Raw genomic sequence first — 72,089 nt, 5'->3', positions numbered from 1 at the left:
CAAACTATAATAATTTGTTTGTTCAATTCATGTTCCTTCCTTCTTTCAGTTATGAAAGCTTTTGTTAAATGACCCACCCACCCAATGTCTTTGTATGTATTAAGTCATTTTTGTCCAATGTATATTTTCAGCCTTCGGGCTGCAGACCTTTAAAAAAAACGTTAATTATTATTATTATTTATCACACACACACACACACACACACACACACACACACACACACACACACACCGTCAACAAAAACAACATTCCCTGTCGACATTTTATGAGTTAAAAGAAATAAACCGGGTTCCTCCATTGTACAATGTACAGTAACTTAGCCTAAGCAGATTTCCCTCCTGCCGACCACACTAATGATGGAATCCCTGCTTGCCTGACCTGACTACTGTGACAGCACCAGCAGGTAAGTTCTGGGTCAATTTCCCTGTATACGAATGGAGCTATATATTAATTTAGTGTGTGTGTGTGTGTGTGTGTGTGTGTGTGTGTGTGTGTGTGTGTGTGATAACAGATGAATGAAAGGTTGCGAATAAACTGTTTTGGTCGTGAATATTAGTGAGGTCGACTTTATCCGTATTTAAATACCCTTTACACTCTATCTTACCTGCCCCTTCAAAATGGCGTCTGTTTACAAGGATGACGTCACTTGGATCACGTGACCAAAACACCTTTATCAGATCTCGACAAAAAATATCATCTTTTACCTCTTCCTCGGAACAAGACACTCACACATGATGTATTTACAACCCTCCAACACTACCCCATCACACACACACACACACGGTATATAAAGTATAAACAAACCAAAAAAGTATCTATACGGCTGCCTCCAATGACTTTTAAAATGAACACTGTGATTCCTATTTTCTCAGTCGGTTTATCAAAATCCTTCATCCGTTGTGACATATTATCAAACACAAACACGTAACGATATTCACCAAACAAACGCCCTGAACTCAACTGTACAGTAACAATTACAATATGAAGAAAAAGAATTCTCTAAGCGTTTCCAGCAAAGAGATAATTTCTTAACAACACCTTAAAGACAGGTAAAGACAAAGGTAGAAACAAGACAATTAATATCGTCACTCACCTGTAGATCCCACCTGTGATATACTGTACAGGGTGTCTCAAAAATGTTTATACACACTATCTTACAAACATCAACAGTTGAGGTCCATGTTGTTGTGGGTGATATAAACATTGAGAGTTTTGTGATAGAAGTTTGTGATGTGTTGGAGGAAGAGGCGGAGGAGGGGGGGAACAGAGGAGGAGAAGATGGCAGGACAAGGAGGGGAAGAGGGAAGAGGAGATTGCAGGACGAGGAGGAAGAAGGAGGGAAGGAGGGGAAGAAGAGGAGGAGGTGGCAGGAGAAGGTAGAGTGAGGTGGTAGTAGGAAGAAAGGGAAGAGGTGGAGGATGAGGAAAGATGTGGTAGTAGTAGTACTGTAGTAGTACTGTAGTAGTACTGTAGTAGTAGCAAGAGGAAACGACAATAGAGCCAAACTATACTACACACACACACACACACACACACACACACACACACACACACACACACACACACACACCCTCAAACACACACACTCTAACAACCTCGTTTCTTAGTTACTCCACCGGGATATTTACCACCCAAACTATTCACCATCCAGGATTAATTGCCCTATATATACAACCCAGATTTAAGGGTTATTAAAATCTCAACGGCGCCAGCGGTCTCATGCAGGTTTAACCAGGGATAATTCTGCTGTTATTGCCGCCAAAGCTGTGTATATTAACCAGTGGGTGAGAGAAGAGGGAGATTTTGTCATTAAGCTGTGGTATTAAGCTTTGTTAGTGAGTGGGAGAAGAAGAGTGAAAAAGAAGACAATAAAAATCATCTCATCGGTAAGACGCTCTCTCTCTCTCTGTCGGGAACATACGGGATCGAACCTCTCTCTCTCTCTTAATGTCCAAAACAGCAGGATTGAACTCTCGACCACCGCCGCTACACTCAGAGAATTGAGAATGAAAGTCCAAAGGCTATCTGAACAATGTTGTGGATACGTGTACACATGACTCCCGGAATTGTCGATGAATGTGTGTGTGTGTGTGTGTGTGTGTGTGTGTGTGTGTATATGTAATAATAATAATAATAATAATAATAATATTTATAATAAACGGTTTATTAATAGAGTTGCAGCCGGTGGCTGAAAATATACAAACTTACATTGATTTAGACATAATGATATGCATTGAATACATTTACAGGGCTGTACAGTACATAAATCAGGAGTTGTTTATTATTTTAACAATAGATGGGATGGTGCTGTTCTTATATCTATCGGTGCGGGCTCTTATGGGCTGAATTTTGTTGTAGTGGCGGACAGCGCGAGGTGTGTGTGTGTGTGTGTGTGTTGGTAGGTATAGGTATTATTCCATTCGCATGTGTTTATATATATGTGTGTGTGTGAAAAAGACCTGGTACACTTTCACACACACACACACACACACACACACACACACACACACACACACACACACTTACATAAAACATCTCTATTAACAAAACAAAACACATAATGGTGTTGTTTGTTTACTAAAGGCTGAAAGTAACCAATTGCCTCCATGTACACATTCAGCACTTACTTACAGAACATCCACTATGTACGTACACACCCATCATGTAAATATCCAGTTGGTGTACACGTCTTCCTGACCTAACCTAACCTAACCTAGCAACTTAACACAACCGTAACCTAACCTAACCACCAGGTAACGTTAGGGTGTTAAATCATCAGGTGAAATAAGCTGGATGCCTAATCTTGAGGTGATCCACATGACTGAACTGAACATTCAAAAATTAATACTTATATTTTTCTTTAATGGACCCTTGTTCTGTTATACCCTAGTCCCTGACTCCAGTCCTAGTAGACGCCAGTTCTAATAGGCCCCCAACCTTAATGATTAGGTTAAGTAGCTTATAGGGCCTATTAGGAGTAAGTGGGGCAATTCGACTTGCCTATCAACCCCACGATCTCTGTAGCCACGTCCAGTGCCTGGGGTAGAGGACGTCACACTAATAAATACATGAATGGAGATCACGCGACAGTCACTTGTTATTATTCTCAAAACAAATGAACATCAATTAATACAGATAAAAAGAGATTCACATATATTTAAAAACAAATGAACGTAGATTAAAAAAGATTCACTTGTTTTATTTATACACAGATGAATAAATAAACTTACGTGTTATATTTACAAACAAATGAACGTAGATAAATAAATAAAAATTCCTCGTTAAATTTACACAAAAAACAAAAAGTTAAACGTAAAGAGATGAAATTAAGTCACTTCTCACACCTACCTGACACCACCGCCAGAGTTCCTCGTCTAACATTCATTAACATTTAAAGATAAATCCCATTAAAAGTTACAAAGCCAAATGATCGCCAATCACACGATGTTTAAGCGGAAACAATTCAATTCCAGGTGAAGGTGGGGGTTCAGGGGTAGGAAGAGGGAGGGAGGTAGGAGGGGGTGGGAATCTCATGTATAGGTGGGAGGTGATGGAGGGTGAAGGTCGAGAGTACAGTTCATGCATAAACACTCTCACAAGTATCTCCTCATCAGTCTTCGCCCCCCTCCACCCCTCCCTCCCTCCTTTACTTCCAACACCTGTGAATTAATGATAGCTACTTGACCCCTCCACACACACACACACCTCACTCTCTTGTACTGACTCTTAAGAACATTGTATAACCCTCAATAAATAAAAATAAATAAAAAAGTGACAGACAAAAAACGCAACGAACACCTCCACTAAAATGGATAAGCTATTAATGTAACATAATGAACCAATAACAATAACTCACCTGGGCACGTTAATGAGTGGAGGAATGAGTGATGTACCGATACTATTATGAGTGTAAGTTTGAGTACCTTCCCCTCTACCCTCTCATCCCCCCCTCCCCACCCTCACCCCTCCCCCACCACCGTCAAATAATGAGTTACTAAGTGTAGCCGCCAGTAAGGTGTGTCTCAGCGGCAGGTGATGTGTGTGTGTACCTGTGTCCCGTCCATTCAGCCTTCCATGCTCTTACGATTTACGGGTAATTATGTGTTATAATATGTGGTTCTGATGTAACGCACACACACACACACACACACACACACACACACACACACACACACACACACACACACACACACACACACACACTGTCAACCTCAGACTAATTAAGTAGAGAATTTGGGAGAAAAATAATCTGGTACTTTCTTTTCAGTGGCCTTTGTACCCCACCTTTAGACCTCCCCTCCCCCTTTGAACCCCACCTTTGGACCTCTTTTGGATCTCTCTGAACTGGAAACCCCCTCTCCCTCTACCCCTGGACCCCATCAGAACACCACCACCTCTAAAAAGCCAAGGAAAAAAATCAATAATTTGTGGGGAGGAGAGCGCGGATGTCATTTTTTATAATTAATCTATGTTGGACTGTACGTTGTTCTCTCCATATTACATGAGTCTCGGAGAATCGTATATACCTGAAGAAGGAATAAACTCTTTCTTTTTTACCTTCTGAGAATCCTGGAGCCACCTCGACGCTGCTTCACCCATTTTTATTGTATGTTTGGGTGGGGAGGAAGGGGTGATGGTGACGGGTGATGGTGGGTGATGGTGAATTAGCAGGTCAGGTCATCGTGTAAACAGAAAAGGTCAGGGATCAACTATGACGTCACGATATATATATATACCCTTCCTGCTTAATATATTCATGTATATATTTATGCATTACTCTAATATACACCTGAATACATACCTGGGGAATTTACCTGTATGATATAACTAGTACAGGTATACCAGCATATATGATCAGGTAATATAGGACCGATATGTGTCACTATTAAACGATACAATATGTCAATAAACAAAAGGTAGTCATGCCAGAGAGAAATATAACCTAATATGTCTCTCCAAATTATGTCCAAATATGCTAAAGTGTTATACTTGTGTTATAATTACCAAAATAACGAACCTAGTGAGTTGTATTGGGGTGGTGGGGTGTGTGGGTGTTGTAGTGGGGGTGTGGGGGAGGAGGATGTGTGGGTGTAGTTCTGTTTGAGTGAGTGTATAGTTCCGCTGTGTACAGACGCGGGCGTGGCTCTTCTGTGTACAGACGCGGGCGTGGCTCTTCTGTGTGTACAGACGCGGGCGTGGCTCTTCTGTGTACAGACGCGGGCGTGGCTCTGTGTACAGACGCGGGCGTGGCTCTACTGTGTACAGACGCGGGCGTGGCTCGACTGTGTACAGACGCGGGCGTGGCTCTACTGTGTACAGACGCGGGCGTGGCTCTTCTGTGTACAGACGCGGGCGTGGCTCTACTGTGTACAGACGCGGGCGTGGCTCTACTGTGTACAGACGCGGGCGTGGCTCTTCTGTGTACAGACGCGGGCGTGGCTTTCTGTGTACAGACGCGGGCGTGGCTCTACTGTGTACAGACGCGGGCGTGGCTCGACTGTGTACAGACGCGGGCGTGGCTCTACTGTGTACAGACGCGGGCGTGGCTCTTCTGTGTACAGACGCGGGCGTGGCTCTACTGTGTCAGACGCGGGCGTGGCTCTACTTGTGTACAGAAGCGGGCGTGGCTCTTCTGTGTACAGACGCGGGCGTGGCTCTACTGTGTACAGACGCGGGCGTGGCTCTACTGTGTACAGACGCGGGCGTGGCTCTACTGTGTACAGACGCGGGCGTGGCTCTACTGTGTACAGACGCGGGCCTATTTTAACAGTGTACACATGTGACAGTGTTATACTGTGTTCACAGTTGAGCGCTGTTGTATGTGGGCGCAGTTATGCTGTGTACACAAGTGAGTACTATCTGCACATGTGTAGGTAGTTGTGTTGTGCACACGTGTCTGTAGTTGTACTATGTACACACCTGTCGGTAGTTGTACTATGCACACACGTGTTGGTTGTTGTACAGTGTACACACGTGCAGGTAGTTGTACAGTGTACACACGTGTAGGTAGATGTACAGTGTACACACGTGCAGGTAGTTGTATAGTGTACACACGTGCAGGTAGTTGTACAGTGTACACACGTGCAGGTAGTTGTACAGTGTACACACGTGTAGGTAGATGTACAGTGTACACACGTGCAGGTAGTTGTATAGTGTACACACGTGCAGGTAGTTGTACAGTGTACACACGTGCAAGTAGTTGTACAGTGTACACGTGCAGGTAGTTGTACAGTGCACACGTGCAGGTAGTTGTACAGTGTACACACGTGCAGGTAGTAGTATAGTGTACATACGTGCAGGTAGTTGTACAGTGTACACACGTGCGATAGTTGTACAGTGTACACACGTGCAGGTAGTTGTACAGTGTACACACGTGTAAGTAGATGTACAGTACGTGCAGGTAGTTGTATAGTGTACACACGTGCAGGTAGTTGTACAGTGTACACGTGCAGGTAGTTGTACAGTGTACACACGTGCGGAGAGTTGTACAGTGTACACACGTGCAGGTAGTTGTACAGTGTACACACGTGCAGGTAGTTGTACAGTGTACACACGTGCAGGTAGTAGTATAGTGTACATACGTGCAGGTAGTTGTACAGTGTACACACGTGCAGGTAGTTGTCCAGTGTACACACGTGCAGGTAGTAGCGCTGCACTTCACTTCAGCAAACAATTACGTCACGCAAACTAAAGTATACAAGAAACCTTTGTAAAAAGACGCCGTGTGTATGTTGCGACAATAACCTGCTTGTACACACACACACACACACACACACACACACACACACACACACACACACACACACACACACACCTCACCTACAGCAGTTCTTTATTTATCTCTCCACATTAAGGTTGAGGCCCCAGCTAACTCATAACAACTCGTACTGAAACTAAACCCACCAAGATTGTTCTCAGTGTTGCTGGAACTAATTCACGTCTGTCTACCTCCTTCCCGTTTACAGTAATTATTCACTTCTGTCCATTACCCTATTTATCTCTGTCTTTCTCCCTTCTCACATTATTCATCTCTATCTCCCTTCTTATCTCCGTCTACTCTCCCGTCATAGTGGTGTAAGGTCTTGTAACCTTGGTATGTGTGTGTGTGTGTGTGTGAGAGGGTATTCACGGGTGATCGATATTATTTCACCGCCATATCCTGTACACCGACTGTGTTTTACTGTGTGGTGTATCAATAGAGAAAGGAAATGTGTATATCAATCTTACTCTCTTGCCCTTTCAAACATATCTGCGCTCACCACTCATCCGTTACCCTCACCTCACTAACACAACACAAACATAAACAACACTACTCTAACCTAATCTACCTATAACATGTAAATAAATATGACTATATAAAATTACTTTTCTTTAGTGAGGGAATATTAAAAGTTTATATATTATTAAAGTATGTGTTGTGTATTTAAAGACGAAGCCAGCGCCAGAACACGGACTAGGAGAAGTCTTGGGTTGCCATGACAACGAGTATAAACACAGCGTCCTGGATAATGTCAACACCCGGGTGGGGCGGGGAGAACCAGCTACTGTCCAAACTTTTATCCGGCCATTACATTATTGATCTAACTTTTCCTGGGCTCTAGAACTAAAGAAACAATGTAATTCACGGTAAAACCCATCCAATAAAAAAGGAGAAAATCCCATTATACTTTACTAAATATTTTCTAAACGACAACAGTAGAAAATAAGAATGAAAATAATTAGTTTCGAAAGCCTGATCTATATAGGCTAGCGGAGACAGCACCACCTACCGGGGACCTCCAGAACTAAAACCAAAACAATAAACAATAATAAAAAAAATATAAGGGAATATGAAGGTAAGAAAAACAAATCATTACGAATCTCACAGCTTTATAGAACAGATCTCTCTCCCCACACACCCTTCTCCCCCTCTTCTCCCTCCCCTCCTCTCCCCCAGTGGAGGGTAAAATATACGAGACAGGTTGACAGTGTGTGTTCTACCACTATGTCGTCCTGTAATGTTGAAATGTCACGCTCAACCACAACCTTCCTCACCACAACCTTCCTCACCACAACCTTCCTCACCACAACCTTCCTCACCACAACCTTCCTCACCACAACCTTCCTCACCATAACCTTCTTCACCACAACCTTCCTCACCACAACCCTCACCACAACCTTCCTCACCATAACCTTCCTCACCACAACCTTCTCACCATAACCTTCTTCACCATAACCTTCTTCACCTAACTATTCCTCACCACAACCTTCTCACCACAACCTTCCTCACCACAACCTTCCTTACCACAACCTTCCTCACCATAACCTTCCTCACCACAACCCTCCTCACCACAACCTTCTCACCACAACCTTCCTCACCATAACCTTCCTCACCACAACCTTCCTCACCACAACCTTCCTCACCACCAACCTTCCTCACCACAACCTTCCTCACCACAACCTTCCTCACCACAACCTTCCTCTACAACCTTCACTCCACAACCTTCCTCACCACAACCTTCTCACCACAACCTTCCTCACCACAACCTTCCTCACCGACCTTCCTCACCACAACCTTCCTCCCATAACCTTCCTCACCACAACCTTCCTCACCCACAACCCTCCTCACCACAACCTTCCTCACCACAACCTTCCTCACCACTAACCTTCCTCACCACAACCTTCCTCACCCACAACCTTCCTCACCACAACCTTCCTCACCACAACCTTCCTCACCACAACCTTCCTCACCACAACCTTCCTCACCACAACCTTCCTCCTCACAACCTTCCTCACCACAACCTTCCTCACCACAACCTTCCTCACCACAACATTCCTCACCCAACCTTCCTCACCACAACCTTCCTCTACAACCTTCCTCACTACAACCTTCCTCACCACAACCTTCCTCACCATAACCTTCCTCACCACAACCTTCCTCACCACAACCTTCCTCCACCACAACCTTCCTCACCACAACCTTCCTCACCACAACCTTCCTCACACAACCTTCTCCCACCTAACCTTCCTCACCACAACCTTCCTCACCATAACCTTCCTCACCACAACCTTCCTCACCACAACCTTCCTCACCACAACCTTCCTCACCACAACCTTCTCACCATAACCTTCCTCACCACAACCTTCCTCACCACAACCTTCCTCACCACAACCTTCCTCACCACAACCTTCCTCCACCCTACTACCTTCCTCACCATAACCTTCCTCACCACAACCTTCCTCCTATAACCTTCCTCACCTCACTTCCACAACCTTCCTCACCACAACCTTCCTCACCACAACCTTCCTCACCACAACCTTCCTCACCATCACCTTCCTCCTGCCTTCCTCACTATAACCTTCCTCACCACAACCTTCCTCACCTAACCTTCCTACCTAACCTTCCTCACCTACCCTCTACACCCTCCCCACCAACCTTCCTCACCACAACCTTCCTCACCACAACCTTCCTCACCACAACCCTCCTCACCACAACCTTCCTCACCACAACCTTCCTCACCACCACCTCAACCTTCCTCCCCACCCCAACCATCCTCACCACAACCTTCCTCACCACAACCTTCCTCCACAACCTTCCTCACACAACTTCCTTACCACAACCTTCCTCACCATAACCTTCCTCACCACAACCTTCCTCACCACAACATTCCTCCCACAACCTTCCTCACCACAACCTTCCTCACCACAACCTTCCTCATACAACCTTCCTCACCACAACCTTCCTCACCATAACCTTCCTCACCACAACCTCACCACTAACCTTCCTCACCACAACCTTCCTCACCACAACCTTCCTCACCACAACCTTCCTCACCACAACCTTCCTCACCATAACCTTCCTCACCACAACCTTCCTCACCACAACCTTCCTCACCACAACCTTCCTCACCACAACCTTCCTCACCACAACCTTCCTCACCATAACCTTCCTCACCACAACCTTCCTACTATAACCTTCCTCACCACAACCTTCCTCACACAACCTTCCTCACCACAACCTTCCTCACCACAACCTTCCTCACCACAACCTTCCTCACCATAACCTTCCTCACCATAACCTTCCTCACCACAACCTTCCTCACCACAACCCTCCTCACCACAACCTTCCTCACCTACAACTCCTCACCACAACCTTCCTCACCACAACCTTCCTCACCCCAACCATCCTCACCACAACATCCTCACCACAACCTTCCTCACCACAACCTTCCTCCCCCACAACCTTCCTCACCAACCCCAACCTACCTCCCACCATAACCTTCCTCACCACAACCTTCCTCACCACAACCTTCCTCCACCACAACCTTCCTCACCACAACCTTCCTCACCACAACCTTCCTCATAACCTTCCTCACCACAACCTTCCTCACCACAACCTTCCTCACCACAACCTTCCTCACGTGTATGGCAAATCCTCACCTGTCTCTACATACACTCAGGTAGGTTCATACACACACACACACACACACACACACACACACACACACACACACGAAGGGAAGTGATTGTATCCAGTTGCTCTGTGGAGTATAGGATGAGGAGGAGGTGAAGGAGAAAGGAGGAGGATGAAGGAGACGAGGAGGAGGGTGAGGGGAGGAGGAGGAGGGTGAAGGAAGAGGGAGGAAGAATGAAGACGAGGAGGAAGGGGTGAAGGAAGGAGGAGGAGGGTGAGAGGAGGAGAGGTGAGGAGGAGGAGGGGAGAAGGAGACGAGGAGGAGGAGAAGGAGACGAGGAGGAGGGTGAGGGGGAGGAGGAAAGGGTGAAGAGAGGAGGAGGACGATGAGGAGGAGGAGGGTGAAGGAGAGGAGGAGGACGATGAGGAGGAGGAGGGTGAAGGAGAGGAGGAGGACGATGAGGAGGAGGAGGGTGAAGGAGAGGAGGAAGACGATCAGGAGTAGGATGAAGAGGGGGATGGGGAGGAGAGGAGGAGGAGGATGAGGAGGGATATAATGTTACCATAAATTAACCTCCACTACCCCTAACTAATTAACACCTGTACTACCTAACCACTGATAACACCTAACCTAACCTAACCTAACCTAACGTAACCTAACGTAACGTAACCTAACCTAACCTAACCTAACCTAACCTAACCTAACCTAATGTTCCCATCGACCATAACAACCTTCAACTATTCCCGTCGTCAGTAAATATGTAGATATATAAATAAATTACTACGTCAACTACACAAACTATAAATTAAACCAAATAAAACCGTAAATATAAACCGTATTTACATCCATTGATTATGCAACACCTCTCGCTTCAAATGAACAATAATTAAACCTGATATAAACCAAATATAACCTGTGATTAACCAACCTTATTTTACCAGGTCAAAGTAACAGGTCAAAGTAACAGGTCAAAGTTACAGGTCAAAGTTACAGGTCAAAGTAACAGGTCAAAGTAACAGGTCAAAGTTACAGGTCAAAGTAACAGGTCAAAGTTACAGGTCAAAGTTACAGGTCAAAGTAACAGGTCAAAGTTACAGGTCAAAGTAACAGGTCAAAGTAACAGGTCAAAGTAACAGGTCAAAGTAACAGGTCAGAGTTACAGGTCAAAGTAACAGGTCAAAGTTACAGGTCAAAGTAACAGGTCAAAGTAACAGGTCAAAGAAACAGATCAAGAAATATACATGTTAGGGTTGTGTATTTTTCACCTTTGACCTTCCATAAACTCCTTACATAAGAGATAATGGGTCAAGACGTGTATATACCGTGTCAAAGGTCAACAATAAGAGGTTATTACATGACGAAGGAGTGACCATTAATTGTTGATTGTTTACAAGACGAGAGAGGAAAGAAGAAAGAAGAAGAAGAAGAAGAAGAAGAAGAACAAGAACAAGAACAAGAACAAGAACAAGAACAAGAACAAGAACACGAACAAGAACAAGAACAAGAAGAAGAAGAAGAAGAAGAAGAAGTCTTCCTTCGTTTATGTATAAGAATAATTTACTCAGGAGGGGAGAGGAGAGAGGGAGGGAGTTCTGTGTAGACAACGACAATACAATATTATCACCCCATACCCCTTCTCCCTCCCCCCCACACACTGAACATGTAACTTTAATTAGGGATTGTTTTTAGACCATCCTACCCACCCCGCCCCACCCACCCACCCACCCCTTCCACCCCACCCCACCCCACCCCACCGCCTGCACCCTGCCCGCCCCCCACCCCACCCCACCCCACCCTGCACCATTACCACCACCTCCTGGCTGGACATCAATACACAATAGACACAACAACACAGCCTGTCCACTACACACGGTTGGTCACCTCACGTGGGGTTCATCTACCACCATCAGTATACCTGCAGGAGGTTCGAATCTAATGAATGTCCAGGCCAACAACATAAATAACCTGTACTTTTGTGGTGGGTGGTTTGTTTGACCAGGTGCGTGCCACCGGGCAGTGTCAAATGCATTCAGGTTAATGGCCGATGTTGGTGTTGAGAATCGTGATGCGCCGGGTTGACGGTGTGTGGTAGTGATGATGATGTGTGTGTAATCATGATGATGATGATGATGATGATGATGATGATGTGTGTGTGTAATAAAGAAGAATGGTTACCAGAAGGAATAAATGTATGAGATTAGCTAGGAGAGAGAGGTATTACACACGTTAAGGTACATGTAAACTTCACACACACACACACACACTCACACACACACACCACCCACCTCACACACACACACCTACCTGCCTACCTACCACACACTCACTACCTACCACACACATACACACACACACACACACATACACACACACACACTCACACACACACACACACACACACACACACACACACACCCACAACACACACCACACACACACACACACACACACACACACACACACACACACACACTACCTCCACACACACTCACTCACAGAGAGAGAAAATCACACACACACACGCACACACACACACACACACATACACATTCCCTAATAATTCGCCGCCGTTCATCACTTCCACATTCCAGGAAAACTCATGAAAAATCAGCCCCGTTGTTTTTACCCCAGGCAAGACGGCGAGAACTACCCCTAACCTAACCTAACCTAACCTAACCAGTGAAGATGACCCTGGTGGTGTGAGGTCACGTCAAGACATGTTCTATCATCACCACTGTTAACTCTCCTCTCTCACCTGGACATCAACAAAGGATTATTATTTACCAAAGTTTCCCCTTGATAATATTGACCGCCTTTAGTGCAGTCTTAGTAACATATCCACGCCATTTTACAGCCATAAAGTCGTAACGTAAGACATGTTGAGGGGGGCAGGTGGGGGTAGGGGGCGTAAGGGGAAGGGGGAGTGAGGGGAAGGGGGAGTGAGGGGTAGGGGGAGGGGGAGTGAGGGGGAGGGGATCAATGCAGGGAGGAGCTTTGAGACGCCCCGCCAGTGACCCTTATGAGGAAGAAGTGATAATGAAGGCTAATAGTGATGTGCGTATCTATACCGGTAGTGCACACATGTATACCGGTAATGTAGACATAGTCTGTACCTAATATAACCTAAGCTGAACCATACCAATGCTAACCTAACCTAACCTAACCTAACCTAACCTAACCTAACCTAAACCAATACTAACATAACTTTTTTTTCACAATGGACAATAAATTCTCTTCCCAAATGAAACAATGGAAACACCACTGAATTTCTTTTATTTAACCTTTTGAATTTGAATTTAAATTTTTCAACGGGTGTAACCGACCTAACGGCTTTTTGTCGATGGACTTGGCATTGATGGAAGAGTAGTATAGCAGTTGACCCAAGTGATGTGTTTTTAAGAGATTATTGACTTTGGCACTCAGGCACCCGAGTCCCACTTAACCACCCCCCCCCATGAGACACTTCACAGACAATCCTCTAATCTAATCTTCTGGTCATAGACATTTTTAATATAGAGACTTTATACACTAACAAGAAAACAATAACGATAAACCTCACTATCTATGAATACTCTTACGAACGATACTTTCTTGAACTACAACCATAAACACCAGACGATTCTCAGACCCACGGCTCGCTACCACCCCCCTCTCCCCACCCCATCCCAACTCAAGCTTTGTTTTTCTATGCATGAAGCTTTACAGGAGACTCTCAGCTTAGATGTCAATGATGAAACACATTTAATATCCTGCTCCGCCAATGACAAACAAGATTCTCTCTCAAATCGGATTTTTTACCCATTCATAATTGAGTATTTTGTTCCAGGGCGTCATTTAGGGATCAGGGGAACACATATGATATTTATTTACCGCTTTTGTGTTATTGTTTATTGCCTGGTTTAGGTGTCGTTAGGGTGAAATGAGGTAAGGGAGATAAGGAAGGAAGGGAGATAAGGAGGGAAGGAAGATAAGGAAGGAAGGAAGATAAGGAAGGAAGAAAGATGAGGAGGGAAAGGAGATAAGGAAGGAGGGAAGGAAGGAAGGTTAGGAGGAATAGAGACACAGATACGAAAATACCTACAGATAGACAGACAGAGAGATGCAAGTCAGGTAGAGCACACACACACACACACACACACACACACACACACACACACACACACACACACACACACACCTGAGATCCCCTGTCCGAGAATTGCTGTTCGACACCACAACCGCATCCAGCCCATACGTGCACGAACTGATCGCTATAAGAACAGCCCAGTCCCAACCATTGTAAAAATTATCAATAACATGTAATAAATCAGTGTATTCACTCCCAGTAAACACTGCTCCCTACACTGTCACTATGTTGAAATGAACTGTAGTTTGAGCTGATCCCCATCTAAGTTACTATATGTCTTATTTGTGTCACTTATGTCACTTGTATATTATTTGTAATTCGTAACCCATTCCCCAAATATGTAACTGTATATTTTCAGCCTTCTGGCTGGCTCTTTCAATAAACCGTTAATTATTATTATTATTTACACACACACACACACACACACACACACACACACACACACACACACACACACACACACACACACACACATCACCACGCATCTTAACTACCACCATCATCACTACCACCATCATCACTACCACCATCACCACACATCTTAACTACCACCACACATCTTAACTACCACCACCATCACTACCACCATCATCACTACCACCATCACCATGCATCTTAACTACCACCATCATCACTACCACCATCACCACGCATCTTAACTACCACCATCATCACTACCACCATCATCACTACTACCATCACACATCTTAACTACCACCACCATCACTACCACCATCACCACACACACCATATCATCACTACCACCATCACCACCATCATCACTACACCACCATCACTACCATCATCACTACCACCATCACTACAACCACCATCACTACAACCACCACCAGACATCTTAACTACTGCCACCATCACACATCTTAACTACCACCACCATCACTACCACCACCATCACTACCATCATCATCACTACCACCATCACCACGCATCTTAACTACCACCATCATCACTACCACCATCATCACTACCACCATCACCACACATCTTAACTACCACCACACATCTTAACTACCACCACCATCACTACCACCATCATCACTACCACCATCACCATGCATCTTAACTACCACCATCATCACTACCACCATCACCACGCATCTTAACTACCACCATCATCACTACCACCATCATCACTACTACCATCACACATCTTAACTACCACCACCATCACTACCACCATCACCACACATCTCAACTACCACCATCATCACTACCACCATCACTACCACCACCATCACTACATCCACCACCACACACCTTAACTACCACCATCACCACCACTAAACAACTACCACCATCACTATAATAACTACACTACACCACACTACACAATATTCCAACCCTACTACACTACACCACACTACACAATATTCCACCTCTTACTACATTATTCTCGGCTCAGATCTCTTAGGCTGAACGCTAGTAAGTGCTCGGGACTTTGTTAATTATAGATGCTCTTGATATCTTCGAATATACTGTGTCCATCAGTTACAGCAGCGACCTTGACCTCAGCAGTAGCAGTTCCCAAGACTCTCCAGCAGTTAAGATGGATGACAGTCACCTTCCTCGAGTCAGTTATAACGACATCACGAACCAGAGAGTGTTAGGACAGGGAGCGTACGGCATAGCCCGTCTTGTGAGTCTCAAGCTGGCCAATGGAGGGGTAGTCCCGGCCGTCGCCAAGACCTCCCACGAGGGCCAGTCTCTCATGGCCGAGGCCCTGGCGCTCTACCATCTTAATGGGGCTGGTGGTGCCCCTGTCCTTTATGGCGTCACCAGTGAAGACCCTCAGGCATTGGTTATGGAGTACTGTAGCGGCGTCACAGTTGACAAATTTTTAGAGTCACATTCTAAAGAATAGTGCCTCGAGGCCTTCACCTCCATGAGTGAGGCACTCGATCAGCTCCACGTCAAGGGTTACGCTCACCGGGACCTACACGAAGAGAACATTATAATCGACGCCTCCTGCCGTCCATATACCGCACACATAATAGACCTCGGGTTCGCTATAAGACTCAAGAATGATGGACGCGACAGTGACCAACGCATTAAGGGATATGACTGGGACGGCCTCAGCGACATCCTCAAGGTCATTGAAGGGAGATGGCTAACCGCCTTAACGTTACACCTACACTGTATAAACACCTTAGTGCTTTTACCATGGGTCATCTACATAACACTATGCTGATATACTGTAGTCCACTTCTATCGCCACAACACTGTCTTCCTGGACTCTGCCATTGGGATCAGCGTGAACAATTCTGCTCCCAACTATACCGCCCTTCAGGATTTATTGAACAGTCTCCAAAACTGGGCCACCAACAACCATGTCACCATCAACCATACCAAGACCATGGTTATGCACATCAACCTCTCCTTCGACATTGTCCCACCTCCTTCCATTACTCTAGGTCCGAACACACTCCAGGTTGTAGATTCCACGAAGCTCCTCGGCGTCACCATAGACAACAAACTAAATTGGAAACCACACGTCAGTGAAGTTATCAAATCCTCCAGTTTCCGTCTCCACCTCCTCCGCCGACTCAAGTCCCTCGGAGTTCCTGCACACGAGCTCCTCAGTGTTTACACAACATTCATACTTCCCAAGCTCACCTATGCCTCCCCCACCTGGTCTTCCTCCCTAAATGCCACACAACGTAAACACCTAGAAAAAGTGCAAAAGAGGGCATGCAAGATTATTCTATCCCTTCCTACTCCACATATCAAGAAGCGCTCAACACACTGACCCTTTCGACCTCTCTGCACTGCACCATCCTCACCGGCTCCTACTACCACCTGAGATCCCTAGGCCGAGAATTGCTGTTCGACACCACAACCGCATCCAGCCCATACGTGCACGAACTGATCGCTATAAGAACAGCCCAGTCCCAAACCATTGCAAAAAATTATCAATAACTTGTAATAAATCAGTGTATTCACTCCCAGTAAACACTACTCCTTGCACTGTCACTATGTTGAAATGAACTGTAGTTTGAGCTTTTCCCCATCTAGTTATTATATATCTTATTTGAATCACTTACAGTATGTTACTTGTATATTATTTGTAATTCAAAACCCATTCCCCAAATATGTAACTGTATATTTTCAGCCTTCTGGCTGCCAAGCTCTTTCAATAAACCGTTAATTATTATTATTATTATTATTATTACACACACACACACACTCTTTCGACACCCTGACACCTTACCACCCTGACACTTTACCACCCTGACACCTTATCACCTTAACACCTTACCACCCTGACACCTTACCACCCTGACACCTCACCACCCTGACACCTCACCACCCTGACACCTTACCACCCTGACACCTTACCACCCTGACACCTTACCACCATGACACCTTACCACCCTGACACCTTACCATCCTGACACCTACCACCCACACCCTACCACCCTGACACCTTATCACCTTAACACCACACCTGGACACCTCACCACCCTAACACCTCACCACCCTGACACCACCCCACCACCCTGACACCACCACCCTGACACCTCACCCCTGACACCTTACCACACCCTGACACCACACCTCACCACCCTGACAATTCTGACACCTCACCACCCTGACACCTTACCACCCTGACACCTCACCACCCTGACACCTACCACCCTGACATCCACACCCTGACACCCTGACACCACCACCCTGACACCTCACCACCCCACACCTCACCACCCTGACACCTCACCACCCTGGACACCTTACCACCCTGACACCTTACCACCCTGACACCTCACCACCCTAATACCTCACCACCCTGACACCTTACCACCCTGACACCTCACCACCCTAATACCTCACCACCCTGACACCTTACCACCCTGACACCTCACCACCCTGACACCTTACCATATCGAAAAATCTTGAACAATGACAAAAATTATCGGATTACCTAAAGAGCACTGAAGACTCATTAAAAAAACACAAATAAAAATAATCGTAGCGTGAAGAGAAAGTCGATCAGGCGGAAGGAAGAGAAAAGAAAAATGAAGTGAAGAAAAGTGAAAGGTCAGACGAACATCACGACTAAAACATAAGAGAGTGTGGAACTGAACCTCCCTGACCTCTCTCTCTCTCTCTCTCTCTCTCTCTCTCTCTCTCTGTAACGTACACTGTAACACATCAGTTAAATGTAACACCGTTAAGTACAATGTAACAGCTGACATTAATAAACAATAACTTGAAGTACATTATTTTTCTCAAGTCTTTCAATCATCTGAAAGGTAATGGCACGACAGAGTATTACAACCACAACAACAACAACAATAACAACAACAATAATAACAACAACAATAAAAACCACAATAACAACCACAACAACAGCAGCCACAACCACAACAACAAGAACAAAAACAACCACAACAATAATAACAACCACAACAATAACAACAACAACCACAACAAATACACCCATGAACTCGACTTATATTAAATACGAGTTACATAAAAGTGATCACCTTTATATAAACTGTATCTAACACAAGCAAAACATCCTCGCCACTAACCTACCCGCTTGTTAATTAATAAACCATACTAACCACAAGATTATTCACAGACTTACTTAACAATTACGTGTAAAGTAACTTTTTTGAAGAACTATTTGTAAAGTATTCATCTGATTACTTACTTATAAAGAGGCAATATTGACTGACGTTTAGAGTTTGTTCGTATACTTATTACTGTGAATGTTATGTGGGGAGGTTGTCGTGTTATGCCTCCGTCCGGGTTAGTTAAAGCTCTTATTGGTATTGTTGTTAATGTTTTTGATATTATTATTATTATTATTATTGTTGTTAATGTTGTTGATATTATTATTGTTATTATTATTATTATTATTATCATTATTATTATTGTTGTTGTTGTTCCACCCAAACCCATGACCCACACTCACACACTTCCCTCATGCTCTTATCAGCTATTCAGTAAACCCATTAACCCATTAACTCAACCCACTCCCTAAAATGGATTCTTCAGTAACTACAGAAAATTTCCAACCCAGAAAATGAATAAAAAACATATATACAGTATCCCTCACGTCCCTGACCCCTCCTCACCCCCCTCACTCCTACCCCTGACCCCTCCTCACCCCCTCACTCCTACCCCTGACCCCTCCTCACCCCCTCACTCCTACCCCTGACCCCTCCTCACCCCCCTCCTCACCCCCTCACTCCTACCCCTGACCCCTCCTCACCCCCTCACTCCTACCCCTGACCCCTCCTCACCCCCCATAACCCGTACCCTTCACCCATGTATTATCGTCATAAGTAGTGTAATGAGGTTGATGTATTAGGTGAGGTAATGTTATTTTTTTATATGTGTGGAGGAAAAATACTCTTGAGTCTGTTGGTTGTCGAGTGATAACGTCTGTATGTACATCATACATATTACAAATTACAGATAGGTGTGTGTGTGTGTGTGTGTGTGTTAAAATGCAGTACTTCACACACAAGAGTGGTTTGTGTTTACTAATGTTGAATTACGATGTTAATTTATTATATTATTATGTATCTGGTAATGTTAAATTATACCACCACACCAGCTAATCCTGTATTACGTATCTGGTTAATGTTCAAATGTACTACACGCACAAGTTTATCATACAGACAGACAGACAGACAGAGATCTAGTCAATGATGTTTTTACAGGGCTGTGTTGATGTTATGATGTATCACTGCGCTTCGACAACTCCCAAGGTCTAGTTACAAGTCATTATTCTTCAGATTGGACTTAAGGTTACTGTCATTGTAAGCTGGAGTTTAAGAGAACAAGGTATAGAGGAAGGAATAACTTCAAAGGACTCAAAATAATCCTAGATCTCCCCTACCTACCTACCTACCACCTCTCCCCCCAGGGTGACCGATTGTCTTTCATGATTATTATATGATTAGCTTACACTTCTCTCTTTTCCTCCTCCATTAATTCCACTAATGACTCGTAAATAAGCTGAGAAAGGAAGAAAATGCTGCAAGTGGTGATGATGATGATGATGATAAGAGGAATGTGAAAATTATTCTGGAGGGATTTTGGTTTTGTGTTTTGTTTCCGATCTGCGCGCGCAATTATTCGGTCAAGATGTGTGTGTGAGTGTGTGTGTGTGTGTGTGTGTGAGTGTGTGAGTGTGTGGCCTCCTTGCCTGCACAGTGAGCTAAGTGTTCAATACCTTAGTGGGAGAGTAAACACGGCTACGTCACCGATTCGGACGAGTGGTGACGTATGGATATGCCCACCTCCACCCGCTTAATATAATTAACCCCCAATGCCTCACACACAACATAGACAACATACCAAACCCACCTCATAAAAGACGCCTTATTTTCCTTGTTTCACACACGTTTACATACAGGAATGGGATCGATGTATTAATAATAAAACAGAGGTAAGATAATGCGGTGTGTCAGGCAGGCTATCAATACTTATGTTTGCTGTGTCGTAATAATTTTCTCTCGGGTCCATATTACGTTGGTTGATCTTTTGGATACTTGTTACAGCAGGTGTTTGCTCTCCTGGATTTTCTAGTGATCATTATACCGTAAGTGTTCTCCCTGCAGGCGATTTGCATATTACTTGTCAAATTCATTGGCTTTTTGCTAAATTATATTGGGAGCAACACTGGTGGTGAAGTTTTATTACACCACATGTTTTTACACCATTTGTTTCCGTTCTCGTTGTTTATTATGACATTCTATATGAAAATTGATGAGCAATACGACGCAGGGTATAAATGTATTAGGCTAGCCATCCTCAGACAACGCTCATGGTCTATACATATTGTTCCCACTCTTCATTCTTACATCATGACTAGACAAATGTCATATTCTAAGAATTTTCTATAATGCAAACAATGATAAAAATCCGATACAGGTGACATAAAGCCATGCACGTATTCAAAACACAATTGCCTGAGGAACAGCTCGCCACACGGCACCACACAATGGCCTTCGCTCGAACTCAAACCTCACACTAAAAATATCAATTTATTTGTCTGCTTGTCCGAAACGCTGTGCGGGATCTACGCCTCGAATGTCCTTATCTTATTGTACGTCATTTGATATATTTTCCTCCACTAATTATCACATTTACTAACTACTGTGGTAAATAAACTATTAATACCACAAGCTGGAAGGTCTTCATGTCGCGGCATCAGCTGCCTATCCTCTTAATGCTGTACTGAGGTGTCACATACTCTACAATATGACAATTTCAATCCTATTTACATATATAGTAGAACCAGTAGCCGCTAGAGGGATTCATTGTTTATTTATAACTTCCTCCAGAAATTATTGTTTAGCAATTTTGTCTTGTTCTCTCATAATAAAGATACACAGTACAGTATTGTTGTTTGGGACTCTTCTGTTCATCTTTTTTTTACAATAATCATGGGAAGTTATTTTTTTAAGACTTTTTGTTTTGTTTTTTCCTTAATATGACGAAATAATTTTATTTAATGCCTTTTACTTTTATCTTATAATGAATAATAAAAAAAATAATGGTAAGGATTTTTTTTACATTTATGTCAAGAAAAATATAAAATTCTTCTTAACTTCTTGTGCCCGGAGTCGCCTCTGAGCTGTAAGAAATCGTCTGGCGTTACCCAAATAAAATATCGAAAGTGGCGTCCCCGTAGTGAGGAGGCAAAGGACTTCATTCTTATTTTTATTCTCACAAAAAATATAAAAGATTATTACTCAGGTCTTTTCCAATATCTCCACCACAATATAAATATACAGCATAAGTGTACAATTCCCCACCGACTTAGGTTAGGTTGGGTGGGAGTTTCTGTCGTACAATCACTTCAGAAATAATGAAGAGTACAAGCCGCTATATATATCCTTCCTGACATTAAATAGGTTGTAGCGTACAATGTGTTTCAGAAAATACAAATAATAACAATTCAGAGCCAGACGCTTAAATTGTACCGTACGTGTGTCTGTGCGTAAAAACATATTTATATACCAGGAGTAAATATTATTATTGACCTCAATAAACTAACATTATTGGTTAATCACAAATGATGGTGTGTGTAGTGGCTGACCGGGCTGCTGCTCACGACAAAATATTAAAAAAATCTTTGACAATAACAGCGAGACATTTACAGATTCATTTAACGTGCTGCCCTTAATTTTTAGCACCACTATGACCGCTCAATACCCACCTGCTGGAACTTAACTGCAAATCGGTCCATTGACTATTTCTAATAGATGCTTATAAACCCAGAGCATGTTGACATAATATTAAGGTTTAAGAGAATGATTCAAACGCAATGTGTTATGAGTGGAGAAATAGACCGCCATCGTAATTACAAAACCCATGAACAGGAGCTTAAAATATTTTGGGTTTTATTTAATCCAACGACTTTAAGGTAATGTAGACTAATAAAATTTAACATAATGACTAAGATAATGTGGTTAGGTTATGATGCGCGTCGTTTGTTGTTCTCGCTTGGTAAGTAAATTGTTCCCCTGAGTGACATTACGCTGGTGGTGGCGTAGGAGTCAAGCTTGTACAGTACCCTCAATTATATGACTCATGGCTTCATGGTCCCACTGGATATAAGCTTTAAAACGTTTTCTCGGGTTTTATCTCACTGTTTATGTATGTGTTGAACCTACAGTATAGTGTGTATGGAATTATTTGACGACTTTATTGAGATGAACACGTGGATGAAGGGCGCACCTGACATGAGAGGTGTGCAGGACACCCAGGTTCCAGAAAGCAGCAATGTGCATGATTGACTGAAGTGATGGCATCGAGTAGCTTTTGGGGAGAGACGCACTACTATTGGGTGATGCTGGCGAGTGTAAAGCGTCAGAGGTACAAGTATATCAAACAGATATCTGGCGTCGTCTTGAGGAAGGAGATGGCGTGTAGAACACACTAACTGTTAACTTAGTAATATGAATGATTAAATGACAAATCTGTGTTTGATCTTGATTCCAGGCACCGTGGACCTGGAGAAGTAGCGAGAATGCTTATCCGAGATATCGAAACGTGAAGAAAAAAAAGGTCAAACTTAACAATTACTTCAGGAACTCCCCCAAAAACTTCAGTTTTCTTTGAAAAAATTATAGAAAACCTATTGATGGGGGGACATTAGTAAATTTAATTTATACCAAACGCACTGTCATTACTTTTTACTTTTATCCTCTTCACCACTAATCGGCTCGTTAGCGACTTGGACGGTCGGTCACGTCTCTGTTACGCACTGTTGGCAGATACTGGGCATGCCTGGCTCCTGAATATATCGGAACCTGCACCAGTGTTGGTCAAGTCTGGCCTTGAATGAGCTCACACTCGGTGCCTTCACAACACTCTCCGGCAGATTGTTCCAAGAGTTCACAATTCTCACTCCGAAAAAATTTGCCCTCGCCGTTTTCTGGACTTGTGGCTTCTTCAACTTTGAGGTGTGACCCCTTGTGGGGTGGAAGTCCGTCAGCTCCAGGTATGTACTCTCGACAAAGTAGTGCCCCCTGAGATGTTTATACACTTCGATTAGGTCACCCCTCGCCCGTCTGTATTATAAGCTAGATAGTTGCAGGTGCTCCAATCTCTCTGGGTAACCGAGGTTCCAGGAGAAGGCACCAGTCTGGTGGCCCTCCTTTGGACATTTTCAATCAATTGACAATCTCTAGCATACCTCGGGGACCAGACGGATAATGACAAGTAACCGAGAAGAGTTTCACCGTCATTTCACAGTTAAAACAACATATTAATAAAAACGAATCAGTGGTTAATAACAATTAACAATTAATAAGTTTGACAAAATAGCAACATTAGCCAATACTGTAGACGAACTTACCAGACCTACTTCATTGTGTTATGAATATACTGTACATTCTTAATCTAACTTACTCCACTATTTCCGGTTTTGTTTCTTTTTTCTCTAGGAGTTATGAACTTAAGGGGACACACAGAGCCTCTTAACCTCTTGAAGACGATTGTCTATCCCTTTGAGGACAATTGGTTAATCGCTTGAGAACGATGGTTTTAACTACTTCATGGCAAGCGTTTAATACTTTAGCATGGGTTAATGGCAGTGCCCATAACACATTTACGTTGATAACTACAGTATGTCGTGTATGTACAGACCTAGACTATGCGCCTCGAGGGCGGATCCTGGGGGTCCGGACTCCTCTTTTTTACCAGAAAATTACAATACTTTTTCTTTAATGCAGTATTGTACTCAGGCATTTTTGGAGAGCAAAAAGTATTTCCTATTGACTTCAGAATATCTCCTAATATCAAGTGCGCCATGTTCCCCCACCCAAAACTTCTTGGATACGCCCCTGCGCTAACTGTATATGCCTTGACTAAGGTATATAGTCTCTAAAGTAAAAATGCATAACAGTGACGTGACCGACCGACCGCCCCTCAGGCCCCACTGTGGGTTGATGACTTGTCCCCGGGTTCGGGTTGGCTAACCCCCAGTGGCGAAGAGGACAAAACACAAACCGCGTGTATTTCTTTGTGTATGAACCTCTGTCCTGCGTGGCAGTGAGAAGTGATACCATCCTCAGTGTCAAGACCTGACTGAATTACTCAGAATAGGCAAACTGTACTACAAGCTTTGCCAATAAATTTGTTAAACTTAAATTAAGCGTGCCCGTAATACATTATAACGTCAACATTGAACTTGATGTCTGTCAGTACTTCCGTAAAACAGTTTATCTTGCCGTAAAACGCTGTGCTGTAGTTTTCACTGTGGCCCAATATTTACTAATTGTGAGGCCAAACTTTTTCGGAGTGAGAGTTGTGAACTCTTGGAACAATCTGCCAGCGAGTGTTGTGACGGCACCGAGTGTGAGCTCTTTCAAGACCAGACTTGACCAACACTGGAGCAGGTTCAGATACATTCAGGAGCCAGTGCATGCCCAGTACTTGCCAACAGTGCGTTATAGAGACGTGACCGATCGCCCAAGCGGTTAACGAGCCGATCAGTGGTGAAGAGGATAAAAGTAAGAAAAAAAAAGTTTATAGAGTTTGAGGTGCAGTACCACAACACAACGGAGCCACACTTTGTTTTCTAGACAATATTTTTTTTTTCAATAAACAAAATACATTTTTATTACAAAAATTAAAAACGTGTGAAATAATGAAAAAATAAATAAATATCCTCACAGTCTGTGAGATATGAATAACAACTACACTTGTCACTGTCACCGCCGCTCTGTAGTCTCATCAGGTGAACCCACCGTCCAAGCTTTTACTTACATTTGGTTTATTAAGGTTGGAGCCACACTCTCCTAGTTATCTACACAATTCTTTTTTTACCAATGACAAAATACATTTTTATTACAAAAATAAAAGCTTTCGACAGTGTACCCCATGAAAGGCTGAAAATCAAACTGGAAGGGTACGCAATTCGGGGAAATGTCCTAGCATGGATGGAAGACTTTCTACATGACCGCAAGCAATGTGTGGTGATTAATGGCACGAAATCGTCATCCGTACCTGTCACAAGCGGGGTACCAACGGTAAGGAGGCGTATCATATGTCCCAACAGGATGAAGAAACTGCACTAGTTGAGACTGAATGCGAGAAGGACCTAGGTGTGTATGTTGACAATGAGCTGAAGTTCTCGGGCCATTGCGAGAAGAAGTAAACCAGGCAAATAAATTATTGGGTCTTATAAGAAGGTCGTTCAGATACCTAGACGGTCCGTTCCTCGTAACGATCCCTAAGAGTGAAGTGCTTCCCCCATCTGGAGCACTGTCACCCCGTCTGGTCCCCGAGATACGCTAAGGACTGTCAGTTGGTTGAAAATGTTCAAAGGAGGGCCACCAGACTGGTGCCTGCACTTCGGCACCTCAGCTACCCTGAGAGATTGGAGCGCCTGAACTTGCCTAGCTTATATTGCAGACGGGCAAGGGGTGACCTAGTTGAGGTGTATAAGCATCTCAGGGGGCACTACTCAGTCGAGTGTCCTTACTTGGAGCTGGCGGACGCTCGCTCCACATGGGGTCACAGCTCAAGATTGAAGAAGCCACAAGTCTAGAAAACTGTGAGGGCAAACTTTTTCTGAGTGAGGGTTGTAAACTCTTGGAACAATCTACCAGAGAGTGTTGTGACGACACCGAGTGTGAGCTCTTTCAAGACAAGACTTGACCAACACTGGAGCGGGTTCAGGTACATTCAGGAGCCGGTGCATGCCCAGTATTTGCCAACAGTGCGTGACAGAGACGTGACCGATCGCCCGGGCGGCTAGCGAGCCGATCTTTTGGTGAAGAGGATAAATGAAAAGGAAAAGTAATCAGAGACGTGACCGATCGCCCAAGCGGCTAACGAGCCGATCAGTGGCGAAGAGGATAAAAGTATAAGTAAAAAGTACATAAATTTCCTCACCTTCTGAGATATGAATGTTGGTTAACCTGGCAAAAACAAGAGAGGCGTGTCTCATAATATTTACCGTTGTCGTTATAAGGTTATTACAACACACAGGTAAATAAAGGTAAAAGTTACAGTAAATAGCAGTAACTTACCTGTATACAATGCAAAAGTTGACAGCGAGGACGTGAGCTTCACCCAGTTGTCTTGACATGACCTCCTGATTCCTCCTGGCTGATGTCAATCCTTCCTGTCACTGCTAGCTGCCTTTGTGTGCTGTCATTTTATCCTGTCAACTTTCAACTTCTCCTGTCACTGTCATCTGTCAATGCCCACTCTTCCTGTCACTATCAGCTGCTCTTGTCACCTTCACTTGTCACTATCACCTTCACATAACACTCTTAACTTCCTTCTGCCACTGACAATTCCTCCTGTTCCTGCCAGACAAGACGTACGACATCTGCAAATGTTAAATAATTTCTCAACATCTGGACGTCCACAACACCGACTCTTCAATTCAATTTCAATTGTTTATTCCTTGATAGAGGAAGCGGGATCCTAGTGCTGTCACTAGGTACCCCTGTACAATGACACCAGAAGCATCTGGCAAGTGTGACAAGTATATACAGTATAAATATTATAAAGGGGCTTACTAAAGCCTAAGGAAGGAAGGATATTCCTTTAACACATAATCAATATTATTTACAAAATATCTGGCCAGTATGGGGAGGATCATCGTGTCTCCGTCAGGGGTCGTGGAGTGGTGGTCCAGCAGGCGTCACGGAAGCGTTGTGTGTGGGGACATCTTAGGAGGTAGTGGATAAGGGTGCTGCTGTCGGGTCTTCTGCATAATGCACAAGAGCGTTGCTCAGGGGATGCGGGGATACCAATCTCCCAAGCAAAGTCATACCCAATGATGATACGGGCAGCAATCACGTCCCCTTTCCGCGACCCTTTCCCGTAGACGTACGAGAGGTCAGGAAGTTTACGGAGGACATCGTACCAGGTGGGCGGGACCGACTCTTCTTAACCCGAGTTGACAATTATGATGGAATCCACAGAAATTGTATAACAAGAGAGTTGTTGTTGGGTAAAGCCCACGCCCAGACGTATAACACATTATGAGATGTGCAAGTATAGTCATGTCTGAACATGTACTGTACTGTACAAGAGAGAACTGACCAACCTGTTAGTAAGCTTACAGGTACCCTTGAAGTGGAAAGAGGATAAGTAATTGCCACATCATTAAGCCCGTTGGCTGCAAATGTGAATAACTATTCTACGAGTTTATACCTGTTGTCTCCACACACCAATGAGAGCAGTAACAACGGGGAACTAGTATAGTGACCTCCATCACCCTGAGCTGATCCATCGATCTTATCTGATGTTAATTACGTACTCTGATTACTAGACTTTTTATACTGTTAAAACGATCGTGAACTTATCATGTATAACTTATTATCGTTTAGAATTGAGAATATCCCAAAAATGAATTCAGAGAGAGTTGGTGACACAGTAAAAGTTACTTGATCCTCCACAAATGAAGGAAGACACGGTGAGGGCGGGGCAGTGTGGAGCCTAAGCCGGGGTCAGCGGGAGGACCGGGAGGAGGAGGTCCAGCTGACACACGTCAACACTCGTCATACTCCACTACTCTCATCTTACTAACCCCGCTACCTCCATTTCATCTTTCCAGTAGAGATAAGTACGTTAACGCCATTCATAGTGTCAACCTCTGTATTATGGTAACTGATGTGTGAATGAGGTGGTGTGGCATACAGGTGGTTGAGGCCTATAGCTGTACCCAGACGAGGAATTTTCTGGTAATGATCGTTAATGATTGACCAAAGCTTACATGTTTTCATTCTACATCTTGATGAATATTCAGGTAATTTAAGATCTCTTTGATAATCAGATTTAGTTACAGGTTAAGGAGAGTCTACATTTGTTTTTTCATCAAGGTGGATAAGGTTTTATAGTATGGCATGCTAAGACCTGGTAAAATGAGTTAGTAAGTTGATGGAAGTAAAGGTCTAATGATATGCTGTCAGAAAGTGAATTTTTAAGACAAGAATTTTCATGATTAATAATTTTAATGTTTTTTTGTGTGTGGTCAGGTGCCAGAGTGAACATATCTGGTAATACTCTTGAACAGTGATGCATATTAACCAGTAACTTAGGACATTTCTATATAGAACATAAAAGCTTTCTTACCCTATTAAAATTCCATAAAATGATGAAGATTTGTAATTTTAGTAATAATATATTTGCCATTTATCTCATCCTGAACACTAATATACGTCAATACACGAACTCACGGTGATTCTATTTTCAGTGTTAATATTGCAGAGTATTTTATTTCAATCCTTTTCTTACACACCAACACTTACACAAAACAACATGTTACTAGCTAATGCTACCTAATTTAACTTACCTACCTAATGTAACCCAGGACAGATAAGTAAGGATGGTTTATTTTATATCCAAAAATTCTTTTAATTTTTTGGAAGCATTTCTATGGCTGAAATGAAAGACTTAGAATAATTAATTGTCTAATGGTAGACCCTGCTGTCATATGGCATCACTAAAATTGTAATCAAGTCCCAGGTTGCTGATCTGACTGACTGTCTGCCTCATTTACACACAATTGCAGGGTTTCAATTGTTTCTCTTACTTTGACAACACAACATACAGTATATCGTTTCTCTTGATTTGTTTTAGTTTTGCTATTTCTGTATTTATTTATAGTTAAAAAAAATTTTTTCGCCCTTCCAGACCCCAATGTGGGTCAGTGATCTTTGTCTGGGTGGGCTAATCTCTGTAAAAAAAAAAACAACTAAATATGAATAGTGAATATGACATTTAGTATATTACAAATCCTCATCACTTATGGGATTTTCATGAGGGGATGCATTTATCTTCTTTGGTATAGAAATATTTCCTTAAGTTTCTGGTTAGCGTGTGATACTGTCTTCAGTATTACCCTGAACGGGTCCGACTAATTACCCAAATGTACCCAAATGTAGCCGCAATGAAGTCAAATGATGGTTCTACATGAATAAATCGGACTGCCAATCACTTTTCGACTAGTATTTGGTGTCACGAAGTCACCAAAAATTGGTAAACTTAATTTAATCTGAGTTAATAGATCGAGTGCATGTACCTAACCTAACCCAACTCAGATTAAATTAAGTTTACCAATTTTTTGTGACTATGACACCAAATAATAATCGAGAAGTGACTCACAGCCTGATTTACGCTTGTAGAACCATCATTTGACTTCATTGCAACTACATTTGGGTACATTTGGGTAATTACTCGCTCCCTCGGTACAAGCACGCGATCTATTGACTCAGTTTAAATTAAGTTTTTCCAATTTTTTGTGACTGTGACACCAAATACTAGTCGAGAAGTGGTTGGCAGTCCGATTTATTCATGTAGGACCATTATTTGACTGCATTGCGGCTACATTTGGGTACATTTGGGTAATTAGTCGGACCGCCCTGAACTGAACACATTTTATCAGATAGTAAACAAAACATAGATTAATAAAGTGCTGTATTTACTGTATTTTTTCAGCATTATAATCAAGAGAGAGAAAATCACCATGAAGAGTTAAAGAAAAAAGATTAAAGAAACAACGAGGCCCTACAAACTACCTTGCTACTAACTCATATGGAAAAAAACCTTAAGTAACCCGGAAGGTGAAGAGAACTGTGACTCTGTGGTGGTAGACAGCAAAGAGGACTGACCAAGTTCCTGCAGGTGAGAGAAGTGGATGATATTTTTTTTTTTTTTTTTTACCGGTACTCAGAAAGATGATGATCATAAAAGGAATGTGAGGTACAGTAGTGTTTGTGGGTGCTACAGTAGTGTGCAGCCTACAACATATTTATACTATGGTGTTCGGTCTACAACTTATTTACACTTGGCTGTGTTTTACAGTTTTTCCAATGCTGTAGAAAATGTACTATCAAAATTTTCTTAATGATTAATATTTTTAGTAGAGTATATATTTTTAGAGAAGGTTAGGTTAGAGTAGGGTAGGGTAGGTTAGGTTAGGTTAGGTTAGAGTAAGGTAGGGTAGGGTAAACTAAAGATATCTTTGTAGACTGCACACTATAGTAGCACCTTTATATATACAGTAATTCTTGTATTTGGCAGGATGGAGCTTTTTGAGTCCTACAGGGTGTCCATAGATTATCTGACTCATTGTTAAAAATCAATCAGATCTTATAACCAATGGTTGGTAATTATTGTCGTTAGGTAGAAGATGGTTCTATCTTAGCCAAGTTTTATTGTTCAGTATTTTTATCATTCTGTGGTCCGTGTTCTGTTGTTGATACTGTAATAGTTCTGTTGTTCTGCTTACCAGTGACTGTTATATCCAGACAACATCAGCTAAGAAGATGCCTGAAGTAGACCAGAGTAAGGAGGTGAAGGTAGAGAAGGTGGAGGAGGTGGAAGTGGAGGGCAAGTCAGATGTACCAGATGAGGAGTGGATTGATATACTGGGCACTGGAGACCTCAAGAAGAAGGTGAGCCACTGAGTTGTTCTAAGTTTCAATATACTGTAAGTACTCAGAAGAAGGTGAGCCACTGAGTTGTTCTAAGTTTCAATATACTGTAAGTACTCCTGAACATGCTGATTAAGGATCTGTTGTCCACAATTTGATATCTATAATTACCAGCCCAAATGACATGTCAAATTTTTTAATTACTTGTCGCCTATAGTTTTTCTGAACTTTACTTCTTTCGTGTGTGTGCTTAATTAAATACTGTACATTATAAAATTTTTCTCTCATGAGTTTCTTCGTGTTGGATAAACATAAGAGATCATGTAGTTAAACACTTTTTTAGACTTTTTTGATACTTACAGGTGATAACACCCGGCATAGTTGAGTCGCGGCCGTCTAAAGGCAGCACTGTTGTGATCAGTGCACACGGAAAACTTGATAATGGCAAAGAAGTGGACATACATGAACAGCTGACATTTACAGTCGGTGATAGTGAGGTTAGTTAATTATCTTCAGTGTAATGTATTATCGTACTGTATGTTGCTGTACACAAATTATTTAATCGCCATCACTCGCCTAATCATGTAAATTTATTGCCCTCATATTCTTGTTTTCATGATTACCAATGTAAGTTATTCATTCTTGATGTATAAATTTACAGGTGATTATTGGTCTGGACATGGTCATACCACTGATGGATAAAGGAGAAGTTGCTGAAGTTTATGTTGCATCCAGGTAATGTATCATTCTCCCGTGATCATTAGTACTGAGGGAACCTTTTTTGCTGGTGTGCTGTACTGTCTTTGTTGTGTAGATACAGTAATGCCATCCTATTTCAAGGTCATTTTTAGTTTCTTGCATAATACATACAGTAGACTGTAATACAACTTTTATGGTCTAAGATGATGGTGTGGCAGGAAGTTGGAAAATTAAGTTAGTGGGAGGTTTAAAGGGGGACCGAAGCATCTGAATAACACATTAGTTACTGAGAAACTGTGCCACTATCTGTGAGGCTCAACCCACAAATATGGTTTTCACCATCAACCCAGGTCCTTCCCTCACACCTCAGTTTGTGGCTCAGTCCCCTGGGAGTTACCTACATTCAGTTTCCACTTTTCTTTTCCCAATTCTTAATCCACCTTTAATTAGCAACTTATTATTTTTGAAAACTTCTTTAATTTGTTATAAGAACAGAACTTCATTCAGATATTTATCGTTATACTGTACAGTACTAGGCTTAAGTTACTGGGCTTTCTACTTGCAACACAAATTATGGTGTTACTATACTTGCAACTCTTTATTTGAACTCTTCATTCACTGTCAAAATCTGGTTAAGTTAGAGGCTGATACTACCATATCACTTGCTATAGTCATTATCTATTGAAAGTCTATTGTATACATTTATATATTTATAAAATACTTTACTCTTTAAGGTATATCATCATTTGCTGTAATGTATTTTGTTATTTCACAGATTTGGTTTTGGCAGCAAGGGTCTTCCCCCTGATATTCCCCCAGACAGCAATATTACCTACAAAGTGGAACTTGTGGATTATGCACCAGAGGAGGAACCTTGTTCATTACCCATAGCCGAGCGCAAGGTCATCGGGTAGGTTCTGGCTATACTGTAGTTGATCTTATTGAATACACATGTTGCTCTGTTTTTTTTATTATTGTACTGCACTGTACTGTACTAAAAGCTTGTATATTATGATGAAGTGCTGGGAAGGAATAAGGTATTGCAGCTTACATATACCCAGTATGTGAATAGATTCTAAACCAGCTTATGATAATGTATAGGAAATATGTAAGAAACCTGCATGATGATGAGTCTTTTTCTGATAATGCAGCTATTAAGATTCCCGACGGCAATGAGAAATATTTTACACTGTTATCAGAAGAATGAAAATTATAGCCAAAGAAAACTATCATAGATATAAATGGATGGATTAAATTTGTTTTGAAGATAAATGGATGAAAGTTTATATAGTAAAGTTGTGTGGAATGTATGTTGAATAACAGATTGGTGATGGTCAGTTGAAAATGGGAATGGTGAGACAGACGACATATAGTGTACGATCAAGTCTAGGGGCTATTCCAGTGGATAAAATATGAAGCAGTGTGAAAGTTTTATGTCTAACTTTCTTAGCCTCAATATAAAATAAGGAACTGACTCCCAAGTCCTGTGGTTAGAACATAAGGTAGAGGATATAATGAACATGGTTGTGACAATATAACATAGAAGGTCATCCATTAAAACCACAGTTCATAAATGGAAATACAGGTTGTACTTCTCTAGTCCAGCATTCTGTGGTCCGGAAACTCCCCATGGTCCGGAACGATTTTAGTTTGTCCAATAGGTAGATAGGCAGCTTTTTTTTTCTTTTTTTTTTACTTATCTGAATTATTATTATTATTACAGGAGTATTAAATTTTTGTCCTTCAGGCCCCAATGTGGGTCAGTGAACCTATGCCCGGGTGGGGTAATCCCCGTAAAAAAAAAAACAACAAAGCCGCGGAAAATTGAGGTTTGTTTACATCCGGCAGTTCGGCTGCTCTCTCTCTCTGCTTGTCTATACAGAGTACAACATTTAACCCTTCAATATATATGAGCAGTAAATAAGTGTTGCTTTCATATTCTTATGTAGAGTAATGACGATATGTTTTCACATGTGCGCACTTACATACGCGCAGTCTCACTTTTTTTTTACCATTAATGGTTAGCTACTTATATTGTTCCATTTATTAACATTAAATAACATTACAGGTACTTCAAACAACCATATTAATTTTTTTACATTAATTTTACTACAGCTACAATCAGGGTCTTATTTTCTTCAGTTTTATATGTAGAACCAATCAGTCACTGGTTTTGTAAGCTTTAACAAAAACAATGCCGGCAGCCGTCTCGTCTCCTCGTGTGTTTTAATATTCCACGTATTATTAATAAATTGTATTGTTAATTTTGCACACACAAACATTAATTCAATAAAAACAAATTCAGAAACATTAATTAAAATATATATGAACAGTAAATAAGTGTTGCTTTCATATTCTTATGTAAAGTAATGACGATATGTTTTCACGTGTGTGCACTTACATACGCGATCTCTCTTTTTTCTTTACCATTATCGTTAGCTACTTCTATTGTTCCATTTATTAACATTAAATAACATTACTTGAAACAACCATATTAATTTTACTACAGCTACAACCAAGGTCTTATTTTCTTCAGTTTTATATGTAGAACCAGTCAGTCACTGGTTTTGTAATCAACGAAAACAATGCTGTCTCATTTCCTCGTGTTTTAATATTCTACGTATTATTAATGAATTGTATTGCTCATTTTGCACACATAAACATTAATTCAATCAAATAAACAATAATGAATCTTTTGTATATAAGAGAAATAACGCTGTTTACACGATTGTGCACGTTGTCTGAACGTTGGTGGGCCGTTCAAACCCGTCGAAATTCGAGTTTCCGCCGTCAAAATTTTTAAATGTGTTGGCTTTTTGTGTGTTCAAATAGAAAATGTCGAATTAAAAACTCGCGAAATTTAAGAAGCTACTGTACGACATTTAATCCTTCAATTTGTCTTCAAAGAGACCATGAAGCAGAGAAAGTGGTGCTAGTGCTTCCAAGCGTAAGCTCAAGTCACTATCTATCCAGGAAAAGGGTGAATTTCCATGGTCCAGCACTGGTCAGGTCCCGAGGTTGCCGGACTAGAGAGGTACAACCTGTATAGGCAAAACCCTGAGTTACAGAACGGTTACGTACCTGTAGTTATTTATTAAGTCCATATTTGTTACTTCTTGTGATGTGTAATGTGCCTCTCCAACCTATATGGCAGGAATATATTTCCCTTTCAGAAATCGTAAGCGGGAAAGGGGAAATTGGTGGTTCAACAGGGAGGAGTACACCATGGCCATACATTGCTACAGTGCAGCTATTGACTTCCTTGATGATGCTCAGGAGGAGTATGGGGTAAAAACACTCAGTTGTGTGGACACTACATGGTTCAGACACCTGCACTTATACATGGCATAGTGGCTGGTTGATTTTCTGAGATGTGGCAACTGTGAAATGCTTATCTAGCATCCTTAGTCTGGCTACTATTGCGAAGTTCCTGGGAGTCATTCTGAGAGTTTTAATATGATGTAAATAAACACAGACTTGGCACATCTCACAAAATGCTCCAGCCACAGTGTATAGAGTAGATCAGAGTCTTTTCACCAAGTGGCTGCAAACCACAACTTAATCAACCTTAAAATACTGAACATCTTGGAAAATGCTTGACAGCCATAATAATTATATAGTTCAGTATATGATTATATTCAAATACAATTTTCAAAGCAGTTCTGTCTTCATTTTCCTACTACAGTATCATGAATAATTATTTTAATTATGTTCACAGGATAACATCAAACCAGAAGTGAAGGAAATACTGACAGAACGACTGAAGGCCTTAAACAACATGGGAGCAGCACAGATGAAGATTGAGGCATATGACATGGCCTTAAAATCTCTGGACACAGTTTTGAAATGTCAACCCAATAATGTAAAGGCGCTGTTCAGGAAAGGGAAGGTAAGTTTTTGAATATACACTATCTGTGGTAATTGTCTTCATATGATATGCCACTGCTTATGAGAGAAGAGTTTTGATAATTTAGAGAATAAATATGTAACACCGTTTAATGTTGTAATAGGCATTGGGTCTACAAGGGAAAGTGAAAGAGTCCATCGCCTTACTGAAAGTGGCCTTGGAACTTGAACCTGAATCGCGCCTCATACACATAGAACTGGCCAAGATGAGGGAGAAGGCTCGCATTGAGGCTGAGTCTGAGAAGTCTCTGTACAGACGTATGTTGGGACTGAAGAAGGAAGTGACTCAGGCTGACCAACGGTATCCAGTCATTAAAAGTGTGAGTATTGTTTATTTTGTTAGTGATGTGAGAAGGGTGTATGACACTATAAAACATGGCAGGTTTTCTGTACTAACACTGGACAATAAAAGTCATAACAAGAGTAACAGAACAAGCAGGTAGTAAAGCTGATAAGTGATGGAATTAATTTTTAAAATAATTAATTGTATTAAATACTTAACAATACTCTATTGAATGACATTATCTTTACAGTTTCCATGGAAGACTTGGATGACTGCCTTTGTAGTTATGTTGATATCTCTGATGGTCTACCATAACAGAACTTCGCTGTCCAGACTCTTCAAGTAATGTGTAGTAGAGATTAAGGAGAAGCCACTACCAAGGTATTATTTATTTGTTAATTACAAGTTGATCTCCTTGGTAAGTAAACTGTCATTACTAAATATTAAATAATTATGAGTCAATTAACATGAATGTAACCATTTGAAAAGTACATTTAGTTGTGCTCTTATTCTTTAGTACTTTCTAACTCTTAGTAGTGGTAGATTTACTGATATCTTATTCTTTTTTTCTGAAATTGTGGAGTTCTAAGATCATATACTTATTTAGGAAGTATTTTAAGTACAGTAGTGTATTATTGAAATCAGTGGAACAAAGATTGAACCCTTCATGTATTACCAGTGTCTTAATGCTTCTTAAAATTATTTATAGCTTTTCCATTAACGAGAAAAGAAAAGTGTTTAACAGTAACACACAACTCTTGTCTTTTAACTGGAAAAATTAAGTCGACGAAACCACAGCGTTCATCTTGATTTATAAATACGTGACCATCCTACATTACATAATTTCCACGTTGACGACTAACTTGATATTTTTAGAACACTGTCTTCTGTTGATAAGAGTTTTAAAACATAATTATACTTTTTCTTTCAGTAGGTAGGTAACATAAGGATGCCATACATGACAAACATTACTCAAATGATCAAATGGTAGATTTTAAAGTAACTTAATATTACCAGACTTGAAAATTATATCTGTAATAGCATTTTTTTACAATGTACTTCTTATCCTGTTGTAGATTTTTGGTAGACTGGTTGACATGGCTGTACCTTGTAGCACCAGGAACGTAGATATTTTGCAGTTTTTCATCTTTTAAGTAAGTCTAGTACACGAGTAGTAATATTTGGTAAATAATTCACGTATGTATTTAAAGGTTGCGAAGAAACTGGCCATAGTAGAGAGAGATGTTCCAGACTTGTGTACTGTATTCAGTCTAATGCCTAAACATTTACAGGGTTCTATCAATGTTCTTTACAAATCATCATGTCTTCTATTTTCTAGGAATGCTGCTGATTTTCATTATGTTCAAAAATATGTCTTTGTGCTATTTTAATTAACTTGTTGTTTTATTCCTATTTATTTCTGACAGATGGTGCAGTTATTTAGGGTTTTTTTATTTTCAAGTGGATATCCAATTTATGAAAGGATGGAAACTTTCATTATATTAATCAGCAGGTTTCTACCATTCAGTTTTTTATGTGGTTAAAGAATAATATATTTAGTTGTAATATATAAAATTATTGTCAAATGGAAAATAATTTTATTTTATGATGGAAACTAATTCTTGGAAGATATGTAATACTGTACCTGTACTGTATTATGTCTCTTGTTCTGTTGCACAAAAATAATAATAATAATAATAGTATTGTAATTTTTGTAATGTATAGTTGTAATTTGATGTTTGAAATATGTCCAGAATTTAGGCAAGCAATATCTGCAATATCTCTGGTAGAAATTATATGCACACACTTTAGAGAATTTAGTATTCAAATTCTTTTATACATTCTTAAGAAAAATTGTGTTGGTCCTCTTCCATATCATGTTTCCTTAACCCTTTACATTTGTCGTGTAATTGTGGTAGCAGAGGCACTGGCTAACTTGCTACTTAATGATAAAGTTCTCAGTTGTGGTTGGAAGATTGGATACTTTGCCTTTGTTATAATTATTAACGTATGTTTCTAACTTCATCGTGCCTCGAGAACAATAGATTTATTTTATCATATTTATGCGTCAAAATACCAATATTCATATCATATGAAGATAAGCCCTCCCTAGCTAGTTTATTTCACCATTAGACTAATCATCTTAATGCTACCCTAATTTAACACCCACGGGAAGTGTTAGGGTTTTAATCATCAGGTGAAATAAGCGGGAGGAGGGGTGTGAATCTTGATGTCATACCAATACAGTACATTGTACCCTCGTTAATTCGGATCGTTATACAGAGTGCTGTAATTCAGGTTTTGGCTTTATTCTTATGTTTTTTGTTTTGTTTTTTAAATGAATTAAACAATTTAACTTTGGAATGAATCCAAAATAACTGAGCAGTTCCTAAAAGTCGTGTGGCAGCGGGCTTGAAAATTCAGGCCCGTCGCTTCACGTCAACCTTGTAATCTTGGGTCGTGCTGCTATCATGTGAGAGCGGGTCACCAGCGCAGGTGTCTGACAATGCCATGTAGTTTACGGTACCACCTGTGCGTTATGGGGGTCGGACGCTAGTGTTCTCCCTGGATTTACATTCTGTAACTTGTACAATCAACTCATCTCACAATGTAAGTGTTCCATTCATTTATTATTTTTTTTATTATTGTTTGTATTTGCACATGGTATCTGCACACTTTGTCTAATCCCTTTCCTGCTTGACTCACTTATGAATTATAGTAACAAAATTAAGGCATAATTGACCTTGACCTGCAAAAAATCCACATACTGACCCACTCCTTCAGGATTGTTGGTGAAGAGGGTAAAGTAAAATAAAGACAAGTGCATGGATCTCATTACTCAGTGTGCAAATACCCACAGCCTATTTTATGTGGCAGCCAAGGCTTGGTAACCTGAATATGTTTGTTGGTTGGAATAATGAGAAACAATCTTCAGAACAATCCGAATAAGGTACAAAAACTAAACGAATAATCGAACACAAAAATTTGGAAATTGTCGACGCCAAAATATTCCAAACCGTTAATTTCGGATTTTTTTTTTTATGATTAGAGAGACCCAGAGGCACATACATAAGCATTTAATACACAGTTGTCATAAACCACATGTCTTTGGCTTTTATCATCACAAGATACATTAATACTGGGGAAAGGATTACTAAATCTGTCCTGTTCTTCACCCTTTCAGTAACCTTTTTACAAATACTGTACAAGGGAGAAAGGAAGACGTAACTCCCAGAGACCACAGAAGTTATGTTGACTATTTCTATGACTGTAACTTCAGTGTTAATGAAGGCAACCTGTATACTGTAGAGAACAAGATATGGGCTGGTTACTTGTGCATGGGGCAGGTGAAATGCAAGGTAGGAAAATGGCCATAAACCAGTAATAATGATGATATACTTCTTATGTAGGCTGTTGCTCAGTCTTTGCAGAAATGTGGAGCTATACACTATTCATAAGATCAAAAAATTAATGCCTATCATTTCCTCAAACAATTTTCACAGACTACTACTTCAAAATTCTCCTCCAAATTACATGAATAGGAAATTTTATTTATTTACTCTGTACACAAACACCAGTGACTTGTGTCAGGTCTCACTAAAAGGGCCATTGTTCATAAGGTGTTACTTAAAGACATGAAACATTCTATTTTTTATTCCAGATTAACCACATAAATTTTTATCCTTCCCAAGAAAGTCAAAGAAATAAACTGGGAGACTTTTCTGAAACTTAATATCAAACATATACACTATAAGACAAACAATTTATAATGTTTACTGATTGTAAAGAACACATTACTGTTAAAAATGAATTAATATTTCTCAATTTATAAATTATAAATCAATGTATATATATACCTTCAAGTTTAGAAACATTAAGGTCAACTGGCTTAAGATGAAGATGAACCAAACCAAGATGAACTCATGGCAGAGAAGAGTGAGGCAGCACTGCGGGAAGCTGACAGTGCTGCCGAGGACATCTCTCTCCGTGCTGCAGATGGACTGCTCTGGGCCTGTTTTATAAGATAAGTGAGATTTTTGTTACCAAAGCTCATGAAGCTTTCACTTGTTGACTTCAATAATACAGTACCCAAATCATATGTGACTCCTACCATTATAAATATTGGTTAAAACACTGGGAACAAAAATTTCTTTGGCAATCCAGCTTTGAACAAATAAATAATACAAAGACAGGCTGCCTTCCCCACAGTTGCCTACGGTCTGGTAGCTTACATATCAGACACCACAACCTCGCTCCATGCTAATCCCCCGTGAAACACCTGAAGAAGGAAGGTGGAAATCAGTCATTCTACCCAGGCTCCTATGAACTGTGGTTTCAGGATCACTCCCACACTATTACCTGAGCCTTTACTGGACTGATCCAGGAATATCAAAGTTGTAGCTACGAATAAGGAAGGTGGGAGAAACTGCTTCAAGTGCTGTGTAACTATAATATACTGTATCACTTGTCTACAACACCCAAAACCTGACTTAGGCTTCAAAGTGACCAACACATCAAACCTTTAGCGTCATACCTATAACCCTCTCACGATGCTTGCGAGACACAGGATGGAACACCAGCACTGTTCATAGTCAGCAACTTATAGAAAATGCCAAACTCAAATGTGATCCTTAACAATTGTCTTTCTAATGGAATGATGTGGCTGGTGGCCAACTCCACACATACCACAGCAGAATAATGCCCAGCTCAGGACACTGGGATGCGAGTCATAAACACTACCAATTGAGCCAGACAACTGTACAATGGATCAATATACATAACCATTCCTCGCAACATGCTGAGAATAAGATTAAAAAAACCATGAACAGAACATTGCACTAGTTGGGTTAGCATCACCAGCCTCTATGCTGAAAGTTAAAGGTTACAGAACAAAATCATATTGAGTAAGATTAAAAGTGTATCTCAAGGTCGATAATTTTTATATATATTATACTGTATTAAGATAAAATTCTGTTAAAGATAAAGTATTCAAGTCCTGGCACAAGTTATGGTATTTATTTATAGTGAAACATACCACAAGGATACTTAAAAGTACATTAGTAAGAACCTGGTTCACTTGAGTAATATGGAAGTAATACTATAGAGAGCTCTCAAGTGATGGTTCTGTTCTGTGGCTTCTTATCACATTGTTGTATAACCTCTTCACTATGGGGACATTACTTTTAATATTTAATTTAACTAATGCCACACGATTTTATTCAGCAGAGAGGGGACCCCCCTTACACATATGGTTAAAATAACACTGTCTGGGAGGAAGGATGGTCAGGATTTTTTGAATTTGTAGGATTTACTCGGCAGCGGGCAGATCAAGATGTACTCAGGTGGTTTAGACATACTGAGAAAATGAAAAGTGAAAAATTGGCAAGAAGAACATCTATTTCAGAAATGGACAGTAAAAGAGAAAGAGGGAGACCAAGAAGTAGATGAAGGATGGGGTGAAGGACACACCAAAGGTGAGGGGGATGGAAGCAGCAGTGAGCATGAAGGAAGGCCAAGCTGCTGGTGGATGATGTTGGCCAGCGTAAAGTGAGACATGGGCAAAGTGAGGACCACAGCAGGAAGAAAGAATGAATGACAATTAATGAAGGTGAAATAAGTGTATGTACCACCCTGCATAAAGTGATAAAAGGCTTCAAAGAGTAAAAAAATAAATAAAATAAAAAAAATTTTTGCGTGAGTAATATTCACACTTAACGAGTCATTTATTTGTTATTCTAAACTCGTCTATAACTTCACTGAACTCCATGCTGTAAATCAGAAAAACACAAACGTACTCAAGGTTGCTTCACTGTGGATACATGTAAGTGCTGGAATATAAACACACATACATATAAATAAGTGTTCTCAGAAATAACAATGTAGAAATCCTGATAAATTCCCACATGGACGAACTGTACTGTAATTCAAAACATACAAGAAAAAACCCAGAAACAAATATACAATAAAATTTTGTGATTTCCTCATAAAAATATTGTAACTCATCTTGACATAAAATAACAAGACTTTATATATGTCTTCACTACCAATGAATCATCTATGAGAAATAAACCTAAAAAGAATTCATACCTTCAGGGAGTCTTGCCTGGCTGAGGCAGCATCAGCCAACTTCTCGGTCAAGGATAAGGTTGGTGAAGAGATGGATGATGGAATAGAGGGTCGCGAGGTGGTGAGGGGGAGAGGTACGTTGGAAAATCGAGGAATTTCTACAGGAAGGACAATTGGAAGGGCGTTGTTGCTTGACGGACCAGTCATTGACATTGCCGGAAGACGACCCGACGTAACCTGACGATCCCGGGACAGCACAGCTCCCAGTACAACCTGTCCACCATACACCCATAAGAGAGAGCCAATATTTCATGGTGGATACGAATACTGTGCAATCTATTTTTCTATATATATCTTTAGTCCATTCCAGATTCAATATTTGGTACGAAGAGGACGACCACTATGCTAAATCACGTGGCTTTGAGTACTTTTAGACAAGTTTTAGTCTCCTATTATGATAAGCAGGGAACATAAACCTGAACTTGCGACCAATCCCATTATCAAAAATAAATCTCTTTCATGTCATAACTAACATGACCACATTGCAATTTGTTAGGATTACAGTGTGAATGTTACACAACTGACCTGAGCTCTGTGTGCTGCCAGCTTGACCCGGGTGGTCACGTGTGGTGAGAACACATCAAGGTCAAATGGGTCAACTCTTCGTTCTAGTTTTTGAATCATGGCCATCAAACGACCTCCCACTTCCTGTCATAAAAAAATAAATCAAGCCAATAACTATAAGAATAAAAATATATAAGAATTATGAATACATACATTCAGGCAGACATCGACTTATGAGAGGGTTACGTTCCTGTAAAACCTCTTGTAAATCAATGAAAATTTTCCCAGACCCCATTTTAAAAGTTGAAATATTGTACATTCCTATAAAAAAAACTTCCTCAAAATACCACAAAACATGTTTTTATTGGCAGTTTTTGGTGTAAACGATGATTCTGCCAATAATAAAGATAATAAGTGAGATTTATACAGTACAGTAATAATTTTACACTTATACGTAAAGAGAAACTGGATGAGATTTAAAACAAAATGAACAATATGAAATGCAAAGCCAACATCTCTCACAATTCTATTACTGAAGTAATACACTGACTCCTACCGTATTACACAATTGGAGAAATGTTCTCTTTGAAGAAAATCCTATGCCTTAAAGTCACTGGAAAATAATGTTAGCACACAAACAGGCTCCAAATATTGGTATGCCAGCCACAAGTTTGTCCCACCAGCCAGCCAGTTAGCATTTCAAATTTTCAGCTCAGTCACCAGTATCCACACCTCCAAACATTTCTTCACTTTCAAATTCCACATTTACTCTTCAAACTCTGCATCTTTATTGTACATAATTAGCATATGAAATTTAAGAATACAGAATAATTTTCTTTTATTTAATTCTGGCCCCAAGACATCTGGATGTGTAAGGTTCTAGTGTACTGTACAGCATTAAGATAATACACTGTACTTCATGTACGGTATTTCTTACCTTATTATCACGTGGTAAAAGAATTGTCTGCACAAATCGCAGGTCAAAGATAAGTTGAAGAGCTAAAGTTTGATTTATCTGCTGTGTATCAGAAAGTGAACCCTCATATGCAGAAATTACGGCTTCACAAGCACCTGATGTTAACTCAGTTTGGGCAGTTCTGAAATTATTAGACGACAGTTATCCCTTTCTATTTTACTGTATTTTATGAACTTATAAAAACATTATTTCATATAATACTGTATGGATGTGTAAGTACCAGTACACAAATAAACATTACCATTCACTTAAATACAGTAACTAACTACTAATAGTGTTTCCAATCCCATTAAAACAGGTGAAGGTACAGTTGCAAACAGAATAATGCATCAATGTCTACTATGGTGGTTTCCCAGAGAGTGAACCTTTACATTATTTCCTGGAACAAATGCCAAAACTCCCGGGATTTCCCAGTTTTGCAAAGCATTGAAAACGCCCAAAAATGAGAAACCCTGGTGTCTACTGCTTCGGGTTCACAAGTCACAATCTTGAGGTTCATGGAGCAGCAGAAGAGGCGACAGGACTCTGGAAGGATATAATCATCACCTGGTAATGGTGTGAGTGGCCACACAGTTAACTGAAGCACAAAGGTGAGCAAGAGCTTGTGTGAGAACTGGGGTTGGATGAGCTGGGACATGGATGCTTGACTTGACCACATTACCACTCTCACCTTCCTCTTCAATGTCCACCATGTCCCACGTCTGTGAAACAAGAGGACATCCACAGTGTTGTATTAATACACTAACTAACATAATCCTAAAATGATTATTTGTAGAAGTTAATAATTATAACAAAACTAAGATATTTTTACCATTATATTCTATCACATCATTTCATGCATTGTTTTTAATCACTAAGAATCTTCCTCTGTGTTAATGATAAAAAAAATGTACCGGAAAAGCTTTGATTGATGCTGCAACTCCTGATGAGACTTCTGTCAACAAGTATGTCTTTAACTCGGTGTGAAGGCCGGACGTCAGTGATTTGAGGAAGAAGCCAAACAGGCGGCAGCTGGTCTCCTGGAGTTCTGAACGGAGTTTTGTCCAGGATTCAGATTCTACTTTTGACCCCAGTGAGACACGCTACAACAAAAGAATTGTCATAACATAACACACTGAGGTCACTCACGTACAGTAGTAATAAATATTATGTCCATGTATGATGTTGATGGTCAGAGGAAGACATAATACCAGATGATTACAGGAATCTTTTACAAGTACCTTTATCCTTATTCATTTACAACATTTTTATACAAGTGAAGTTGGTAAAAAGATCAATTTGAGCTACAGTACTACCTTCTGCAGCCAAACTTACCCGGGCAATATCTGGGTTTGCAAGATTTGATGCTGAGGCACAAATCTGCATCTGAGAACAAATGTTGGGTAGAGCCTGACAGATGCGACCCACCACCACCACAATGGTTGAGGGTACAGCCAGAGCCACAACACACACGTCGTCCTCCCAACCCTCTGTTACTTGAGGTGGTGGTACAGAGATGCGCTGTTTAGCCAGTTCTTCCAACTCCTTCACCAGCCTGCAGAGAAACAAACAAATATACTCAAGCAACCTCCTATCATGGTATGTACCACTATTACAACAAGGAAACATTCGACTACTCCTTAACATTTGCACAATTTCAGTCCAAGCATAAAGAAACATCTTCATGTACTTTATCAACGTGGTATTAAAAGTATTCTTCACAAGGTATTAATCCCTTCAATACAGTGATGTTACAGTTAGTATTTTATTTGGCTAATGCTAGATAATTATATTCAGCACAAAGAGGAACCCATACACAAGTGGTAAACAAATTCATTCCTGACCTTTTCCACTGAGGTACAGATTAAAAGACTCAAGAAAACACAGTCTGCCTCATTCATGTTTCATGATTGCCCTACAAGATAATACAGTACCGTACATGACAACTTTTATTGATCTATACAAACTTACTGTGTAAAGATGGAGCAGCTGGCATCTTGAAGAAAGCTGAGTAGGGAACTGTAGTCTTCCACCACACTGTTTCTTTCTTCATCTGTTGGACTGTGTTTGTCATTACCACTAAGATAGTCAACCTTCTCTGATTCTGTTGGGGACAATGATAAAGATGACCAAAGACTGACCGTGGAGGGGAAGAAATAAATAACTTGTGATATGCCAACCATTAGTAATGAGGTTTAGCTGGGGTTACAACCACTCAAGACCACTAAGTCTGACATCAAGAGGTACATCACTGGCTGTCACCCACAGAACTGATAAATACAAGAATATTCTTTGACCAACACCAAGCTGTAAAGTATAAAGATACCATTGTTATATTGTTAAGAAAATAAAATTGTTAAACCACATGATAACTTACCACAATTGAAGTGCCCAACATCCTGAAGTAAAGCCATCAGCCTAGAGTTGAGTGCTCGACATATAGTTTGTAGTCGAGTGGTGTATCCACGTGTTTTATAGTACAAACCTAATAGCAAGAAATTCTTAATTAAAATATAAATTCTCTGCTTTTATACATTGTACTGTAATGCTCTACATACACAATATTTAGTGTTAAAGAAACTTTATAAATTATTTCATCATTACATTACCTTTTATCTTAAACATGTTAAGGTTAACTTTAGGTTGAGTTGTATAATTTACATTATTATTTTTTATTATGTTTCAATATCATCATTGCTTGCATCACAAAACACAATTTTCAAAGTCACTCCTTCATAGACACATTACTCCCACACAGAGACTGTCCATTATTCTACTGAGGAACAAGACACAGTGACCACATCAGAGCCTCACTTCTCACCTCCTGACTGGGACACAGATCTTGATGCGGCTGATGTCCATCCAACTCTTTCAGGCAAATCCCCAGCTGACTCACTCCACACAAAATTAGTTATGTCACCTTCCTCTGAGCATATTCTGAAATTGTAGTACCTAGTTACTCCCTTATCTTATCATCAGCACTGAGTTACATGGTATTCATAAATTATCTGAGTCATTTTAAAAATTCATTCCTTCAAAGACATCACTGATGCTTGCCAGTAAATAATAAGTTTAATTAATGAATTTATAGTTTCCTGCTTTAAGTAATACAGTACCTGGCATACAACATGAGGGAGAAATAGCCATCACTCATTTCTTTATATACAATAATAATGATAACGACCCCTGAATGGCATAAACCTCCCAAAACAAACTTGGAGAACTTCCAACATCAAAAATGTTCAACAAATGAAAAGTTACAGTATGTGCCAGCAGAGACCAGGAAACTTAGGTTTCAGTTCTGATACTACTTCTACTACTACTAATAATAATAATACAGTAATACCACCAACAACAGTAATAATAATAAAAGAAGGTCTCACTTAGGGTCAGCAGCAATGTCTGTTGTGAGCCGAGACACCAGCTGTAGGACAGCCTCCTTGGCAGCAGTCAACTGGGATGTGACCACCTGCCGTGCCCTCTCACTCACTTGGCCTCGCACAACTGAGTCCCAAGGGTCAAAGTAACCACCACACAGAACATTTGTGATCTGAAATTATTATACTTGTAATGTATATCTAAATAGTTTGACTATTTCAAACAGGGCAGATTATTTTTATGCTTGTACCAGAATATATACACACTACACCTCTGTTAACCACTTGTGTATGGGGTCTCCTCTCTGATGAATAAAATCCTTAATCTTAATTACACAACTGACATAATATAAATAACTGTTTGGGGCTCAATAGACAGAGGGACTAATAACACTAAGTTTAAATTGAAAATAAAGACTTTGCCTAAACCTCAATAAGTTAGGGGCCCATGAGGACATGGGGCCTGATGGATCACAGATAGGCCCAAGTGATAATGAATTCCACACTTAATGGCTGAATCCAGGTCATTAGTCGCAGCCTTCACTTTCAGCAACAAAACCTGAGGCCATGATACCACAAATGCCTCACCTTATTCCACTGTTCCCTCTCTAGCTTGGCCTGGCAGATCTCCCACACACTGAGCCTGATCATGGCCAATGCCTTAACGCTGGTGGTGAAAGCTGTCAAGATACAACACGTTACAAAAAAGCTAAATAGAAATCACACTAAGTAAGGGCAGAGCATAAAACATTCTCATGACAATAAACTATTACAAAAAACACAAATTATCAATAGACTCACAAAGAAGCGTTGTTAATGTTTTTGAAGCTTCGTCCAGCACTGAGCCCAACCAATTTATGACCTGCTCTCTAACAAACTCATTCCCAAGAGGCTTTGTGCTGCCTTGGACTGTAGGTCTGAAAAGTGAGATATTGACATGCTTATTCAACCATCACAGTAAGTGTTACTTTCTAATTCCTACTTTGGTTGTAGACACAAACACACGAACATAGATGATTATTCATAAAAGAATATCTATTACCTAAAGTGTCTGATAGATTGTGGCAGGAATGAGAGAGTAAGTGATGTCTCCTGGAGGAGGGAGATGGGTGAGTCTTCTTCACCCTCCCCCTGCACCACCTCCTGCAGCCTTTTCTCAAGTAGGCTCTTCCCATCATCTCCTTCTGTTAGAAAATAAAGAAAATTTACCTTCAAGATATCAATAACTTCTTAAAAAAAAAATTACCAATAATGAAAGTACAGTACTGGACTTCAATTGTTTTTAGGATATTACTGTACAATTATTTATCCTTATGAAGATCAGGTTTTCTCCATCGCCATAGAAAAGCATTTTTTCCACTGGTCAAACTACTGCATCAATATTTCTCCTTTGGTGAATAAAAGTTTGTTCCTTCATCACCATAAAAACAATTTCATAATGAATGAATAATCAGATTCACATAGATAAGTAATTGATGTACACATAAAAATTATACAGTTATCCCTCTGAAGTGAAATACAGGTACTGTACAGTACCAATATAACTATTTAATTTCATTCATACTTTCAACATTACCTGAGCACATACCAACAAACACAGCATGTATGATGTTCAAGGTCGCTAGAAACAAAGTTGTAAACTGGGAGATCTGAGCCTTGGCTGTAGCTGATGGTCTGGGGGCTAACACAGCCATGAGGGCTGAGTGACGCAGGTGAAGGACACGGCTGAGGGCGTCGGCAGAGCTACAACCCTCCACAAGCATCACAGACACAACGGCATCTAACACAGCCTGCAAAATATTCATAAAAATAAGTACAGTACAACATACTTAATTCAATTTTTTCTTCAGTTAATTTAATATTTAAGTTGTTATCTACTTGATGAGTTGATCTATTGGAACTAAGCAAAGATTATATAAGAATAAATAAACAAAATCCAATGGAGACTCGATATTTTGTGGGCAAGGTACCAAAAGACATCGTACATTATCAAATCACGAATTATAGTTTAATTGACTTAAACAGAAATAATTCGTGATGACTCAAGAGACAAAAACATACACATAGAATATTAAAAAACTGCTTTAATAAATACTTAACATCATAAATAATACATAAAAGAATACAGTAACATTGATATTGTACAAAAAGTAGTTCCATATTACATAAATTGCATACAGTACTGTTGTTATAAAGGGGTTGAGCCCTCCACCCTACCTCACACAGAATTCATTCCCACTGTCCATTTTTTCTTATTTTATAATTTTATATTTTCTTTTCTTTATTTCTAAGTAACATAAGAGCATTTAAATGATACAGTATGGGTATATTTTCCTAATTCCAAATCAAATTAGAGCATTGACATTATATTTCCACAACTTTTATGGTTTCCTATGTAAATAAACACTGCAGTATTTGGCACTCGGCAGCGAATTATGAATTTTTGACGGTGAAGTTTAAAAACAAAGAGGTAGTAATAAAGGTGCCCATGAATTTTTATTTACTGAATTATCGGGACTCCGCTGTATTAACTGAACAAAATACATCACTTCACTGCTGCCATACTGTATTATCTCAGTTATCCGAAACTTTTAACATACCTGAACATTTTCCGTCTCATAGCTAATAAGAGAAGAACAGCCTCGGACTATTGTGTTACGGAACTGAGTTATACTGGCCCACTGACGCTCAATAACTGGAAACCAAGAAGCCACCTGAAACACAGCAGAAGGAAATGTTAGTATTTTGGTCACTGTGAATATGACAGTAATTCACCTGGTACAGGGTAGTCTGATGCACTCTCAAATCTCACACTACCACCATCACACAGTTACTGTATTGAGTGTCTGCATATTAAATACTGGACTGTATACTATACTATATTATACTATACTAAATTGACCCTAAGAAACATAGGTACCTTTACAGGACTAGGGGACAACTGTAGTGACGTGTGGGTGTGGTGAGCCAAGAGCAACAGCTGAGTGGCAGGCAAGAACTGGCAGTGTTCTGTCAGCCCCCACAAGGCTTCTGGCACCCCCACCAGCAGCTTCACTTGTACTGCCACAGAGTAATGAGCTCCTGATGTTGGAGATCTGCAGCAACAAAGTCCAAGTTTTATTAATCATTATTCAGTAAGTTTTACAGGAACAGTAATTAGAAGTGTTTCTGGAATAAAATCTTCCATAATGGCTCCTTCCTTTATTAGTTACAATATGCCCACTATAAAATGTTCTTGCTTTCCACAGACACACATGAAGTATGAACACAACATAGTGTACAGTACTCGGGAAACACTTGTGCCTCATTGAAATTCTTTAAGTTTTTATATAACTTTCTTCATAAAAATTATATTAATGAATTAGTATAAACCACAAATACAATGTTATACTAAATGCAACACCAAACTTGTACTAAAACAAGAAGGTTATATTACACTGAGACTACAAGTCAACCACTTGTTCTTTTCCCCAAAAGTCCACTTCCATAACTCAACAAGGCCTACAGCTGACATATATTATTTTAGATTCTAACAATAACACAACTGGGCAGATGTTTCAATTTGTATTATTAAACCTTAAATTAATACAACACAACAGTGAAAAAGGAAAGGCAACACTATACACAGATAGATAAATCTTTCCATTTACCTAATACAGTACAGTACCTGATTTATCTAATGGCTACATCAGGGGAGGAGGGGCGCCTGTGTAGTCACCCCATTACTCTGGGTGAGACAGTCTAGCTGTGTGTCACTCTGCACAACAGTACTCACCGATCTATACCAAGGTTGTGTTGGCTCTGAGTCTTGAAGCCAATAAGACCTCGCTGCTGAAGACTTTCACACAGTCCCTCCATGGTCTTGATGTTATTACAGATGGCTTCAGCACTCTCTCGCATTTCAGCAATAGTATCAGCCGCTTCTATCAGATCCCTGTATCGCTCCCTAAAATAATAATACAAAACTAAAAGTAAAATGGCAAATTTTTTATAGAAAATTATGGAACTGTAAAGTTATCTGTGCTTGTTGAGGGTCAAGATTGTGTTAAGGACTTAATATGTGATCATTGACTTATTGGAAGGACATGTAAGTGTCTTTCTGATGGTAACAGTCTCCTCCACCTGTACCCAAAATATAATACAACATATATAAAGTAAAACACTATACTCACCCCACCATAACTCGGAGATCCTCCTTTTTACACTCGATATCATTACGAGTTTTTCTTAAAATTTCTTGCACTTGAGCCACCGAGTGTCGTTCAAACAATAAGGTCACCTCATCCTCATTAGCCATAATGGACAGTTCTGAAACAACAGACAACAAGACAACAATTACTAAAAAAAGAAATAGAATACCTTTAACTATACGGCCCGGCAGAAGAGCTTCACTATACCCTAACATTAACCAATAACTACCATTACACACATAAATCACATCATTACACAGTCTTCTCTCTCTCCTAAGCCACAAATCACCATCTACATAAGCTTAATCACCTAATATAACAAGTGGTTGGGTGTGGACACTGTTTACATCAGCTGTGAGGTGGCAGCCTGTGACGTCATCCCATAATATTATGCTGCCTCTATACGGGGTAACTATACTAACTACAGATTAAATAGATAGATAGATAGATAGATAGATAGAGAGATAGATAGATAGATAGATAGATAGACAGATAGATAGATAGATAGATAGATATAGATAAATAGAAAATTGGATGGGCAGATGGATAGGAAATTAGTTACATAGATAGGTAATTATTTATAGTTGAAATTAGTTTAGGTATATAGTAAGAGTAAAATAGACAAATACTGTAAGAGATAGATAAATATATGTATTATCTAAGATAGTTATACATATTTACTTTGGTTCATTACACTGGTCTGCATTTGGGAACTTTTTATTTTTATTTTTATTCATGTAAGTGATCTTACATATTCTTGGGTTGCTGATTTTAAATATCTCCACCATTTTGCTCTATCACGTAAGGATTTTTAATAAAATACAAATTAATGATTTTTAAATATGATATAATATAATAATATATAATTAATTATTAATGTATTCCAAATAACCATGAAATTAATTACGTTTATCATGAAATGAAGCAGAATAATCAACATAAAATCTAATGAATGTAAACAAAAATATGCTCCTAATAGTTAGCCTACATATTGATTCAAAGGAAGGAGGACCGCTTTGACTTCCGCTTGTGCTGTGCATCGGGACCATCACGTTTCAATGACCAGCAGTAATCCGCCATCATGCTGACATTCCATTTGCTCTGGTATCGAGTTTCCATGGTGCATATAACCTGATGGAACCGCTCTCCCTGTTCCTCACTGTAGTCCCCACAATTCTTGGGAAAATAGTCAAGATGTGATTGCAGAAAGTGCATCTTCACACTCATTCTAGACCCAAGTTGCTGGAAACTTGAAATCAGGTCTTGGATCAGTTTTTCATATTCTGGAGAGCGGCTGTTTCCCAAGAAGTTTTGGACAATCTGTTTGAAGGAAAACCAGGCATTCACCTCGACACCAGCTAATGCTTCCTCAAAATGCATGTCCTTCATCAATTCCCGAATCTGAGGGCCAACAAAGATTCCTGCCTTTAGCTTGCCTTCACTTATACGAGGAAACTTTGACTCCAGGTACTTGAAAGCAGCTCCATTCTTGTTCAGGGCCTTCACCAAATTTTTCATAAGCCCTAATTTGATGTGGAGTGGCGGTAGCAGAATTTTCTTGGGGTCAACTAGTGGCACAGCTTTTACGTTGTGATCTCCGGGTAAGAAGCTGGTTCTTGGTGGCCAGTATTTTTGTTCATAGTGCTGGCTGTCTGCCCTACTATCCCAGAGACACAGAAAACAGGGATACTTGGTGTATCCCCCTTGAAGACCTAGTAGGAGAGCAATAACTTTTAAATCACCACAAATGAGAAAATTGTGATTATGGTACTTGATTGCAGTTAAAAGTGTCTTCATATTTTCGTAAGTTTCTGACATTTGGACACTATGGCCAATCGGCACAGATGCAGCTGCGTTGCCATTGTAGAGAAGAACAGCCTTTAAACTTTTGTTAGAAGAATCAATGAAGAGCCTCCATTCATCTGCTTTGTACGACATCCCCATGTGCTCGATAAGGCCACAAATATTTGAACAGAAAACAAGAGCATCGTTTTTCTCAAAGAACTGAAAATAAAGAAAAATATATTAGATTTAACATTTAAGTCAATATAAGGTAAGTATTTTAATTGGTATTATACTTTAGCATTTACTTATGTTATATAAAAAATGAAAAGTCAACGTCACAGACTGTCACAGAACCTGATGTGATAGAGATGAATAAAAAACACAGTGAATCACTATTTTTTATATATATTTCGAAAAAGATGAAATACAGTCAATAAAAAAAATCATGCAGACCAGTGTTATGTGTTATAGCAGCAGTGTTCGTGGTAGTGAGGTAACATTATCTTTGGTTCATTATGTGTTATAGCAGCAGTGTTCGTGGTAGTAAGGTAACATTATCCTCCACACCACCTCAGGAAGTAAACAAACAGACAGGTGAGGTTGTGTGTCTGTACTGTCTCTTAATAACAGACAGGTGAGGTTGTGTCTGTACTGTCTCTTAATAACAGACAGGTGAGGTTGTGTGTCTGTACTGTCTCTTAATAACAGACAGGTGAGGTTGTGTGTCTGTACTGTCTCTTAATAACAGACAGGTGAGGTTGTGTGTCTGTACTGTCTCTTAATAACAGACAGGTGAGGTTGTGTGTCTGTACTGTCTCTTAATAACAGACAGGTGAGGTTGTGTGTCTGTACTGTCTCTTAATAACAGACAGGTGAGGTTGTGTGTCTGTACTGTCTCTTAATAACAGACAGGTGAGGTTGTGTGTCTGTACTGTCTCTTAATAACAGACAGGTGAGGTTGTGTGTCTGTACTGTCTCTTAATAACAGACAGGTGAGGTTGTGTGTCTGTACTGTCTCTTAATAACAGACAGGTGAGGTTGTGTGTCTGTACTGTCTCTTAATAACAGACAGGTGAGGTTGTGTGTCTGTACTGTCTCTTAATTATCGCTTATTTAGATGTGACTATTGTGACATATTTACTGAAATACTTTGTAAATCAGTTAGTTTTAAAAATTTAGTGTTACTATTAACTTAAACAACTTATATAATTATGATGGTTATTGTTACATAATTTTGTCATTAAATTGGATGGTGTGTGGTGAAGCTGTTGTACGAACTGGGGTTGGGCTGAGGTATATGGATATCTTAGGAGACTGTTCAATAGATAGATAGATCATTAGGTAAGTGTATAGATAGATATGTAGTTATTGTAGTTAGATGGTAAAATACTCTACGACTGTTGCACGGCTTAACCAGCAACTTGAGGGAATTATAGAAAATAAATGCTTTCTTACCTAGTTATAAGCCCAAAAAATGGGAAATAATAAGATTTTCGTCATATTATCGTCACTATTAGTCTGTTGTGAACACTATTTTATGGCCTACGCTAGGTGATGTATTGACTGTTTATATCTGAGAAAATTAATCAGCCTAACTTTTATTTATCCCTCAAAATTTCACCTTAACAGTAATCTTCTTCCATCTACAGTGTTTACTCAACATCATTCTGCCTCTGATCTGTTATTTGTATAGAAACACCTACAGCAACTACTACGTTATATAATTTTTAGGACATAAGATAAACTTTAATTATATATATTACCTGTATATCATTGTTAGGTTAGGTAGGTTAAGTTAATTCACCTTATCTTGTATAAATCATATTGTGTAATGGTTCATATAGTTCATAACTCTTATTTTATCTACTCTTATGAATTTAGTTTCCTGTTCAGTGCTGTAGAGTAATAATTAATTGTATCATTGTGTTTTCAGGATGGCGTCCGAGGTGGAGGTTCCTTTCACTAAACAGATGAGAATTGCCACCAAGGAAATCCACAATGTCAGTGATGCTTTAATAAATGCCAAACTTGGGATAGGTAAGGAAAATGTATCCAGGATATTGATACTGGGTGTTGTTAAGAAAATCAAGATGGAAATTTTCATATGTCTTTCATAATTATAGATACTTTGGTAATTTTTGGAAAGATCTTAATATCATGTTAGCCTTAGAATCTGACCCTCAAGGTGAAGAATTAATGGTGTGTGGTGTCCTCTTTAGGTTGGAGTTACAAGAGTAAGTACAATAAGGCAACAAATAATAAACAAAGACAGTACTGTATAGAGGATTGCTCCAGTGTGATGTAAAATAGATTAATGTCTCTGTAGTTATCTGTGCCAAGTGTTGTAGTGTGGTCATCCTCTTGTTATTCACAACTATGTTTTTGTTATATAAATTTCTACCCTAAGTTCACCTTGGGAAAACTTCAGTTACTCTGGGTCTGGTCCTTGACTTGTGGTAAAGTAAACATGACTTTAACAAACCGGCCCAGAAAAAAATGGCTCAAATTCTTCCTTCCCACCTGCAACTGCCTTATACTGTACTGTAGTCTTCTGGAGTACCATATGTTTTAAAGCTTCAGTTACCAAAAAGTTGAAGGCAGAGAAATTTTATCACAACACTACCAGATATGCTTGATCAATTTTATTAGGAATTCATCTCATGCATAGTAAAATACATTATGGGTAAGAACACCTGAACACATACTGTATATATACCAGTAGTTAATACAGTACATACAGGAAAGTGCAGAACTTCGATGATAAAAATCCGTATTATAAATGTGGACTTTATTTCTAATCCATGTAATTACTGATTTAGATTAAACATATTGTTAAGCTTTTTTTTTCAGCGATGACAGAGGACCGGGTGTGGGCTGAAGGCTTGTTGGTGTTTTATGAGGTGTTCCGGTACCTGGAGGAGGCTCTTGACCGCCACTCTCACACACTCATCGGAGAACTGGATATTCCCGGCATGAGACGCACCGAAGCATTTGAAAAGGTTTGGCTTCCCAAGATGTTTTGTTGTTATACATTTATTTATGAATATATTTGATTAGGAAACAGTTATTAAATTACTATAGATCAATATTTTACTTCAGTGTCCAATGATAATATGAGATTTACTATTTCAGGATTTGTGTTATTATCTTGGTAATGACTGGAAGAATGGTTACACTCCCCGGGAAAGTGTGTGTCAGTATTTGAAACATCTGGAGAAGATAGAGGAAGAGAACCCTTACTTCCTCATGTCTTATATCTACCACTTGTACATGGGGCTTCTTTCTGGTGGACAGATTTTGCGCCGTAAGAAAGTTCTTCTTGAGAAGCTGACATTTTCTCGCAAGGTATAGTAGTAATATAGTGTGAGTTGTTTGGGGAAATATGGTGGCTAAGCATAAATATTTTCAGTCATTCATGCCATATAGATAATCCATCTGACTACTCAGTAACTTACATAATTGATGCTTCAAAATCTTATATGAATGCATCATAATTTAAGTTGAATATGGAATGTTACAACTAAATCTCTAATTTTTTAAGGATACAGTGGAGGGCATGGCTGTCACAGAGATAGCTGATGGCTCTGTGTCCAAAATTAAGAGACAAATGACAGAATCCATGAATCAGATTGCCGGAGAAATGGACGAAGACACGCGCCAGAGACTCATGGATGAGAGCAAGATGGTGTTTATCCTCAACAATCGTATGGTTCACTCCATAGAGGGAGCCGGAGCTGTGGTCACTATCAAGATTATCAAGTTAGGAGTTTATGGAGCCTTAGCAGTATTACTGTTTACTTATCTCAAGAAATTTTTGACTGGGTAAAGAAATATTGGCTTTTAACTTGAGGAATAAATTATTATGGTATGCAGTAAACCTTCCCATTACCAGATTAATTTGTGCATTTCACACATCATTCCTGGCCATCAGGAATCCAGTGTGTTTGGTCATTGAGTTTTCATATCAAGTTTTGGAGAAATTTCGCTTTTTCTTTTATACTGAGCACATTATGGTTCCTGTTTGCACTACTGCAATCATACCATCACTGCTGTGTTTGTTTTGATGCATTTTAAGGTCAGTTCACCCAGTTAATAGTGGAAAATGTTTCCATTACTGGATCTTGCCAACCGAGTCCACTAATTATAGTGGACAAAAAAGTCCGTTATTGGGAATGCGTATCCCTTTTTGAGAAGTCCTTTATTGAGAGGGTTTACTGTATTACTGATGGGTTTACTTCCTCGACCTAGTAAGATATAAAAGTAATACAGTATATTACTACATAACTAAGGATCTTGTATATATGGAAATGTAAATACTGTTCTTATGTTTGTGATTTTAATGTTGTAAACAGAACAAGAATAATGTAGACCAATATTACTTGTATTTTAAAAGTAAAATATTGAGTGATCTTAAAATGTGGTAAAGCATTCAGTGTTAAGTATAATCGAAGTGTTCCTGGTTCAATTCTTGGCCAGGGTGGAGGAGTGGGTTCCCTTATTGAACACAGCTCTTGTACACTCATCCATAAGATAGTACAGTTCTGTACTCTTCTGTGTTTTCTGATGGTGTAAACATCCCTTGGTTGGACTAGCATCTTGCCAAGTGGGTCAGGTAACCCACTAACTGCTAAATGATAATAATCAGGGGATCAGCATGTATCAGGTATCCTGGTTTGAGAGCAAGAAAGGGTTTATGTACATGCAAAAGAGTTATAATAAAATATTCCATACACAAATAATTTGTTTGAAGTTTTGCAATGTTTAGCAACAACAGTTCTTGTCCATAGATATTGTCTACACTGAAGATTATAATTTCTCTGTGGTCTTCATTATCACTACTGTACTGTTCATTAAATAAATTAATCTTAATTTCGGGTGGTGATCTGAGGGCAGTATTTTTTTTCTACATTTTATCCTTGTTAAGGAATTCTGATTTCATTTGAGTATTTGTGATAGTTATGCAAATTGTTCTTGGCATATGAATAATCTACTTTAAATAATCTGTATTGTAATAATCACATAGTGTGATAGATAGTGTTTTGATACAGGTATTACTCTTAAGCTAATGAGGATGTGTTCATAAAACACCGTGGTAACTTTTAAAATAAACAATTTATGAACTTCTTGGAAATATTAAAGTACATTCTTCATTAGCTAAAGTTTACCCCGAGGTTTTCCCAAAACGAATTTTTTTCAATATTCTTCAGATATACTTTGCCATATGCACCTATTAGTACAGTACAGTACAGGGTATTACTAAAATGTAAAACAATACTACTGTACTATAAATGCAAACTTATTCACTAAAACATGATGTCACATGACGTAAGAGGGAGCCTGTAAGAGACAAGTGGACTCAGTCATATACCTCATCAGGATATTCCAATAACCACCTGTTTATTTAAGAGGCTTTTTATTAACTTATTAAAACAGGATAAATTGAAATTTCAAAAGTTTATGAATTACAAACTAATGGAAATGTGTTCTGTACCAAACATATTGAACCTTTCCAGATTGAGCCTCGCAACTCCTTCCTCTTCTGCTCTCCCCTCCTCCATATAGCAGAGACCCCACACTTCAGTCTCCTAACACAGGTACTGTACTGTAGAAAACCATCAAGGCAAAAAATTCCACTTGTTTTGTAAATTTTGATGACAAGGTAAGGAACAAGCTCCCAGTGACAAGGACAGACAGAACTTTAAGACTCCTACCTTGAATAAATAGTTTAGATAAAGAGAGATGGGGATATTTTTATAAGTGAGAGTGAGGGCAAGGTGTTCATGTGTACCATCTGCTGAGTGTGTGTTGCAGGGGTATGAGTCAGTAACTTCACTCTGGCATTGACTCTTTTATCTGCCAAGCTTAATGAAATAAATAACATTTTCCGTATACCGGTAAGTAACGAATATTATCAATGAGTTTTATTTTGACCTTGTTTTGCTTTATGTCTGTTATTAGAACTCGATATTTTGCAATTTTTAAAGCATTGGTGAATAACAATATAAAGCTACAATGTGAGAGACGAAGAGTGATAATGATGGGAAATCTAAAGTGAGACTTGATGATAAGGAAGTGAAGAAGAGAATGAGGAAATGTAGTGTAGTACCCCCAGAGATGAAGGTCACTGGTGGAACTATGTGATGAGGGAGTTTCATAATGGGAATAAATTATTTAAAAAAAACGAAAAAGAAAATTAAATAAACATGGGAGTGGGATAATGGAGAAGATAAACAGTTGTGTTTTGGTGGACGAGAGACAAAAATATGACTTGACTAATGTATGTTTACTTAGAGGACCTGTACTTGAAATGTGACTCTTTTTAGGTTTAAAGAAGAATGATACAGCTGGGGTTAATGTTGCTTTTGCGGTTAAAGTTAATGTTGGGGTTAAGGTTAATGCTGAATTATCTATCTATCCATCTATCTCTTTGTCTATCTTTCTATATACAGTATCTATCGAATTATCTATCCATCTATCGTGAGGACAGGCTGGTGTGGTGCTCCCAGCCTCCACACTGTTGCCATGTTTGGTTGGTGGTGGCTTAAGCCCCTCTGGCACCATGAGTGAGGGTTACCATATATAAAGCCACATTCCTGTCTGCCAGAGCCTCCCGCCCGCCACCCACTCCGGGTGTATATATAGCTGACCTGTACCCTCACCCTGGCCCTCTTACTCATATTTGGCTACAGGTAACTCATACTTGGTCTCGGTAACTCATTTCGATCAGGGAACTCTTGCTAATTGACCAGGTAACTCACACTTTTCTCGGTAACTCATTTTGATCAGGGAACTCAAACTAATTGAACAGGTAACTCAAGATTTGTCTTAGCAATGGTTGCTATGCCTTGTAACTCATATTGGACTTTTCCTCTCTATCCCTGGCCCTCATACTTATATATGGCTGCAGGGAACTCATACTTATTGATCAGGGAACTCATAATTATTGGCCAGGTAACTCATACTTATTGACCAGGTAACTCATACTTATTGATCAGGGAATTCATACTTATTGACCAGGTAACTCATCCTTATTGGCCAGGTAACTCATACTTATTGACCAGGGAATTCATACTTATTGACCAGGTAACTCATCCTTATTGGCCAGGTAACTCATACTTATTGACCAGGTAACTCATACTTATTGATCAGGGAATTCATACTTATTGACCAGGTAACTCATCCTTATTGGCCAGGTAACTCATACTTATTGACCAGGGAATTCATACTTATTGACCAGGTAACTCATCCTTATTGGCCAGGTAACTCATACTTATTGACCAGGGAATTCATACTTATTGACCAGGTAACTCATCCTTATTGGCCAGGTAACTCATACTTATTGACCAGGTTACTCATACTTATTGACCAGGTTACTCATACTTATTGACCAGGGAACTCATTGACCAGTATAACTCGTACTTATTGACCAGGTAACTCACACTTATTGACGAGGGAACTCATACTTTTGTCAGGTAACTCACACTTATTGACCAGGGAACTCATACTTTTGTCAGGTAACTCATATTTATTGACCATGTAACTCATACTTTTGTCAGGTAACTCACACTTATTGACCAGGGAACTCATACTTTTGTCAGGTAACTCATACTTATTGACAAGGTAACTCATACTTATTGACAAGATAACTCATACTTATTGACCAGGTAACTCATACTTATTGGCCAGGTAACTCATACTTATTAACCAGGTAACTCATACTTATTGATCAAGTAACTTATACTTATTGACCAGGTAACTCATACTTATTGATTAAGTAACTCATACTTATTGACAAGCTTACTCATACTTATTGACCAGGTAACTCTTAGTGCACTTGTTGACTAGGTGATGAGAGAGAGAGAGAGAGAGAGAGAGAGAGAGAGAGAGAGAGAGAGAGAGAGAGCATTATACCCAGAATATATTACACAGGTTGACTCACTCGCTGGTGGCCCCATTGTATCCCCCAAATATACATTAATTATGATAATTTGTTGTTTTGGGTCGTTGGTTGTACAGTTTTGGGTGTTATATTCTTAAGTCTCTGTCTATTATTGTCTTATAAACAATTATCAGTATTCCATAAATGATTTTTTTCGAGTGTTGATTCATAAGTATTTTTGGTACCACTTTATGAAGGTGTTGTTCTTATGTGTCACATGTTCTTGTCACTTACATACTAAAACTCATCCCATGTATTTAAAAAAAACTGTTGTAGGTTATTTCAGTTATGATACTGGAGCTTACAGTAGGAGTGATATTCTTGCTTCACCACTGTGGTAGTCACCGCCTTGATGATGATGATGATGATGAAAATAATAATAATAATACAGCATCAATTTCCTTGTGTCTGGAAATATTACAAGTATTTGTTTTCTTCACCGATATAAAGCATTAATATAAGGACTTTATGTGGACCAAAATCATTCAGAAGAAGTACTCCGTATATAACCAAACTATAATCTGGTTCCATTCTATCAGGATGTGATTAATATTAAAAGGTAATCAAAATAAGTAATATATTATATTGTAAAAATAGACATTCATGAATACAGTATCATTATATCCAGGAACAATATTTTATAATTATATTAGTGAGGATCATATCTGGCAGCTGTGAGTACCTGTACGTACAACTTGTTACAGCTGTATTGAGTACATACATTAGTGTTCTTCCACACGTTGTATTAGAAAAAATAAGTTAAGATATTTGTATGTATACTAAAGCAAATGTGTGTGTGTGTGTGTGTGTGCGCATATTAATGTTTAGTCGACCTCCTCAACGGTGGGTCCTGAGCCAGACGAGGCACCGCCACCCTGGCCGCCGCCCTGTCCGTGCACTTTGCTCGCCAGGGGGCGCCATGCTTGCTCCAGCTCCTTCATCTGGTGCTCATACTCCTCCTTCTCGGCCAGCTGGTTGGCGTCGAGCCAGTTAAGAGTTTGTTGTGCTTTCTCCTCGATGGATCGCTTCTCGTCAGCGGTGAGTTTGTCGGCAACTGAAGGTTCCGAGACGGATGACTTGACGCTGAAGCAGAGAGCCTCGAGACGATTCTTGACTTCTACTCTTTCTCGTTGTTTGTTGTCATCGTCCTGGTATTTCTCGGCCTCATTTAACATTCTTTCTATCTCCTCCTTACTGAGGCGGCCTTTGTCGTTGGTAATGGTGATTTTGTTCTCCTTGCCTGTCGACTTGTCTGCCGCAGACACGTTGAGGATGCCGTTAGCGTCGATGTCGAAGGTGACCTCGATCTGCGGCACTCCTCGAGGTGCGGGAGGGATGCCACTCAACTCAAACTTGCCCAGAAGGTTGTTATCTTTGGTCATGGTGCGCTCGCCCTCGTACACCTGGATGAGCACACCTGGCTGGTTATCAGAATAGGTGGTGAACACTTGTTGTTGTTTGGTGGGGATGGTGGTGTTGCGTTTGATGAGAGCCGTCATCACCCCGCCCGCTGTCTCTATACCGAGTGAGAGAGGCGCCACATCCAGAAGGAGGACATCCTTCACACCCTCAGACTGGTCACCGTGCAGGATGGCGGCCTGCACAGCAGCACCGTAGGCCACCGCCTCGTCTGGGTTGATCGACTTGTTGAGTTCCTTGCCATTGAATAAATCCTGCAGCAACTTCTGGATCTTGGGGATGCGAGTCGACCCACCGACCAGCACCAGTTCATGGATGGAGGCTTTGTCCATCTTAGCGTCTCTGAGTGCCTTCTCCACTGGATCCAGTGTGCCTCGGAACAGGTCTGAACAAAGTTCTTCAAACCTGGCGCGGGTGATGGATGTGTAGAAGTCGATACCTTCGAAGAGTGAGTCGATCTCCACACTGGCCTGGGTGGAGGACGAGAGAGTTCGCTTGGCTCTCTCGCAGGCAGTTCTCAGGCGACGAACAGCTCGCTTGTTAGCACTCATGTCCTTCTTGTATTTTCGTTGGAATTCTTGTTTAAAATGGTTCACCATTCTGTTGTCGAAGTCTTCGCCACCCAAGTGGGTGTCTCCGGCAGTAGACTTCACCTCGAACACACCTTCGTCAATACTGAGGATGGACACATCGAAGGTTCCGCCGCCAAGGTCGAAGATCAACACATTACGTTCGCCTCTGCCGCCCACTTTTTTGTCAAGTCCGTAAGCGATGGCAGCAGCAGTTGGTTCGTTGATGATCCTGAGTACGTTGACGCCGGCGATGGCCCCAGCATCCTTGGTGGCTTGGCGTTGGGAGTCGTTGAAGTAGGCGGGCACGGTGATGACGGCGTCCCTCACACTGTGACCCAGGAAGGCCTCTGCAGTCTCCTTCATCTTGGTCAACACCATAGAGGAGATCTCCTCGGGGTTAAACGTCTTATTCTCGCCCTTATACTCCACCTTCACTTTGGGTTTTCCAGCTTCGTTCACCACAGTGAAGGGCCAGTGTTTCATGTCACTCTGCACGGCTGGGTCCTCGAACTTGCGTCCGATGAGTCGCTTGGCGTCAAACACAGTGTTGTTGGGATTCATGGCCACCTGCAACGTCAACACCCACTGGTTAGTGTCAAGTGTATCACTCTATTAAGTGATGTCGTCAAGTTATAAACAACAAATAGCCACTAGTAGGTAGGTATAAGTGTGATGGTAAAAAGTATAAAAGTGTGTTAAGTGACCTGGTTCTTGGCGGCGTCGCCGATGAGTCTCTCTGTGTCGGTGAAGGCGACATAGGAGGGCGTGGTCCTGTTGCCCTGGTCGTTGGCGATGATCTCTACCTTGCCGTGCTGGAACACTCCCACACAGGAGTAGGTCGTGCCCAGGTCGATGCCGATAGCTGGAGCTGCCATGCTGCCGGGAGATTCACTCTTAGTGAGGGACAACACTAATATTATAATAAATAATTTATGTTTGCTGAGAAGATCAATGTTCTGTGGAACGTTGTTCAAAAATTTAAAAAAATAACTGTTAATACCAAAGTTAAGTTATCTTTGCGTGTACGACAAATAAATTCTCAGCCACCTGAAAAAATGTAATTTCTCTAGACGACTTTACAGTATATCCCAGGTGGTGTTGTCTACTCTGGTGTGCTTGAGCAGCATCATGCTGGTACACTACCTCCCGTCTGGTGACCTAACATTAACACACTACTACAAGGATTGTGATTAGATACAATACAAGATTCTCTGGGTAATCTACTCCATGGATAACTTTAGTTTATTACCTTACTGTTGTCCAGCACAATAACAGTCATGTTGGTCAGGTAAAGTGGAACACATTAACTTGCCAAGAAGACAACAACTTAACCAATTTACATCTCTGTACCTCCAATGTTAGCTTAATAAATACCTGTTGATTCGTATGACCTGTCGACTGTTTTAATGTTTCACGAACTGAAGGTCACTAATGATAACCACTGTCTTGAATTTGTTTGTATACACTGAGGTAGAACACCTGCTATTAATTTATTTACTGCAGTTTACAGTACTTAATAACAAAGGCATAGTGCAGCAATATAGGTTTTATCCTCACCTTATGGTTGTTGAACTCTTCGTATATATTGTGAGAGGCTGGCAGGAGGCTATAGTCCACCTTCCGCACTGTTCGCACTTCACTTAAGGAATGATGGCACTTGACTCCGGCTTCTCTGTATATATATACAGTCTATGCCTGCAGAAGGTGCCAGAACTTTCGCCAGGCACCGTGAACCTGGGTGCCAGCTCATGATGACGTCAGTGAGAGATGAGAAGAGGATTGGTGAACGACCGCCAAGTAGGTAGAGAAGTAATATACAGGAACCAGGAGTTAATAATAGTGTACCTCTGCCCCTCTCACACTCCAGGGGTCGAGAACTTGTCTCGTCCTTCAGTGTGTGTGTGTGTGTGTGTGTGTGTGTGTCTGTGTCTGTGTGTGTGTGAGGAACTAACAGTCATGAACCACCGCCTCGTAATCTACACGTACTTATAACACTGGTGAACTTTACCCGGGGATCAGAATTACCTGCACAACATCCTTACTGAACAACAACAACAACAACAACGATGGGCAGCAATAACAACAACACTGAACAACAACAACAACAACAACAACGATGGGCAGCAATAACAACAACACTGAACAACAACAACAACAACAACAACGATGGGCAGCAATAACAACAACAATACTGAACATTAACAATAACATCAACAACAACAACAACATCACCACCACCACCACCAACAATAACATCAACAACAACAACAACATCACCACCACCACCACCAACAACAACGGGCAACAACAATGTAACCCTCTCTTATCCACACCACTACAATCCTCCATAAGATTATTGTCTCATAAACCTTGATCATTGTGGCCGAGTTTGATCCAGAAGTTTGCAATGTGTGTTTGATCAAGTTTTGTGTGTTAATGTTTGATCAAGTATTGTGTATGTGTGTGTGTGTCTGTGTGTGTGTACAATTGTCCTCTTTGCGCATTTTCGTCCTTGTCATCACCTTTCATCTTCCTCCTACCTAACACCGCCCACCACTACCTCACACTTGCCGCCCACCACGCCCCCTTCCACCACCACCCCCGCCCCCTACCACCACCATCACCACTACCACCCCCGCCCCGACTATCCCCGCCCCGTTCCACCACCACCACCACCTCACTCACACCTGTCCACTACCACCACCATCCTCCCACTAAAACACGGGAACACTCTACTTTGGCAAATATCCACGTGAGGTTAAGTTAGTCGCAGCGTGTGAGTGTGTGTGTGTGTGTGGGTGGGCGTTACTCCTATCCTGTCAGCTGATTCTCTCTCTCCCCTCCCCCTCTCGTTCCCCTCCTCCTCTCCCCTCCCCCTCTCCCTCTTCCTCATCCTCTCTCTCTTCCTCCCTACTTCCTCTCTCTCTCTCTTCCTCCCTCCTTCCTTCCTTCCTTTAGTCCTCCCCCTTTGTCACCCCGTCCCTCCCTCCCACCTCTCTTCATCACCGTATGTTTACACCCAAGATTTTCATCCGCCTCAACCCTAAACACTGCCACGATTTCCGGCTTTATAACCAATGTTAGAAAATAACACAAACATTAATAATAGACTAATTTTCGTTTTTTTTTAAACAAACGACCTGACCCTATCCAATCGTAACCTAAGATATAGATCATGTAATAGTTTTGCTAGGTTAGGATTGGCTTGATTCACCTGGTTGACTCACTGTGGTGGAAAAATGAATGGTTTTCGCGGTCGTGTGCGTGGTATTTTTTTTAACATGTATAATCTTGCCAAATTCTATCTTGTTTTTAACTGTAAGCGACTACACGGATAGAGGGAGCCGCTATATTTAATGGTGAGTTACATATGAATCACACCAGTTGAATTTGTAAATGTTGAATAATTTTTACAGGATCTTGACGTTAATTTACAAATATTTGATGAGTTGTCTTACACCATAACTACACCCACCTGCTACATACATCTCATAGTGGGCGTGGCACCATACATCTCATAGTGGGCGTGGCACCATACATCCCATAGTGGGCGTGGCACCATACATCTCATAGTGGGCGTGGCACCATACATCTCATAGTGGGCGTGGCACCATACATCCCATAGTGGGCGTGGCACCATACATCTCATAGTGGGCGTGGCACCGCTACATCCCATAGTGGGCGTGGTACCACATCCCATAGTGGGCGTGTGGGCGTGGCACCATGCACATCCCATAGTGGGCGTGGCACCATACATCCCACTAGTGGGCGTGGCACCATACATCCCATAGTGGGCGTGGCACCATCTCGCGTGGGCGTGGCACCATACATCCCATAGTGGGCGTGGCACCATACATCCCATAGTGGGCGTGGCACCATACATCTCATAGTGGGCGTGGCACCGCATTCCATAGTGGGTGTGGCACCATACATCTATGGGCGTGGCACCATACATCATAGTGGGCGTGGCACCATACATCCCCATAGTGGGCGTGGCACCATACATCCCATAGTGGGCGTGGCACCATACATCCCATAGTGGGCGTGGCACCATACATCCCATAGTGGGCGTGGCACCATACATCTCATAGTGGGCGTGGCACCATACATCTCATAGTGGGCGTGGCACCGCACATCTCTAATGGCGTGGCACCATACATCCCATAGTGGGCGTGGCACCATACATCCTATAGTGGGCGTGGCACCATACATCTCATAGTGGGCGTGGCACCATACATCTCATAGTGGGCGTGGCACCATATATCTCATTGTGGGCGTGGCACCATACATCTCATAGTGGGCGTGGCACCACACATCTCATAGTGGGCGTGGCACCATACATCCCATAGTGGGCGTGGCACCATACATCCTATAGTGGGCGTGGCACCATACATCTCATAATGGCATAGCATACATCTCATAGTGGCACATGGCACCATATATCTCATTGTGGGCATGGCACCATACATCTCATAGTGGGCGTGGCACCATACATCTCATAGTGGGCGTGGCACCATATATCTCATTGTGGGCATGGCACCATATATCTCATTGTGGGCGTGGCACCATACATCTCATAGTGGGCGTGGCACCATATATCTCATTGTGGGCATGGCACCATACATCTCATAGTGGGCGTGGCACCATACATCTCATTGTGGGCGTGGCACCATACATCTTAGACACCTCTGTTCAAAGACCCCAGGGGTGTTGCACACTGTCCTGTACACGACGCCACAATTCCTCACGGTTTGGGAACTCTGGAACATACATCTTGCTTTTTATTTGATCCCACAGGTAGAAATCACGGGGATTTATGTCGGGTGACTGTAGGTTTCATCACATTATTACCAAACCTGTCCTGTGCTGCTACTCTGAAACTATTGACAATTTGGTAATTTAGTTATTTATGTTTATTTAAGTCTCAGGAATACACCACCCGATTTATGAAAGGTATTTACGGAACACCCAGGACCACTGGAAGTTACCAGAGTACCACCGCCTCAACCATTGCCCGCCTACTGACACTCACCGACCAATAGTCGCCTCAGCCGTACGTGACGTCACCTTCTTGCGGCGCGCTCACCACTGGCATCTGACGAAGGTTCTAGCAAGTTCAGGAGAAACTGTGCCAATATATTGAGCGAGCCGCGCCACCTGCCGCCACAACTAGGGTGGAGAGTGAAGAGTGAACAGCTATTGTTGGACGGAACACTTACTACCATCTGCCTCCCTTTATAACTGCAAATACACAACACTAAGGTAACTATCTATCATTGTCTACACGGGGACTGTTTCCTAATTCATATATCACAAAGTTGTCATCCCAGGAGTTTGAGAAACACTCTACTTTACTCAGTATTATATCACATGTTTTTTAAGCTTTATACTATTCAGGAAGGTGGTGTGTATAGCGTTACTCCACGATGACACAACAGTAATGAACTAAAATGTCTTAAGTCTTATCAGTGCATCAGGAAGGTGTTGACTTTAGCAGCAACAACTCGGTGATAAAACTTACATCATTGTCCTTCACTAAGAGTGAATCTCCCGGCAGCATGGCAGCTCCAGCTATCGGCATCGACCTGGGCACGACCTACTCCTGTGTGGGAGTGTTCCAGCACGGCAAGGTAGAGATCATCGCCAACGACCAGGGCAACAGGACCACGCCCTCCTATGTCGCCTTCACCGACACAGAGAGACTCATCGGCGACGCCGCCAAGAACCAGGTCACTTAACACACTTTTATACTTTTTACCATCACACTTATACCTACCTACTAGTGGCTATTTGTTGTTTATAACTTGACGACATCACTTAAGAGAGTGATACACTTGACACTAACCAGTGGGTGTTGACGTTGCAGGTGGCCATGAATCCCAACAACACTGTGTTTGACGCCAAGCGACTCATCGGACGCAAGTTCGAGGACCCAGCCGTGCAGAGTGACATGAAACACTGGCCCTTCACTGTGGTGAACGAAGCTGGAAAACCCAAAGTGAAGGTGGAGTATAAGGGCGAGAATAAGACGTTTAACCCCGAGGAGATCTCCTCTATGGTGTTGACCAAGATGAAGGAGACTGCAGAGGCCTTCCTGGGTCACAGTGTGAGGGACGCCGTCATCACCGTGCCCGCCTACTTCAACGACTCCCAACGCCAAGCCACCAAGGATGCTGGGGCCATCGCCGGCGTCAACGTACTCAGGATCATCAACGAACCAACTGCTGCTGCCATCGCTTACGGACTTGACAAAAAAGTGGGCGGCAGAGGCGAACGTAATGTGTTGATCTTCGACCTTGGCGGCGGAACCTTCGATGTGTCCATCCTCAGTATTGACGAAGGTGTGTTCGAGGTGAAGTCTACTGCCGGAGACACCCACTTGGGTGGCGAAGACTTCGACAACAGAATGGTGAACCATTTTAAACAAGAATTCCAACGAAAATTCAAGAAGGACATGAGTGCTAACAAGCGAGCTGTTCGTCGCCTGAGAACTGCCTGCGAGAGAGCCAAGCGAACTCTCTCGTCCTCCACCCAGGCCAGTGTGGAGATCGACTCACTCTTCGAAGGTATCGACTTCTACACATCCATCACCCGCGCCAGGTTTGAAGAACTTTGTTCAGACCTGTTCCGAGGCACACTGGATCCAGTGGAGAAGGCACTCAGAGACGCTAAGATGGACAAAGCCTCCATCCATGAACTGGTGCTGGTCGGTGGGTCGACTCGCATCCCCAAGATCCAGAAGTTGCTGCAGGATTTATTCAATGGCAAGGAACTCAACAAGTCGATCAACCCAGACGAGGCGGTGGCCTACGGTGCTGCTGTGCAGGCCGCCATCCTGCACGGTGACCAGTCTGAGGGTGTGAAGGATGTCCTCCTTCTGGATGTGGCGCCTCTCTCACTCGGTATAGAGACAGCGGGCGGGGTGATGACGGCTCTCATCAAACGCAACACCACCATCCCCACCAAACAACAACAAGTGTTCACCACCTATTCTGATAACCAGCCAGGTGTGCTCATCCAGGTGTACGAGGGCGAGCGCACCATGACCAAAGATAACAACCTTCTGGGCAAGTTTGAGTTGTGTGGCATCCCTCCCGCACCTCGAGGAGTGCCGCAGATCGAGGTCACCTTCGACATCGACGCTAACGGCATCCTCAACGTGTCTGCGGCAGACAAGTCGACAGGCAAGGAGAACAAAATCACCATTACCAACGACAAAGGCCGCCTCAGTAAGGAGGAGATAGAAAGAATGTTAAATGAGGCCGAGAAATACCAGGACGATGACAACAAACAACGAGAAAGAGTAGAAGTCAAGAATCGTCTCGAGGCTCTCTGCTTCAGCGTCAAGTCATCCGTCTCGGAACCTTCAGTTGCCGACAAACTCACCGCTGACGAGAAGCGATCCATCGAGGAGAAAGCACAACAAACTCTTAACTGGCTCGACGCCAACCAGCTGGCCGAGAAGGAGGAGTATGAGCACCAGATGAAGGAGCTGGAGCAAGCATGGCGCCCCCTGGCGAGCAAAGTGCACGGACAGGGCGGCGGCCAGGGTGGCGGTGCCTCGTCTGGCTCAGGACCCACCGTTGAGGAGGTCGACTAAACATTAATATGCGCACACACACACACACACACACATTTGCTTTAGTATACATACAAATATCTTAACTTATTTTTTCTAATACAACGTGTGGAAGAACACTAATGTATGTACTCAATACAGCTGTAACAAGTTGTACGTACAGGTACTCACAGCTGCCAGATATGATCCTCACTAATATAATTATAAAATATTGTTCCTGGATATAATGATACTGTATTCATGAATGTCTATTTTTACAATATAATATATTACTTATTTTGATTACCTTTTATTATTAATCACATCCTGATAGAATGGAACCAGATTATAGTTTGGTTATATACGGAGTACTTCTTCTGAATGATTTTGGTCCACATAAAGTCCTTATATTAATGCTTTATATCGGTGAAGAAAACAAATACTTGTAATATTTCCAGACACAAGGAAATTGATGCTGTATTATTATTATTATTATTATTATCATCATCATCATCATCAAGGCGGTGACTACCACAGTGGTGAAGCAAGAATATCACTCCTAAGCTCCAGTATCATAACTGAAATAACCTACAACAGTTTTTTAAATACATGGGATGAGTTTTAGTATGTTAGTGACAACAAGAACATCACCTACTCTTAATTATAATACAAATCAAACACGTATCAAGAATCTCTGTATCTCTTTGGTCTCATTTTATAATTCCTGATCAGTGACATCTTATATTTTGCTTTATTTTATAATGTTTTGGTATGTTGAGAGTTGGGACGCTTTTCTTATAGGGTTTGGTGGTTTGGAGCTTCATTGGGCTTCTAGTAGATGTCTCTGAGCTACTCTAAAGTTTAACCCACAAGGAAAAAGAGTGGGTGAGGGTCTAGTCTTGCTTGTTAAGTAGTTTCGTTCTGGTGTTTGTGATGGCCGGTGTGGTGCCTCAGTCCTTGGCCCTGTCTGTGCTGCTGAATCGTCATGGCCGAGGTTTGAGAGACTGGTGTGTACAACTCTGGGGATGTGATCGTGTTTGAAAATGTTGTGTGTAAAGGATTTCGCTCCTGTGTTGTGAGGGAGGACAACCGCGACTCCCAACAGTGACGTTCATCAGCAGCCTTACCACAGCAGCTGGGTCCAAGCTAAGTGCCAGACCATTCACCTTTATTAAGTTATGTTGGGAAATTGTTAATATATTTCACTATTTAAATTCTATTAGGCTATTATTTTGGAAACATCGGATTACGAGCCTAAAACGAATGCCAGTGTAATGTTAGGGTCGTGTAGGGTAAGGTAAGGAAGGTGCTTTTGTTACATTTCTGATTCCACATTTTCCCTTTACTTCGAAGCCCTGCCCACCACGGTC

At 41.0% G+C, this 72,089-nt stretch overlaps 5 protein-coding genes across 7 annotated transcripts; 3 read left to right on the top strand and 2 right to left on the bottom strand.

The window, feature by feature from the left end:
• Positions 1-28,433: 28,433 nt before the first annotated feature.
• Positions 28,434-38,167, top strand: LOC121870247 (peptidyl-prolyl cis-trans isomerase FKBP8-like). 2 transcript variants are annotated; one of them, XM_042372034.1, is made up of 10 exons: positions 28,434-28,594; positions 30,469-30,654; positions 31,281-31,427; positions 31,769-31,903; positions 32,068-32,141; positions 32,881-33,015; positions 35,279-35,393; positions 35,824-35,994; positions 36,116-36,331; positions 36,545-38,167. In XM_042372034.1, exons 3-10 carry the CDS (start codon positions 31,299-31,301, stop codon positions 36,638-36,640), a joined length of 1,071 nt encoding a protein of 356 aa, XP_042227968.1. In that variant the 5' UTR covers positions 28,434-28,594; positions 30,469-30,654; positions 31,281-31,298; the 3' UTR covers positions 36,641-38,167. The 2 variants fall into 2 exon arrangements, with proteins under 2 accessions (XP_042227968.1, XP_042227967.1); XM_042372033.1 differs by having other exon boundaries at positions 28,435-28,594; positions 31,265-31,427.
• Positions 38,168-39,933: 1,766 nt separating this feature from the next.
• Positions 39,934-51,823, bottom strand: LOC121870246 (conserved oligomeric Golgi complex subunit 1-like). Of its 2 annotated transcripts, none has more exons than XM_042372030.1 (20): positions 51,757-51,823; positions 51,429-51,564; positions 51,032-51,202; positions 50,177-50,351; positions 49,857-49,970; positions 48,833-49,046; positions 48,299-48,440; positions 48,058-48,173; positions 47,845-47,936; positions 47,263-47,429; positions 46,701-46,816; positions 46,257-46,364; positions 45,851-45,983; positions 45,215-45,434; positions 44,794-44,982; positions 44,447-44,601; positions 43,862-44,021; positions 42,946-43,068; positions 42,382-42,633; positions 39,934-40,306 (listed from the first exon to the last, which is right to left on the bottom strand). In XM_042372030.1, the coding sequence occupies exons 2-20, from the start codon at positions 51,551-51,553 to the stop codon at positions 40,184-40,186; spliced, it is 2,895 nt and encodes a 964-aa protein (XP_042227964.1). In that variant the 5' UTR covers positions 51,554-51,564; positions 51,757-51,823; the 3' UTR covers positions 39,934-40,183. The 2 variants fall into 2 exon arrangements, with proteins under 2 accessions (XP_042227964.1, XP_042227965.1); XM_042372031.1 differs by having other exon boundaries at positions 48,845-49,046; positions 51,757-51,800.
• Positions 51,824-53,730: 1,907 nt separating this feature from the next.
• Positions 53,731-59,142, top strand: LOC121870245 (heme oxygenase 1-like). Its single transcript, XM_042372029.1, has 6 exons — positions 53,731-53,825; positions 55,165-55,268; positions 56,082-56,230; positions 56,364-56,576; positions 56,773-57,053; positions 58,745-59,142. The coding sequence occupies exons 2-6, from the start codon at positions 55,166-55,168 to the stop codon at positions 58,791-58,793; spliced, it is 795 nt and encodes a 264-aa protein (XP_042227963.1). The 5' UTR covers positions 53,731-53,825; position 55,165; the 3' UTR covers positions 58,794-59,142.
• Positions 59,143-61,733: 2,591 nt separating this feature from the next.
• Positions 61,734-64,826, bottom strand: LOC121870242 (heat shock 70 kDa protein cognate 4-like). Its single transcript, XM_042372027.1, has 3 exons — positions 64,719-64,826; positions 63,866-64,037; positions 61,734-63,728 (listed from the first exon to the last, which is right to left on the bottom strand). The coding sequence occupies exons 2-3, from the start codon at positions 64,034-64,036 to the stop codon at positions 61,995-61,997; spliced, it is 1,905 nt and encodes a 634-aa protein (XP_042227961.1). The 5' UTR covers position 64,037; positions 64,719-64,826; the 3' UTR covers positions 61,734-61,994.
• A 3,490-nt stretch (positions 64,827-68,316) lies between these two features.
• LOC121870243 (heat shock 70 kDa protein cognate 4-like) lies at positions 68,317-71,022 on the top strand. The gene is made up of 3 exons (XM_042372028.1): positions 68,317-68,423; positions 68,719-68,890; positions 69,028-71,022. The coding sequence occupies exons 2-3, from the start codon at positions 68,720-68,722 to the stop codon at positions 70,759-70,761; spliced, it is 1,905 nt and encodes a 634-aa protein (XP_042227962.1). The 5' UTR covers positions 68,317-68,423; position 68,719; the 3' UTR covers positions 70,762-71,022.
• The last annotated feature ends 1,067 nt before the right edge of the window (positions 71,023-72,089 follow it).

Source organism: Homarus americanus, unplaced genomic scaffold (assembly GCF_018991925.1).
Source record: "Homarus americanus isolate GMGI-L3 unplaced genomic scaffold, GMGI_Hamer_2.0 scaffold52687, whole genome shotgun sequence".
Classification (NCBI taxonomy): Eukaryota; Metazoa; Arthropoda; class Malacostraca; order Decapoda; family Nephropidae; genus Homarus; species Homarus americanus.
The sequence above is the reverse complement of the archived record's forward strand: the minus strand, read 5'-3'. Positions and strand labels throughout refer to the sequence as shown.

What these genes read in the sequence shown, in the direction of transcription:
- LOC121870243 (XM_042372028.1), top strand. Translation starts at nt 68,720, where the DNA reads ATGGCAGCTCCAGCTATCGGCATCGACCTGGGCACGACCTACTCCTGT. An exon ending in GCGACGCCGCCAAGAACCAG is followed by an intron (nt 68,891 to 69,027) that starts GTCACTTAACAC and finishes TTGACGTTGCAG; the next exon opens with GTGGCCATGAATCCCAACAA.
- LOC121870242 (XM_042372027.1), bottom strand. Translation starts at nt 64,036, where the DNA reads ATGGCAGCTCCAGCTATCGGCATCGACCTGGGCACGACCTACTCCTGT. An exon ending in GCGACGCCGCCAAGAACCAG is followed by an intron (nt 63,729 to 63,865) that starts GTCACTTAACAC and finishes TTGACGTTGCAG; the next exon opens with GTGGCCATGAATCCCAACAA.
- LOC121870246 (XM_042372030.1), bottom strand. Translation starts at nt 51,553, where the DNA reads ATGGCTAATGAGGATGAGGTGACCTTATTGTTTGAACGACACTCGGTG. An exon ending in GTTTGTTGGTATGTGCTCAG is followed by an intron (nt 48,441 to 48,832) that starts GTAATGTTGAAA and finishes ATTTTCTAACAG; the next exon opens with AAGGAGATGATGGGAAGAGC. An exon ending in TGTTGGGCACTTCAATTGTG is followed by an intron (nt 45,984 to 46,256) that starts GTAAGTTATCAT and finishes TGTCCCCAACAG; the next exon opens with AATCAGAGAAGGTTGACTAT.
- LOC121870247 (XM_042372034.1), top strand. Translation starts at nt 31,299, where the DNA reads ATGCCTGAAGTAGACCAGAGTAAGGAGGTGAAGGTAGAGAAGGTGGAG. An exon ending in TTACAGTCGGTGATAGTGAG is followed by an intron (nt 31,904 to 32,067) that starts GTTAGTTAATTA and finishes ATAAATTTACAG; the next exon opens with GTGATTATTGGTCTGGACAT. An exon ending in ATGCTCAGGAGGAGTATGGG is followed by an intron (nt 35,394 to 35,823) that starts GTAAAAACACTC and finishes TTATGTTCACAG; the next exon opens with GATAACATCAAACCAGAAGT.
- LOC121870245 (XM_042372029.1), top strand. Translation starts at nt 55,166, where the DNA reads ATGGCGTCCGAGGTGGAGGTTCCTTTCACTAAACAGATGAGAATTGCC. An exon ending in GCACCGAAGCATTTGAAAAG is followed by an intron (nt 56,231 to 56,363) that starts GTTTGGCTTCCC and finishes TTACTATTTCAG; the next exon opens with GATTTGTGTTATTATCTTGG. An exon ending in AGCTGACATTTTCTCGCAAG is followed by an intron (nt 56,577 to 56,772) that starts GTATAGTAGTAA and finishes TAATTTTTTAAG; the next exon opens with GATACAGTGGAGGGCATGGC.